Source organism: Peromyscus maniculatus, chromosome 5, assembly GCF_049852395.1.
Source record: "Peromyscus maniculatus bairdii isolate BWxNUB_F1_BW_parent chromosome 5, HU_Pman_BW_mat_3.1, whole genome shotgun sequence".
Taxonomy (NCBI): Eukaryota; Metazoa; Chordata; class Mammalia; order Rodentia; family Cricetidae; genus Peromyscus; species Peromyscus maniculatus.
Genome location: NC_134856.1, coordinates 44,906,006 through 44,974,807, shown reverse-complemented (window position 1 = coordinate 44,974,807; position 68,802 = coordinate 44,906,006). Strand labels below are relative to the sequence as shown.

General features: G+C 51.3%; 2 protein-coding genes across 8 annotated transcripts; one reads left to right on the top strand and one right to left on the bottom strand.

Annotated features, from left to right (window-relative positions):
- The first annotated feature begins 8,233 nt into the window (after positions 1-8,233).
- Bcar1 (BCAR1 scaffold protein, Cas family member) lies at positions 8,234-46,768 on the top strand. 7 transcript variants are annotated; one of them, XM_076572176.1, is made up of 8 exons: positions 8,305-8,476; positions 30,738-30,792; positions 34,639-35,271; positions 41,225-41,386; positions 41,592-41,708; positions 42,814-43,911; positions 44,574-44,663; positions 45,851-46,768. In XM_076572176.1, exons 2-8 carry the CDS (start codon positions 30,784-30,786, stop codon positions 46,361-46,363), a joined length of 2,622 nt encoding a protein of 873 aa, XP_076428291.1. In that variant the 5' UTR covers positions 8,305-8,476; positions 30,738-30,783; the 3' UTR covers positions 46,364-46,768. The 7 variants fall into 7 exon arrangements, with proteins under 7 accessions (XP_006974144.2, XP_076428291.1, XP_006974143.1 ...); XM_076572178.1 differs by lacking the exons at positions 8,305-8,476; positions 30,738-30,792 and adding exons at positions 11,017-11,056; positions 11,968-12,149; XM_076572175.1 differs by lacking the exon at positions 8,305-8,476 and adding an exon at positions 30,573-30,624.
- Positions 46,769-61,256: 14,488 nt separating this feature from the next.
- Positions 61,257-66,137, bottom strand: LOC143273158 (chymotrypsinogen B). The gene is made up of 7 exons (XM_076571537.1): positions 66,086-66,137; positions 63,469-63,572; positions 63,302-63,381; positions 63,119-63,197; positions 62,716-62,896; positions 61,867-62,000; positions 61,257-61,474 (listed from the first exon to the last, which is right to left on the bottom strand). The coding sequence occupies exons 1-7, from the start codon at positions 66,135-66,137 to the stop codon at positions 61,313-61,315; spliced, it is 792 nt and encodes a 263-aa protein (XP_076427652.1). The 3' UTR covers positions 61,257-61,312.
- Positions 66,138-68,802: the final 2,665 nt, after the last annotated feature.

Here is a 68,802-nt window from a genome sequence, read left to right as displayed (position 1 = left end):
CATCAAGGATCTCCCCTGCAGTCAGCCCATCAGCAAACACAAGGCATCTTTCCAGCACACAAGAAGTAGAAAGCTCGGGGCTCCACGGAGTGAAAACAGAGAAACAGAGTCAAATAGGATTCTGATAGTGTTGGCATTTAACTGAGTGCCTCCTGTTGCCACACCAGCCTATACTCGATACGTCCTAATGCTTCCTAGTGAAACAGATACTGCATTTATTTGGGCCACCATGTCTCATGTCATCACAGAGTACAATAGGGGTGGTACCCCCTACTCTGGTGGCTGACTTATGAAAAACTCATTTGACAGATGAGGAAGAAAATAGCCTCTGAAAGTAAGATACCATGCAGAAGTTCACACAGGGACCAAAATCCAGGCCAGCCCCAACCCATCCTGCCCTGATACTGGAGGTCAAGGCTGACAAGTACCATGAGTTCTTGCCAAAATGCAGACCTTGCTCCCTACATTGAGTTCCTTCCTGTTTGCACAGAGAGGTCTCACTCCTTGAGAGTCAAGACTTTCCCAGTGCCCTGCCCCCTTCCTAGGGAAGACCCTTGGCCTTGGGCAGCATCACAGAGCCTCTGAAGGAGGTGCCTGATGATCTGCCCTCACTGGGAACATGACACTGTGGCTTTGAGCACTGGCGCTGGTGACCCCAACGTGGCAGCTGCTGCTTTGGGCCCTTTAATTATTTAGAGAATGTATACTATTCAGCCCATTGGCTTTGTTTTGAGTTCAGAAACGAAATGCCCTGGGGATTGTTTCCAGTGAAGAATGAAATTCCACTTGTCACAGTGACTAAAGATGGGAGCTTGTTCCTGGAAGGGACTGTGGTCACTGGGTGTTTGCAGACATTCTGGAAGACTAGGAGGCCTGCAGACTACTCTGGGGGTCTGCCCCAGCTCAGCTGTCCAGTGAAACCGCTTCTTTCATCTCTTGCCTTGTTAGAGGTGAGGAAGGTTGGCATGTGGAGTTCATATTTTATGGCTCATGGCTCAGTTGTGTTCCCTGTCTCTCTCAGTGTTGGCTCCTGGAGAAGACCCCTAGACGAGGCCCAGAGGATTGGTGGGGAATCTTCCCAGGGTAGCTTGTGATTCTTATAAATCAGTAATTGCATTTCTCTCAAAACTTGTTCAAAGTTAGCTGGGTGTGATAGTACACATCTGTGATCCCAGAACTCAGGAGATGGAGAGGAGAGGCTTAGGGATTTAAGATAATCCTCAGCTTCATAGCAAGTTTGAAGCCAGCCTGGGCTACATGAAACCCTGTCTCAAAAACAAATTGTTTTAAAGCAGAGGCAGATGGATCTCTGAGAGTTTGAGGCCAGCCTTGTCTACATAGCATATTTCAAGCTAGCCAGAGTTATATACTAAGACCAACCTTGTCTCAAAAAAAAGAAAGAAAGAAAGAAAGAAAGAAAGAAAGAAAGAAAGAAGGAAGGAAGGAAGGAAGGAAGGAAGGAAGGAAGGAAGGAAGAAAGAAAGAAAGAAAGAAAGAAAGAAAGAAAGAAAGAAAGAAAGAAAGAAAGAAAGAAAGAAAGAAAGAAAGAAAGAAAGAAAGAAAGAAATGTCCTTAAGAAGTTACACCTGGCTGGGCAGTGGCGCACACCTTTAATCCCAGCACTCAGGAGGCAGAGCTAGGCAGATCTCTCTGAGTTTGAGACCAGCCTGGTCTACAGAGTGAGTTCCAGGATAGGCTCCAAAGCTACACAGAGAAACCCTGTCTTGAGGGAAAAATTTTTTTACACCTGGGAGGTTCATAACTCAGAGGTTGTTGGGTTGAAGCCATCCTCTGCTATCTCAAGCTTGGAGCTGGCAAGACATCTCAGTGGTCTTCCAGCAGACATAGGTTTGATTCCCAGCACCCACATGATGGCTCTCGACTGTCTATAACACCTGTTCCATGGGATTGGAAGCAAGGGCACGAGAAATTCATGTAGGCAAAATGCCCAAACACAAAAAAATAAAAATAAAAAATAAAAATTGGCACGCCTTTATTCCCAACACTCGGGAGGCAGAGCCAGGCAGATCTCTTTGAGTTCGAGGCCAGCCTGGTCTACAGAGTGAGTTCCAGGACAGCCAAGGCTACACAGAGAAACCCTGTCTCAAAAGACAAAAATATAAATAAATAATAAAAAATTGGCCGGGCGGTGGTGGCGCACGCCTTTAATCCCAGCACTCGGGAGGCAGAGCCAGGCGGATCTCTGTGAGTTCGAGGCCAGCCTGGGCTACCAAGAGAGCTCCAGGAAAGGCGCAAAGCTACGCAGAGAAACCCTGTCTCGAAAAACCAAAAAAAAAAAAAAAAAAAAAAAAAAAATTGTATTAAAAATTAAGTTACACTTGGACTGAAGAGATGGCTCAGTGATTAAGAGCACTGGTTGTTCTTGGAGAGGACCAGGTTCGATTCCTAAAACCCACATGGCAGTTCACAGCCTTCTGTAACTGCAGTCCCAGGAGATCCAACACCATCTTCTGACATTCATGGATACCAGACATGCACATGGTACACACACAGATGTGCAGACAAAACACTTGTATGTGTAAAAGTTTGGTTTTTTTTGTTGTTGTTGTTGTTTTGTTTTTAAAAACTAGTTACAGCTGGGTGGCGGCGGCGGCGGCGGCAGCAGCGGCGGCGGCGTACACCTTTAATCCCAGCACTTGGGAGGCAGAGGCAGGTGGATCTCTGTGTTGAGGCCAGCCTGGTCTACAGAGCGAGTTCCAAGACAGGCACCAAAGCTACATCAGAGAAACCCTGTCTCAAAAACCCAAATCTAGTTACAGTTGTAGAGGCTGGAGAGATAGCTCAGCAATTAAGAGCACACACTGCTCTTGCAGAGGACCTGAGTTGCATATGTGTTCAAGCATAAGCCACACACACAGTGGATTTTTCTTTGGGTTACCAGCTCACAAAAAAATGACACAGAGACTTATTAAATTATAAAAGCTTGGCCTATAGCTTAGGCTTGTCCCGCTAGCTCATATAACTAAAATTAATCCATTTATATCCATCTACATTTTTGCCTTGTGGCCTTTTACCTCTCTTCCATCTTGCACCTTCTGTTCCTTCTCTGTGTCCTCTGGTATCTCTCACACCCAGATTCATCTCCTCTTCTTCTCTCTCTATCCAGAAGTTTTGTTTAACCTCCTTCTGCCTAGCTATTGGCTATTCAGCTCTTTATTAAACCAATCAGAAGGCACCTTGACAAAGACACATCTTCCAGTGCACAAAAAGATTATCCCACAACACATATACACACACTCCGGTGATCATCATCACTGTCCATTTCCACGTATTTTCATCATCCTGAACAGAAGCCCTGAGCTCATGACACAGTAATCCCCTCCACTCTTCAGCTCCTGGTGACACCTGTGCACTTTCCGAATCTTCGGCTCCCTGTGTAAGTGACGTCAAATACTATTTGTCTTTGGTTGTGCTTTGCTTATTCACTTAGGGTCGTGTGTAGTTTTTAAAAGATTTATTTTGGGGGGCTGGAGAGATGGCTCAGTGGTTAAGAGCACTGACTGCTCTCCCAGAGGACTTGGGTTCAAGTCCCAGCACCCACATGGCAGCTCACAACTGTCTGCAACTCCAAGATCTGACACCCTCACACAGTCTATATACATGCAGCAAAAAGCACCAATACAAATAAAATAAAAATAAATAAATTATATATAATTATATAATATATATATATATATATATATATATATATATATATATATATATATTGGTTTTTCGAGACAGGGTTTCTCTGTGTAGCTTTGCGCCTTTCCTAGAACAGGCTGGCCTCGAACTTACAGAGATCCACCTGGCTCTGCCTCCCAAGTGCTGGGATTAAAGGCGTGCACCACCACTGCCCGGCCTAAATAAATTATATTTTTAAAAAAGATTTATTTATTTATTTATTTATTTATTTATTTATTTATTTATTTATTTATTTATTTATTTATTTATTTTGCCAGGCAGTGGTGGTGCACACCTTTAATCCCAGCACTTGGGAGGCAGAAGTAGAAGGATCTCTGAGTTCAAGGCCAGCCTGGTCTACAGAGTTATAGGACAACCAGAGCTACAAAGAAAAACCCTATCTAAAAACAAAACAAAACAAAACAAAACAAAAAAAAAAAAAAACCAGAAAAAACAGAAAAAAAGGATTTATTTTTAAGTGTGTGTGTGTGTGTGTGTGTGTGTGTGTGTGCATAAGAGTAGTATGTGTGTGAGTGTAGGTACCTGCAGAGGTAGTGGATCCTCTGAAGCTGGATGCTGTGAGCAGCTGGTGGGGATTCTGGGGATACGAACTCAGGGCCTGACGCTTTTGTCGCAGGTGCTATCCTAACTGATCTGCCTCTCCAGCTTCCAAGGTCCAACCTCCCACAGAGGTTTTGAATGTGTTTAATGCCACTAAAATGCATGTTTAACACTGATGAAAATGGCTAATTTTGCATTATTTATATTTTACCATAATTTAAAAAGTGTTTACTGAAAAAACCAGCATGAATAATAAATGAATTCAGGAAAATTTTAGAAAACAGAAGCTGGAGAGATGGCTCAGTGGTTAAGGGCACTAGCTGTTCTTCCAGAGGTCCTGGGTTCTCAGCACCTACATCAGGTTTCTCTCAACATCAGCTCCAAGCATTCTCTCTCATAGATAAAAGTTGAAAAATTAGAAAAAAAAAAAATGTAGTTAGGGGCTGGAGAAATGTCTCAGCAGTTAAGAGCATTGTTGACCAGGGTTCAGTTCCCAACACCGATATGATATTCACGACCATCCTTATTTCCAGTTCCAGAAGACCCAATACCTTCTTCCGAATTCCATGGCACCAGGTACACATTTAGTTCACATATACATACAGGCAAAACACTCAGACATAAATCTTAATAAACTTTAAAAAATAGTTATAGTCACCCAAACTATTCTCCACCCCAACAAAAATTAAACAAACAAACGAAAAAACAAACCAGGCATGATGGCACGTGCATTTAATCCCAGCACTCAGGAGGCAGAAGCAGGTAGATATCCAAGTTCGAGGCCAGCCTGGTCTGCAGAGCAAATTCCAGGACAGCCAGGGCTACACAGAAAAACCCTGTCTCAAAAGTAAAATAATCTTGTCTGTGAAAATTGAGAAAAGACAAAAGAGACTCCCTTTCTGAGCTAGCATGGTGCCAACCCCACCCCCACCTTCAACATAAAACCACAGGTGCCGTTTTTTCATCTCTCCTCCCATCGGTTCCCAGTACAAATGCATGACATTAATGTAGATTGTATGCAACTATGGGAGTTTATTTTCTTTTTCTCTTGTTACAGAAAACTGTCAGCATATATTCCTGCTGGATCTATTCTGTACTCAGATTCCGCTGTCTGAGGGTTCCCATTCTCAGGACAGGGTCCATGAACAAAGCTGTGTGAGGAGAATTCTGAGACCTTGTGGAAAAACTCGAAGTAAACGAGTCAAGAGTCTTGTGATCTCTGTTCCTCCATTACATGGGTTGTTCTGGGAACGTGCTTTCCTGTCCCTCCCATTTGTGGTGGATAGGAGTGAGTTTACTTCAGATTATTACACTGGCTATTATTTGTTTATGGGCCTCTATGGAAAAACATGTTTTTGCCTCATGCAGCTTGTCTTGTGACTGAGACTCGGGTGACTCTTCTTAACCCTCAAGTATAAATTGTCTGATGCTCTGAATAAAGCTGGCTATTGCATGAGACCTTAGTTCACCTCATTTTTAGGCTCCACTTTCCCAGGTTCAGGCCGCTAACTAGAGCAGTAACCAACCAACCACCCATGTTTAACCGATGTCCATTAGTGAACATGTAAGTCCTAAGGTTTTCATGTTTATACATAGACTATGTTTCCCTGACTACTTGTGAGAATTTTTAAAATATAAACATTCCTGGAATTTCAGTGTCAGAAGAATCTCTTGGTATAGGGGTTTGGGCCTCCTGTCAGAGCCCTTCCTTTTTTTTTTTTTTTTTTTCTTTTTTTGAGTAAAACCGAAATTTATTATAAGCCACAGTCGTCCTAGGGACCTCCATGCTATATATATAGCCTCCATGGTTCTATGGGTTGTGGTCTGATTGTTCTTTATTTTATATCTAGAATCCACTTATGAGTGAGTACATACCATGACTGTCTTTCTGGATTTGGGTTACCTCACTCAGGATGATTTTTTCTAGTTCCATCCATTTGCCTGCAAATTTCATGCTTTCATTGTTTTTCTCTGCTGAGTAGTACTCCATTGTGTATATGTACCACATTTTTTCCATCCATTCTTCCGTTGATGGGCATCTAGGTTGTTTCCAGGTTCTGGCTATTACAAATAGTGCTGCTATGAACATAGCTGAGCATGTATCTTTATGGTATGAATCAGCATTCCTTGGGTATATGCCCAAGAGTGGGATGGCTGGGTCTTGAGGTAGTTCGATTCCTAATTTTCTGAGAAACCGCCGTACTGATTTCCACAGTGGTTGTACAAGCTTACATTCCTACCAACAGTGGAGGAGTGTTCCCTTTGCTCCACATCCTCTCCAACATTGGTTGTCATTGGTGTTTTTGATCGTAGCCATTCTGACAGGTGTAAGGTGGTATCTCAGAGTCGTTTTGATTTGCATTTCTCTGATAATTAAAGAGCCCTTCCTTTTTAGCTGTTTCCATTAGCAGTGAGAGTTGATACTTAAACTGAGCAAAGGATTTCTGCACTGGCCAAACCCTGGTAGGAGTTCAGGCGTGCTGCCTATGAGGGAGAAAGGGCTTCATGCCGCCATTCAAGCTACTTAGGGGCGAGTCACCGCCCCCTAGTCAGGGAATGGCCTGCATCTGGGACAGGTTTTCTGAGTGGTACCTGAGTGTCTACTGAGGATTGGTCTTTACCTCTGAGAACAGCAAGGCCAGTGCCTGAGCCTCCCTGTGGTCAGTTGAATATGACCCTCGAATTCATCCTCACCCTAATCTCTGGAATCTATTACCTAAGAAGGCAAAAGGCACTTTGTATATGTGACTAAAGATTCTGAGATGAAAGGAATTTCCTGAGTTATTGAGTTGAGTTCAATGAAAACATCAGCCTGATGAAAATGCCCAGTTTTGGGTTATTTGTATTTTGCCACAATTTAAAAAGTGTTTACTGGGGCTGGAGAGATGGCTCAGTGGTTAAGAGCACTGACTGTTCTTCCAGAGGACCTGGGTTCAATTTCCAGCACCCACATGGCAGCTAACACCTGTCTGTAACTGCAAGATCTGACATCCTCACACAGGGGGGAAAAGTGTTTATTGTAAAAACAAAAACAAAACAGCATAAATAATAAATGAACTCAAGAAAATTATAAAATAGGAGCTGGAGAGATGGCTTAGTGGTTCAGAGCACTTCCCATTCTTTCGGAGGACCTGAATTCCTGGCACTAATCATAGGGAGGCAAGAGAACAGACACAAGGCTCAGCACTTGGGGGGTAGCAGCAGGAAGATCAGGAGTTCAAGGTCATCCTTGGCTACATAGCAAGTTCAGGGCCAGCCCAGGATACAAGAGACCCTGTCTCAAGCAACTTTCATGGGCCCGCCCACATGATAAAATAAAGGATTGAAATATACGTGAAGAGGCGAATTCTCTCATATGGAAAGTAAATTCCAGGGAATTTAAATAGGAGCTCCTAGAGGAGGCAGAGCACAGGCTTCGAGCAGGGTCTGTGCACACTGACGTCCTCCCGAGAAGCAAACTGGAGAGGCCGGGAGGGTTTCACAGCGGTGGAACCGGCCAGCACCGCCTCAGCATGCGATCAAAGTCCGTTACCAACGGCAGTGAGCCATGCTGATGGTATGTGCCCTTGATATGATGGGTGGCATTTTACCTCTGTGGTTTCCTCATCAAAACTATGACCCCAAAGTAATCATGAGAGAATTGTCAAATGAATTCGGAAGGAGGGGCATTCTATAAACTCCCTGACCAACACACCTCGAAAATGTCAAGGTCATCAAAACAAGAAATGTCAAAAAATCGTCACAGTTTTTGACACGAGGACTCAGAAAACATGACAACTGTGATCCTGGATCAGAAATCAGAAATACCTGGACAGTGGGGTAAGCTAAGATCTGAACAAAGTGTGAACTTTGGTTAATAGTATGCAATACAGGCTCACTAGCGGTGACAAAGGTACCACGCTAAGGTAAAATTGTCACACTCTTCAAAGACTCGCTGTATTCTCTCGGCCCGGCCCGAGGCTTCTGGACCACGGAAGTCCCCAGGGTAAGAGTGGGAGGGGAATAAAGAAGCCACCTCCCAGCCCCGAGTCCCTAGAGATGTGCCAAGGCCCAGGGAACAGAAGCGTCTGGACAGCTGAGTATGCTACCTCCTCCTGGTGGTCCGGAGGGAGTGCCCTCCTCCGAGGGTCCCGGTGAGCCCTCAAGGACCCTCTCTGTTGCGGGGCCTCCGTCAGGCCGTCCAGCTGCTTCTGGTCTGGACATCCCCACGGGCTGTTCTCTGAAGAACTTGGTGAGTCATTCTGGAATCATTTGCAAGGCTTAGTGAGGGAAGAGCAGCCATGGCCTCTAGGGATCCAGGATAGTCAGATCCCAGAGGGATCCTCCTCTAGCGGCTTCACACCCCACACCCCAGTTCCCGATCTCTGCTGCCAGGGAGCCTTTTCCCTGGGAGTTTGCTGCGCGCCACGCTGGAGGCAAGGACTGTTAGCTGTCTTTCAAAGCCCAACCCTACCTGCGCTATCCCGAGTCCCCATGTCCCGGTACCCATAGTGTGAAAGGGGTATTTTACCCACTGCTCCCCGACTTCTGGCCTGGACACCTAGAATAGACAGAAGGGAGAGAGGAGCCAAAGTCTGCGAGATTCCCCGGCCAAAGAAAAAGAAAAGGAAGGGAGGTGAGGCGGAGCCTGGGCTAGAGGGGCGGGCCTCCGAGACCTCGGGCGCGTGTGGCCTGGAGCCCAGGCGCCAGGCTGAGCTGCTGTTCTCGGCTCAGAAGCCCGGGTGCCAGCTGGGCGCGGGCGGGTGGGCACGGGTAGGGCCATGTGCCAGACACACACAGAATGCCCTTTGAGGAGATGGCAGCTGTCGGCCCAGGCACCCCTCTGGTGGCTGTGGCCTTGTCTGCCCTCTCCTAGCAATACCTTGCACAGCACTGGGAACAGCTACTCAAGAGGCATAGGGGCAACCCTATTCAAAGCCGAGAAGGGCCCCTTCATCAGACCTAGATCTAGGACCTGGGTCTGGTGGCTGTCCTGATGGCCCCTTTCTCGAATATTCCCCCTTTATTGTTGGGTCCGTTCTCAGAATCTACCTAGGGGTTGAGGGGACCAAGGTTGCCCCGACCTTAGGAGGAAAAAGTTGGGGGACCTGGGGCCACCCCTGAGCCTCTGAGGAAGTCAGATACCCACCCACTGTACACTTGGAAGACAAAAAAGCTTGTCCCTGGGACTGGAGAGATGGCTCAGTGGTTAAAAGCACTCTCTGCTCTTGCACAGAACCCAAGTTTGGTTCCCAGCACCCACAAGGCTGCTGCGAACAATGTCTGTAACTCCAGTTCTAGAGGAGGATCCCATGCCCTTTTCTGACCTCTGAGGGACCAGGCAGATACATGGTGTACATGCATGGGTGCACAAACACTCACTCACACACACACACACACACACACACACACACACACACACACACAAATAAATAAATAAAAATAAACCAGACAAGGATAAGCCAGACAAGGAGGAAAAGGAGGAGAAAGGAAGAGGAAAAAGAAGAGGAGGAGGAAGAGGAGAAGGAGGAAGAGGAGGAGGAGGAGGAGGAGGAGCCACAGCCACCTTGTCTCTAGGTACAATACTACAAATTTCCTAGCGGGCTAGCTGAGGCTCTCGGCCCCTAGGTCCTCTCATGAGTGAAGTCAGCTGCCGATCAGCTTTTTGGGACAGGCTATGTACGTGTTCCTTTGGGAAAGCAGTAGGCTGACTTCTTAGACACTGCCCACGGAGTCCATCTCCCACTCGGTGTAGGTACGTGCTCACCTGCCCAGGAAACAGTAGCCACTATCTACCCTGGGTTTGGCCTTGTCCAGAAAGAGGTCCCCTGGAGCAGCGACAGTCTGTATGTGGTTGGGCAGCAGAACAGACCACTGGTTCTTAGCCTTGGGTAGCTGATGTGTCTCAGAGTCTCGGTGCACTGAGAGGAAGGTGAACACAGCAAGAGTGTGGCAGTCTGAAGACCAGTGTTCATGTGCCCACTGCTTGCAGGTGCATGTTTGGCTACCACGTCAGGTGTGAAACGGGTGAAGAAATTAGGGGTGTTAACATGGGGGAAAGGAACGCTCAGATCTCCGAAGGGCTGCCTGTCTTCCAGGCCTGGGCAGGAGGGCCCACTGTGGGACCCTCCCTGAAAGCCACTCTAAATTTCTCTTTCAGGGGGACCCAAGGCTTAAGTCAGGCTGCTTGCCCGGAGTCTGGAGCTCCCTGGGGGGGATCGAGTGGGCCCCGGAGCAGCCTTAGGCTCCCTCTCAGCTTGGGGCGGGGGGTGCGGGGTGGGGGTGGGTGCAGAGGAATTCTGGCGTACTGCTAGCTGATCTAAGATCGCCTTCACCCAGACGGAGTCTCTACCCTATGTGCTCCCAGACCTGGGGAGTAGGAGCCTTGGGACCCACATCGAGGACGTGCCGCGTTGGGGGTGGGGGGGGTGGGGATTCTGGGCTCCAGAACCGGGTGGGCGGACCGGATGGGATTTTTTTTTTTTCTCTAATAGTGCGTCTGGAGGTGGCCTTTGGAAGGACGGGCAAGGTGTGGAAACACTGCCTCCTCGCCCTGTTGTGCCGACAGAAAAATGCTGGGGTCCCGGGCCCTCGCCTTTAACGCGGGCGGCGGCGGAGCGGGCGGGCGGGGGAGGGGCGGCGCGGGCGGCGCATGCGCGGCGCGGGGGGAGCGGCCGGACGGTCCGGTGGCGGAAAGCAGACCGAGGGCAGCGGCGGAGAGCGCCGGGACCCGGCGCCGGGGGCTGTGAGCGGCGCGGGCCCACCGAGCCCCGAGCCAGCCCGCGCCGCTGCCGCGGGGCCCCGGGGGGCGGCGGCCAAGATGACCGTGCCGGTGAGTGCTGACCGCCGGGGACCCCGCGCCCCCCGCTGCAGGCCCGGGCCACCGGGGGTCGCCGGAGGGTCTTCTCGGGTTGTGTGTGGCGGGGGGAACAGGATGGGGGCGCCGCCCCCTCGCCGGCTTCTCCGACCCTGCTCTTCCAGCCTCCTCCAGGATAGCCGAGGGGAACCCGGGCCCGTGCTGGCCCCACCGGGAGCTCCCCGGGACGGCTGGGTTGGGGAGAGGGTGTGTGTGGGCCTCTTCAGGGCCCCTGGGGCTGGCGGAGCCGGCGGGGGTCCGCGCTCTTCCCCGACCTCTTACCAGAGTGGCCAGGTCGACCGAGGAGAGGGCTCTGTCACTCCCTGGAAGCCCGTGTCCAGGTCAGCCGGGCCGGCCGAGGGGTCGGAAGGTCTGTGCTGTTCCCTAGCAAACTCCCTGGGAGAGCTGCCCTATTGTGCTCCCGGATTCCCCACCCGGATGGCCAGGCGTGGGGCGGGGTCTGTGCTGTCCCCGAGGCACCCTCACTCCGGAATGGTTGGCTTGGCTGGTTAATAGAAAGACCATCCCTCCCCCTGCCTCTGCTTTATGCACTCACTTGGTGGGAAGTTTTGTTGAACAGTTGATTGAGCCCCAGGGCCTTTCGACCAGCGCCTCCTTTCTGTAGGGGCTTCCCCTTGCTTTGATATCCCCTCTTCCTAACCCATCAGACAGACTTGAGCAGCCCTTAGTCCAGGGCTTAACAATTGGGCCACGGGTCTCTCCTCCCGAGGCAGCCAGTGATGATGGCTACCTGGGTGACGGACTGACTCAGGTACAGGCTCCACTTTACAGACCGACAGAGGTGTGAGGCCACACCTTCATCCTGTCCGCACTGTAGTAATGGCCCGCAGCCATGGTTTCTCTGCTGAGTCAGGGGTTTTTCCCAGTGACAGGAAGGGGCAATGGGCCAGAGCCTTGTCCAGCCTGGCCTTATTCTGGGACTGCTCTTCGTCTACGTGGGGACCGGGTTCTCTCTGTGATGCACATCAGTCGAGGCTTCCTGGCAGCGCAAGTGGCCTCTTAATTAACCACCATAGGGTATGGAGATTCCTGGAGAAAAGAGGCTTGTGTAAGTGCAAAGCATTGTTATTACAGAATTAAAGATCCCGGCTCCTGCCCGCCCCCAGAAGTGGTAATGCTGAGTTACAGATGAAAAAATTAGGGCTTCCAGGCTGTGCTGATGGGAGCCCCCACCCCCATCTCTTCTGGTTCAAAGCGTAATTGCCTCATCTCTAGGAAGAGACAGAGAAAGCCTGCCAAGCCCCTCGCCTGTTCTGTTCCACTGTTCTGCAAAGCTCAGGATTTTCTCTGGCTTGGGGCATAGGGCACCAGCCAGCTCCACCCCTGTGGACACTGGTCAGAGAAACAAGGCAGATGGCCGAGCATGCTGGAGGGCCAGGGTCTCCAGGGCAGTAGTGAATAGTGAGTGGCCCTCTGGACAGGCCTATGGTTGGGAGGTCCGGGATTGGTTTGGCCGTCTAGAGTCAGTACAGAGCTCTGGACATAGAGTCTTACATGGCATGCACACCCTCACCTCACAAGATTCCAGGTAGTCGTCCTCGGCTCTGTGCCTCGGTGGCACCATCTGTAGCTGGAAAGGGCAAGGGGCCTGGTAGGACTTATCTAGATAAGAATCACTATGAAGAGCTAAAGTCAAGGCCTGTCCCCACCACACTCCCCTCTAAAAGTCACTTCTCACCCTCTCACTTGTAGCCACAGCCCTCAGTAAATGTGCATGGCATATAGCTAGGCTGTCAGACCACTGTCCTCTCTTCTGGGACCATGGTACCCTGGTGGAGGCTTCTAGAAAGAGCTGCCTGCTCTGTCCTTGCTCAGGGAGCCCAGACTGGTGAGTGGCCATGTGATCCTCAGGGACACGTTTGAGTTTTAAGCACACCCATTCATTTGGGCAGCCTTTTCCTGGATAAAGCTGACGCAGGCACTTCGGCCCACAGAAATTACAAGATGCTCCAGATGGAGATGGGAGATGATAGCAGAGAGAGAACTTGGGATGGACTAGGTCGAGTTGATGTGGTTTCCTGGGTAGCCAAGCAGGGTCTGTACAGGGTTTTGTTTTTGCTTTGCTTTGCTTTGGTGTTTGAGATAAGATCTCATTGTGTAGCCCTGAGTAGACTGAAATTCACTGTGTAGACCAGGCTGGCCTTGAACTCCCAGAGATCCTCTGCCTCCTCCCAAGTGCTGGTCTTAAAGGTTTGTACCATCATGTCTCGCTGTGCCAGGGTCTTAGCTCTGTTATTTGACCCCTGTGGGAAATGGGATCCATGGTGGCCCTGGTTCCCAGCTCATGCTCTCGCCTCTGCTGGGAGCTGAGAGCAAGGAACTTCAGTCAGCAGTGTTTGGCCACTCATTTCCTGTCTGTCCTCTGACATCTGCCTTCCTTCAGTGCATGGCTGGCCAGTGCCATAGGCCTCTCTGGCAGTCTGTCCTAGCTTGAAGTTCACACTAGAAGATGACGGTGTTGCCCTCTCAGACCCATGCTCGTGAGTGACAAGAGGCTGGCTGCCCTGTCCCAGGAAGGTGAAGAGCGAGTCCTGCGCAGAGCAGGCCCAGGCAGTGTGTGTGTCTCTGCCTCTTGTGTCTTGTCTGTGAAACTGGGCAGCCCATCTAGCCTCTGCTATGCCCCTTCTTGGAGGGTGGGCCCTTCAAGGAACACAGATGCTGCCCCATGTAAGCAGTGTCCTGTGTGCCGTGCATGGGCATGAGCGCCGACAGGGCCTCAGGGAGGACCCATATGTGCCCACAGTCGCATGGCCAGTGAGAGGTAAGGCAGTGGGACCCAGAGTGGCAGCGTGGTAAAATGGCCATCATCCTGCACGGCCACTCGAATTTCAGGGCTGCAGCCCCGAGAGCAGTGGACAGCTTTCTGTGGCTTTCCAAGTGTGACCCTACCTGTTGTTCACTATCCTGAAAGGCAAACCTAGTCTCTTTGTTGTCCGTGCAGACAGCCATCTTGGGCTCACCGAAGCTAGGCAGCTTGCCCATGGCTGGGCAGGAGAGTCAATGCAGTTTTGACTAATCTAGCAGCAGCCAGTGGAAATCAGTGGGCATTTGGTTGAATCTGGAATGATCCTGGGGCACCTCTGTGCTTGAGTAGTTGGCCAGGGAGCCAGAGGTCTGAACCAGGGCTGGCCGGGTAGCCAGCTGCAGCCCTGTGGGAAGGGCGCAGGAGGTGGGGGAAAATGTCGGAGTCCCAAGCCTCAGCTCAGTGCCCAAGCCCATGCCACGCCCTCCCCTGTTACTGGACTTTGGTCCTTCCTCCCCTTCCCGTTGCAGGAACTGGTTTCAAACCTCGTGCCTTCTTTACCAGGTAGGTTGCCCCTGCGCGCCCATGCAGCACTGCCCCTGGACACCACCTGGCCTCATTTGTTACTGTGTATTTAAAGACGGGATCACGTGGTTGCTAGCAGGTTCTGTCACAAGACTGAAGGCTTCATCAGGTGCAGGACCTGTGACCACCTGGCCAGTTATGTTTTCTCTCATTGCGCCAGCTCAGCTGCCTGCTGAGGGTGTGGAGTGCATCTCTTATCTCCCTTACCATGCCAGGGCAGGTAATGACGGCCTTATAAACCTTCAGATTGCTCAGTCTCTTTTTTATTTATTTTATTTTCTTCAAATAACTTATTTATTTTTATTTTGCGTGCACTGGTGTTCTGCCTGTATGCATGTCTGTGTAAGGGTGTCAGATCTTGTAGTTACAGACTACAGGTGGGCACTGGGAACTGAACTCATGACCTCTGGAAGAGCAGTCAGTACTCTTAACTGCTGAGCCATCTCTCCAGTCCCGAAATGGCTGTTGCTCTGTTGCTTTTTTTTTTTTTTTTTTTTTTTTTTTTTTTTTCCCAGTCTCTTTTATTGAAGATTAAGTGGGGAATCACAGAAGCTGCTGCTTCAGGATGGGGACAGTGTTTTGGTAGATCAGGGCTACGAGCTCTAGAAGGGACCTTGCTGAATTCTACAATAGTGAGTTACAGAACCTCATGCTTCAGTTTCCTTTGGGGTGGTATGGGAATGCATTGAGCCCTAGCATTTGGAGGAGGTCAGCAAGGAATGCATGCAGCTCTTCATAAGAGGCTGTCTAGTGGCTGCTGCTGTGAGATAGTCACTGATTCCAGCCTCTCCCCATACCTCGGCAGGTATGATATCCAGGGATCCGCTCCTGACCCCTGTCTCTCTCCAGTGGCTTTTTCTTTGTGGTTCAGTTCCTGCCAAGGCCTTAGTGGTGAGATGACCCTGGCCTCCCCCCCCCACTCTGCACAGACTGTTGAATTCCATCCTCTTATAACTTGGGCAGGTCATTGTCCTCACTTCTCCAACAGAGTGGCTTCTGATGGCGCCATTGGCTAGCCCACCACATCTCAGGCCGCCTGGGTGCTCTGCTGCTGTGTTCTCTGTGTGGACAGGGTTGCATGCACGGAAAGCCACGGGGGTGCAGCCTTGTCCTCAGGCATGATCTGCAGCAGCATGGTCTAGCACTGGAAGTAGCCAGGCAGGACTTCAGTCCCATCTGCAGATCCCAGTACCTTAAGGTGCTAATGATGGCATTGGAAGGGTGAGTGGCCCTGGGCAGCTCCAGGCCACTCCTTCTAGTCAGCTACGCCCCCTCCTACCCACCACCCTCAAGGACCTTTTCCGTGTCCAAGCCTCGGACTTAGCCTCTACATAGCTGCCTGCTTGCTTTGTTTCCTGGCCAAACCTCATCATTTATTTTCTCTTTTGGATCATTGTCCTTGTTGTCACCATTGTCATCCATGGTGGTGCACGCCTTTAATCCCAATACTCGAGAGGCAGAGCCAGGTGGATCTTTGTGAGTTCAAGGCCAGCCTGATCTACAGATTGAGTTCCAGGACAGCCAGAGCTGTTACACAGAGAAACCCCAGAGTAGAGGTCAAAGGATGACACGTGGAGTCATTTCTCTCCTTCTACCTTTATGTAGCCCCAGAGAGGGGACTTGCCCAGCAAGTGCCCTTGATTCTCACTGGCCCCCACTGCTTTTGTGTGCTCTTAGTCATTGTTTGCTGAGACATCGTCTTCCTTATCCAAGAAAGAGAGCCAGGACCTCAGCAGAGGTGATGAGAGACACCCACTCTGGCAGGAGAGATGGTCACAAGTTGTGGCTCTAAAGTTAATCTCTTTTCTAGGGGGGAGATTGGAGGCTAAGGGGGCCTTTCAGGAATTTTATTATTAAACCTGCCAAATTCCAAGAAGGATTTGAAACAGATTATAGCGGAAGACACAAATAGTGTATGACCATCAAAACCTCCAGAACTGTGTAGTAAATGAGCATAGAGGAACATTATTCCAGAAAGCCTAGGTTAGGTGGGCACAGAAATTAACTATAAGTTCCCTGACACCCTGGAGTGGGTTTAGGATCCTAATACCTGCCCTGGGGTCTTTCAGAATATTATGCAGCATCATGAATCCTTTTTGTTTGTGCTTTGTTTCATTTTGACCTGTTGAGATTTTTATTTTGAGGTAGATTTTTACACATCATGAAATGTGCAGGTGTTAAATGTACAACAGGGAAGGTTTGGGCTTATGAAGCCCTCCATCAGGATAAGGAATGCCATCATCACCTCAGAAAGTTCTCAGAGGCCCCCACCAGGCAGTCACCACTCTGCTTTCTCTGTCTTAGACTTGCCTGTTCATTCTGTGTTAGTTCTGGCTTCTTTCAGTCAACAAAATAGAAACCGCCATCCACATGGAGAGCATCACTGTTTAGTTCCTTCTTGGCTGCTGAATACTATTCTCTTTATGGATATACATTTAGCCCATCCTCTTATTGATGGATAGCTGTCTCTTGCTTTTGTTTAATGTGGATTTTTAACTATGAGAACATTGGTATATTGGTGGAATTAGGAAACCTTGTATCTGCTGGGCGGTGGTAGTGCACGCCTTTACTCCCACTGACCAGCCTGGTCTACAGAGCTAGTTCCAGCACAGCCAGGATGGTTACACAGAGACATCCTGTCTCAAAAAACAAAAACAAACAAGGAAGAAAGGAGGGAGGGAGGGAGGGAGGAAGGAAAGGAAGGAAGAAAGGAAGAAAAGGAAAGAAAGAAAACCTGGTATATCTCTCCACCTGGTCTACAGAGTGAGTTCTAGGACAGCCAGAGAAACCCTGTCTCCAAAAGCAAACAAAAAAATAAAAGAAAGAAAAGAAAACATGACATCTAATCATGCACGCTCAGAGGAGTCTATGCCCTCAAACACTGTATCTACCAAAGTGATCTGTTTGCTCAGAATGCGATGAGACCACTGTCCTCCCTGTTCACGGCCTCCCCAGCAGGACCTGGAGAGTTTGCATTCCCCCACCTGCTCATCAAAGGTTAACTTCAGGCTTTTGAGTCACCTGTGATTTTCCCAGGGCCTCATTCTGTCCTGAGGGTCCTGGCTGGAGGGCTGCAAGGAGAGCAGGTCAGAGAAGATAAATCCTGGACACAAGCTGACTGGTCCTTTCCACCCTCCCCAGCTGGGACTGACCCAGACATCCTACCAAGCCACTCCTGTTTCAACTCTGAGAGCCCAAGTCCAGGATACCCCGTACCCTTCAAGAGGCCAGAGGCCAGAGGCCAGAGGCCAGAGGCCAGAGCTGGGAGCAGCTTGCCAAGAGCCCCTCCTGCAGTACCTCAGCCCTGAGTCTGCTCCTCCTCTCCCAAGCAGCTCACTTGCCTGTGCTTTTAAAGTCAGTTTTCACTGTGATTTTTCTCTGCAAAGATTCACACACTTTCTGCCATGTCAGCTCCACAGAGAAGCTCCCAAACCCCTTGCATGGAACAACCCCTCATCCCTCTTTGAGATCTCATCACCACAGACAGCTGTGATTATCTGCGCATGCCCACCTTCCTCAGCCCCAGTGTCAATTTTCTGAGGATGAGACTCTCTCCATGGCAGTGTCCTAGCACAGCACAACACTTGACATGCATCTCACGCTCAGACCGTGGGTGTAAATGGAAGAGGTGCGGAACATAACCAGCCACCCCAGTGCAGTTCAAAGGAAGACCTGCTCACCCCAGCGTTGGCTGTGGATCTGGTGTGGCTTTACTCCAAGGAGGAATTGCACCCAGATCCTCAGATCAGGTTTTGAGGGAACATGGGGAATCTCAGAACATCTGGAGAGGGAAGAGGGAGAGCAGGGAAGGCTTGATTGGGGAATAGGCTTAGAGGTGTGCACTTGTGTTTGTGGGGGTGGTCCAAGGGAAGGTGGGTGGGACTTGATGTATAGTGATATGGGATGTGGGTATGCTGCTGGCACTGAGACACACCCGAGTGCCCTGTGCATCCATATCAGTGCCTGAGTGTGGACCCAGCTGCTGGTAAGGGTTGCCTTTAACAATATGCATACTGAGGCTCTGAGAGGTGCAGTGACCAGCTGAGGAGCCATTTGTGAAGGCTCCTGTTCCTGTAGGTTTAGTCAAGATGAGGCCTTGGTCTGGCTCTCCTGAGGCAGATGGGGCCCTGCTGTGTAGGCTGAAATAGATTCCTGTGGGATCACAATGTTTCTTTGCAAGGAAGGAGCTAGCTGCTTTTATATACCCTGGAATCCCTGGGTTGCTGCCTGTGACCCTGCTGGCCCTGTAGCTCACTGACTCCAGCCCCTGTGACTGACAACCCTGTTCTCTGCCCATCTGTGGTTATCTGTGGGTGTGGGCACTGGTGCTCAGTAGAAGCTGCTGAGGGCATGTAGCAGATGGCATGTGAAGTCACCCCCTCTGTCTGAACTGCTGGTTGCTATGGGAGAGTGAGAGCAGATGGCTCAGCTGGTGAGGTCTCTTGACCACACCCTGTCCCTGCCCACCCAGCCTTGCAGACAGAAGTAGGGCAGCTACCAGCCCCTGAGCTTTCTCTCCAGGGACAGGGACCTGTCCCATGCTTCCCGGGTCCTTCTTCCCTGCTCCTCTCCTCCTTGACAGGTTTCCTCTGCTAGTCTGACTCTTCCCTAATGTGGAGGGGATGAGGAAGCAAGAGTCAGATTCCAGAGGCAGCCACAAGGGCAGCCACACTAGTCCCCAGCCTCTGGTCCACACACGGAGCAATAGTACCCAGTCCTAGCCCACCCTTGGCTGCCAGCACCCAGTGAGGCCTCTGCTGGAGGGAAGTCCTGTGTGAAAGAAGCACTTCTCTGAAAGTGCCACTGCCGCAGAAGATGTGAAAATGTCCAGGACCACACATGGAGGGAGAAGGAGGAGTTGTGAGGAGTTGTGGGGTCCTGCTTTTACATACCCTGGAGTTTGTTGGGAGGCCTCAGTCAGTTTGTACCCTTCTCACCCCTGGGCTGTCCCTACATAGCGGGGACCTCATATCCTTCAATCCTAGCCCTGCATCAAGTCCATGGGGACTCGCAGGAAGGATGACAACGGATGTGGCTGACCAGGAAGAATCTGGCTCCAGGCTGTAGGGCCCCGCCCACCTTTCTACAGAGTTACAAGTAACGAGGAGTGAATGCTCTCTCTCATTGGTCATTCCAGCCTTGGAGCACAGGGAAGCTCTAAGGCTAACAGCGCCAATACCTGCCCTAGGAGTCCACACTGTGCTGAGGTCACCTGGGGTCCTTTCCCGTAGGGACGTGCTTGGGTTGATGAATGGGCAGTTACAGATGTAAGCTCCACTGCCACTTCCTGGCCATGTAAGCTGGCAGAGGCACTGCCCTCTGAGCCTCTGGATGGTGGCATTCCATCTCCTGGTCCCCAGAGTGGTGAGGATTGACTGATGTGATAGACTGTGTCAAAGGGTCCCTGTAGCCTTGCCCAAGTTTTGAGCTTGACACTGTGAGGATCCCTCTCAAAAGGAAGGCGACAGCTCTGGTGGCCCTGTAGGGACAACATGTCTTCCTGTCCCTGGGGCTTGCAGTGCTCACCTCCGGTCTCAGGAAATCCTTTCCCACTGCCGCTCCCAGAGCTGGCCATCAGCTGACCTGTCCAGCCCAAGCTTCGGGAGGGGAGAGGCTGTGTGCCTTATCTCGTGCAAGTCATTTTATGCCTGCTCTGTTCACTCTCGGTCATTTGCTCTTTGGAAGTGGTTCTCTTGTAGCTGCATGGTCTTCCTGGAGGGGCTGGCTTGTTCAGGCGTTCCCCTAGAGTTGAGTATTTCCGTTATTCCTTTCCCTTCTTTGCCGTTGTAAGTGCTGCAGTGGACATTACAGGGCATTAAGTGGTGATAGCTCTTCTGTGGGGCCTGTACTGCTTCTGAGGTTCAGAAGGCCAGAAGACTCCAACCTTATCCCAGGCTGTTCTCAGTAGGGTCCAGGACAAGCAGTAATTGGCAGTTGAGTGGCCTCCTCTGTTTACTATGCAAGTGCCCATTCCATGCCCCAGAGGTTAGTGATATCCCCCTGCATCCTGTGAGCTCATCTTGGAGCTGGCAGAGACTCCAGGCCACTCCTGGGATGGCTGACAACTGTCTTGGAGGGTGGGAGCTGTGGGCTGGCCATGCCTGTGCAGTCTTTCTGCAGCGGCACCCTCTTCCAGCGCCTCCTTTGCAGAGCCACCTGTGTGTCTGAGCCTGTCTGTGTATGCTGCACCTGTGTGGAGCTGCACTTTTGTGTGCTCGTCCCTGTGTGTGCCTGCAGCGTGTGCCTATGTCTGTCTGTGTGCTCAGGCAAAAATCTGGTTTCCAGACAGGCGGTGGAGCACGCCTTTGATCCCAGGCAGAGCCAGGTGAATCTCAGTGAATTCGAGTTCGAGGCCAGCCTGGTCTACAAAGTGAGTTCCAGGACAGGCTCCAAAGCTACACAGAGAAATTCTGTCTCAAAAAAAAAAAAAAAAAAAATCTGGTTTCCTCTCAGGTCTCAGGCTAGCTCTTCCCACAAGAGCCACCTCTAAGGTTCCACCTCATTACACACAGCCCTCATCAATGAAACTAAACTTCGGAGGAGTGCTGGCCCCAGTGCTGGATGCAGGGTCATTGTTATTTTGTTTTTTTGTTTTTTTGTTTTTTTTTTTGGGGGGGGGGTATGGGAGAGGAGGGATTTCTTGGCTCTCAGACACCTGTCTGTTTGGAGCCCCGAATGTGACCTAGGTCTCTAGCTTTAGCCTGGAGTGTCCTTGTCCCCAAGTGCCCTTTCTACCGCAGCATGGTCCGTGTAGGTTAAGGTCTAGCATCCCCACCATCCATCCTCCTCGGGATGTCAGCCCTGTCCTTCCTGTACATGGATTGCTGTGTGACAGTTCCGTCCCCTGTAAAGTGGGGCCAGCACTAAAGCTTGTGTTGCAAGGCTGCCGTGGGCATGAGATGAGCATGTGTCCCCAGCCGGCATGTGTGGGTGCTGGGGAGGGCACGTGTGTTCAGGCCAGCACAGAGGCCACAGATGTGTGCAGACAGGATCCCTGTCAGCGCCCTTCCACATAACGCCGCAGCATAACCAGCCTAATGGGTGCTCCTTCTCCAGTAGCTTGGGAAGCAGCGCCACACCCCCAACAGCACAGTGGGGTGTCAGTCCTGGGGTCTTGTTTCCAGAGCGGAAATGCCATTCCAAGGCTCACAGGCTGGGGGGGGGGGTGTTTAAGTGGAAAAGGAGCACATTTTTGAAATGCCTGAGTCCAGCTCCCTTCCCCCACTTCCACACTCATAACCACAGCCCTACCCCCAGTGCCACTTTAATCTGTTCCTGAGAAAGGAGGGTCTCCCTTTCCCAAGGTCCTGGCTAGTCACTGCCTCCCTGTCCAGCCCAAACTTCGGGAGGGGAGAGGCTGTGTGCCTTATCTCATGCAAGTCACTTTATGCCTGCTCTGTTCACTCTCCGTCATTTGCTCTTTGGAAGTGGTTCTTGGCCAGGGGTGGAATAGAGGCTGTCTATCCCCTTGGAGCCCTACAGGTCTGGCAGTGACTCCTGGATCCTGCTCCTCCCTCAAGGTAGAGACCCAGTGACATGTTGAGGACCCCTCAACCCCACACATTGGGACAAATGCTTAGGCATGTTCCCACTAGCCTGGACCCACTGAGTAGCTGGATGGAGGTGGATGGAGGAGGATGAGAGAGAGAGAGAGAGAAAGAGAGAGAGAGAGAGAGAGAGAGAGAGAGAGAGAGAGAGAGAGAGAGAGAGAGAGAGAGGAGTAGGGCATGGTGACCAGCAGGAGAGAATGTTCCAGGACACTGGGTCATTTCTCCTTGCCCCTCCCCTCCCCCATGCTGTGAGCTCTGGCCGGCGGTTTCTAAGCCAGACACCCTGGGGAAATGCAGGTGTTTTAGCTTTTTCAGGAGGGTTACGACCCAGGAATCTGGTTTAACCAGGTGTCCCGAGGACTTGTGAGCACTCTCTGGGCTGCTGTAGCCCAGCCCCTGATGAAGGAGCTCTGAGAGAAAGTCTGCACAGATGCCTGTGGAGGTTGGCTTTGAGCGTGTGTGTGTTACCCACCTTCTCCAGAACTTTATGCTGAAATTAAGTGGGTCTGTCTCACTGCTTCTTGGCATCAGAAGCTGCCTGATAGTGTGCAGTGAGGGGCTGGGACTGCGGACTGGTCAGGGTCCTGTGAGGTCTGAAATAAAGTTTCATTCCAGTTTTCCCAGCAGTCTGTTCTCAGAGATTTGCGGCATCCAGATTTTGCTGCTTGGGTGACAGTTACTGACCTGAAACCTAGCAAGGAGCATTGAGGTGAGCCGAGGCTCTGTCCACTGCTTTCCCCGGGTGCTTTTCCTCCTCCCTCGTTCTCAATGTGCACATTTCGACGTTCCTGAAATAGACAAGTTGGAGCAGGTTTCAAGTAGGTTGCTGGGCACGAGTTTTGTGTCTGGACAGGACTCAGGAATGGGGTGGGGGGTCCTCCTAGGGCATGACTGTGACCTGATCGTGGAGACCCTGCTTCCGGAACCTTCACCGAGTTCAGTGAAGAACTGAAGCACGAGTTGGCAAGCCTCTAGTTCCTTGCTTAGTGGCCAGAGGCATTTGTGGAGTGGACGTAGTTAGCCCTGGTTTCACTCCCCGTGGGCTTCAGGGAACCAGCTGAAATCCTATACGGTCGAGGAATACAGAGGGGCAGGGGTTGTTGCTGCCTATGAACTGCAACAGGTCAGGCTGTAGCTGGCCAACCCTGGGGTCTTTTCTGTCGCCCCGGCTGGCTTTCTGCCTGCGCCTCCCGATTGCTGGGATCCTTAGGCATGAACCATCACGCGGGGTTCCTGGTATCCTTACACAGTAAGGCCTGTCTACAGTCGTGCGCTATTATTGCTTTTAGTAATTGTTTCTTGGGGCATACTCCCTCCACTTTGCCTGGGAATTCAGGTCTGAATCGGATGCCGCGGACACACGAGGGAATACTCCTGGGTTGGTAGGTGAGGAAGGCAGAAGGCCGGCATCTGGAGGGATAGGAGAGGCTGCACCGGAGCAGAGCGATGGGGCCGGGCGGCGTCTTCAGAGGACCTTCACAAGCCGGGCCGTCGGCCGCGGGAGGCGGGGACCTCCCCCGGGCTGGAACCAGCACGGCCCGCCCACCCAGCGTCTCTTTTGCATCGGGGGCCGCGGTGGCCAATGGTAGCGCGGCTGGGCATGCCGGGAGCGGGCGGCGGCGGGCGGCGGCGGGCGGGCGGGGCGAAGTGGACCGGCTGCGGGCGGCCGAGGAGGCGGCTGAGACGTGCGGCGCGGGCGGCAGGCGGCGCGGCCTCTGGCCGGCGGGCACCATGAAGTACCTGGTGAGTGTGGGCGCGGGGCCGGGCGGGAGGGGAGGAGGACGTTTCCTGCGGGCCCAGCGCGTCCCTCCGGCCGCAGAGGTACCGGTCAGTTCGGCGCCTTAGCGAGTCGCTCCTCCCTCGGCCAGCCTTTCGACCCCCCGCCCGCAGCCCACGGAGCTTTGGTGTCGCACTCGGCGTCCGCAGCTCCTGGGTCCTGGCACGGGCCGGGCTGCCTGAGGCTGAACCCGAGGTGGTATGCTGCGGGGCTCTGAGAAGCAGAGATTTGCTGAGGGCTGCAGGCGAGCGGCGAGCCGCTACAGGTTAGGACCTGGGGGGATTTGGGGAGAATCCCCTTGAGGGCAGCAGCTTATCTTCACAGCTCTGCGGTGTAGAAAGGTCTAGGTTGAGAGACGCTCCCGATCTAGGGTTTGCTATGAGTTTGGTCACCTTCACATAACGACCATGTGTCCGTTCCTTGCTAAGTGAGAAAGTTTCCAATTGTCTTGCTCCAGGGACACGCCCTCCTTTCTCGGATGGAGTGTTGGATGGTGTGACTAGCTAGGGCTGATGGGCCAGAATAGCAGGTGTGGGTGCCTAGAGGATCAGGAGCCAGGTGGTGCCTTAGGGAAGGGAGCCGTTGGGGAGGAACTGCCGGCACACCCTCCTGGCACCAGCACTCACCTCCCCTTTGCCCTGAGCAAGGAAGGAACCCATTGGAAGCTGAGTGGAGGCAGGGCAACGTAAGGCAGTCCAGGTTGAGCGAACAAAGTCACCTTTGGTCAGGGGAGGAAGACTGGAGCTTCTGGCCATTAGTGGTTGTGCGGAGCAAGAGTGAATGCTGTGCGATCTCCTTGTGTCTGGCCAAGGAATGAAGTTAGGGCAGTGTCTCAAGGCAATCTGTCTGCACAAGAAAGGCCCCTGAACCAGTTGTTGCTCCCCATCCTGGTTGCAAGGTTATAAGTGTAGAGACTGAGGCAGAGAGAGAGAGGGTGAGTTAGTCCTTTGAACCTGGTCTGTATGTACTGCTCCATTTATGATCTCCACTCTTTGTCTGGGATGAGGGAACTTGGCCTTGAGTAGCTGTCAGGCTCTACTGTGGTCCTCTGCTAGCATCCATTCTTTTTTTTTTTTTTTTTTTTTTTTGGTTTTTCGAGACAGGGTTTCTCTGTGTAGCTTTGCGCCTTTCCTGGAGCTCACTTGGTAGCCCAGGCTGGCCTCGAACTCACAGAGATCCGCCTGGCTCTGCCTCCCGAGTGCTGGGATTAAAGGCGTGCGCCACCACCGCCCGGCTTAGCATCCATTCTTTCAGGAGGCCCCACCACAATTTTTCCCCAAGACTGGACAGCTTTATTCTCTGTACCCTGCCCCAGCCCAACCTGCTCAGGCAGGGAGGCCTTTGGAAAGAGGCAGTGTTAATCAGGCCTGATACTGGGGACTGGGAGGTGGGTGATGAGGATCACTCTCCAGCAGATAGCCTTTCTTCCCAGCGTGGAGGGGTTATGTGGTGGCCTCAGACCCAGAGGATGGGGCTAGGCTCCCTTGTCTGGTCCTCCGATCTCTAAGAAGAGTCAAGGCTCCACGTCTATCTTGGTGTAACCCTCCCATCTCTAGGTGAGCTACAAAGTCAGGCCTTTGTGAGACGGGTAGAGAGTGGAGGGGGTGTGTTTTGTAAGTTGGAGAACCACACCTTCTGTGATACTATCCCCCTGTCCCTGCTCAGGAAGATGAACTGTATTACGAGCTGCTGAAGCCTATTTAGGGCTATAGAGTGTCAAAGCCCCAGGAGACTAAAGATCTGAAAATGAATAAACCAAGGCCTCGTACTAAGATCCTACTGTCCCTTTGCTCTGATCTCTGGATTCTCCATGATGGCAGAGTCAGGGATGGGGATTGCCTCTATTCTGGATCCCATATTGTCCCTGAAATGAAGGGTCAGTCTTAAGCTAAACTCTGCTAAGGCACCAAATCACAAAGATGAACTAGAGCCAGTCTACTGATAGGTTCACAAATCCTCTGTTAGAATCCCGGGGCCAGGGAAGGAAGCAGTAGGTATCTCCACCCTCCCTGGTGTGATGGGGGCTTGCAGATGCCATATCTACAGCAGGAGGATTCCTTATGCCACTACACCTCTGCCCAGACTCCCAAAGGTATAGTACTTGTGACACTTTGGCAGGAGTTGGAACAGGAATCTGCTTCCGGCCCAGAGCTGGATCTGGACACACAGTCATTAGCTGCTGCTACTAGAACCAAGGACAGTGTATGTGTATGTAGGGGAATCCCTGGCAGTGGCCACACTCTGCGGGTGGGCTTTCACTCCTTCCTTTTCCAGACCTTTGCCCTGGCTGCAGAGTGTCAGACATGGAGCTGGTATTACCCACTGTGCCCTCCCTGCCTGTGTACTGGACATACTCCTGAGGAAGGCGAGACTGGAGCTGTGGCTCCCTTGGGATGGCTCTGGAATGTGGGGCTCATGCACAAGCCATTTTGAGCATGGTTCTCACACTCTTGCTCCATATCAGTGTATCAGGGACATGATCTGGCTACTTAGTTGTCCATGGGAATGCTAGGGCAGGATGCTGTCAAAGCTGGCTGGTCAGGATAGGGAAGGAGGGGAAAAGAAGTGCCATCTCTCGGGACTCCATTGGATCCTGGATTGGGGCAAGGAGAGCTGCCAGGTCCCTAGTCAGTGGTCTATGGCTACATGACCCTCCAGGTGGATACCTGGGCATGAGTGAGGACAAATGGTGAGCATGACTGCCAGTTGGGCACCCATTCACTGGGCCTATGTCCATTGGCCACTGGGTAGGTGGCTTTGGGACAAGCAAACAGATTATCCCAGAAATAATCTTGGCACACATTTGCAGTGGTTCTGAGTATGAAGGGAGCCAGTGTTTCCTTAGTGCCTGCTGTGTGTGAGGCTCTGTGCTTGGGGTGGGAGCCAGTGTGTATGCGTTGGGGTGGGACGAGCAGGGTAGGAAAGGCTTGTGCAGTTAACACTCCAGGATTCTGTGAAGCTCAGCATTTCTGGTGAATCCCTGACTCCACTTTAATCTCAGAGCCTTAGACCTAGCTCTACTGTTCCTTGTCTCTGGATCAGACAGGTGTATCCATTCTGAACCTCTGCTTTCCTTTAGATAAGATAGACATAATTCTTGGTGTCCTGGGGTAGTTTTGAAGATGAAGGGAGATGAACATGGCAGGGAGGAGCTCGGCCTGTGACCTAGGGTAAAATTCACTCTTGTTGTCATTAGGAACCTGCTGGTTGTGTCAAGTTGCCCAGTTCCTTTTCTGATTCACCTGGTTCCCATCTTGAGCTGGCTTAGGGCTGCTGAGAACATGGTTTGCTGTGCAAATGAGTATGAACCAGCTGGACCTGGGCCTGCATGCAGGGTGTCCTTTGGTTAGTTAGTGCCAACTGCATGCAGCTGGCACTGCTTGAAGGCTCTGTGGAGGGGAAACTGTAGTGTCTTCTCAGCACTTGAAGCCACCAGCTTGCACCCTGCCCCATCGTCAGGGTTTAGGGAATCCCACAGTACTCCCAGGACTCCCCTCAAGGCAGCTGGAGCTAAGAAGAATACCCGTCACATCAGTTCTCCCTCTGCTGTTCTGCATTTCAAGGCTAGCTTGAACCCTGTTGGGTCTGAAGCCTTCACAGGTCCCAGGACACAATGGGGGCCATTTTCAACCAGGTAGTGCCTGTGGGACCGTCCTCCCATGTACAAGGATGTTGTGTGGAATAGGGAACATTGACATCAAGCTAGGGGTCGTCTTGGCTCTACTGACTTCAACAGGCACTTGCTGTGGCTCCTCTTACGACAAGCCTGGTGCTCTGGCACCCAGGCTTCTGCTGAAGATAGACTTGTGCTTCCCATGTTTGAGTTAGGAACAAGAATTAGGCAATAACAAGAAATGGCAGTATGTGAGGTGGGCACAAGGGGAAATGGGTGTCTTCAGATAGTCATGGGCCTTCCTGAAGAAGGAAAGGGGATGATGTCTGGTACGGGTCTGTAGATGTAGGAGGCAGCAGTAGGTTCCCAGAGTGAGGTGGCCAGAGATTGGCAAGCCAGGCAGTAGCCTCCGTGGTGTCTTGGATGTGACCGGCACCATCGTCTAGACCAGTGATTCTCAGCCTTCCTAACGCTGTGACCCTTTAATACAGTTCCTCATGCTGTGGTGACCCCCAACCATAAAATTATTTGTGTTGCTACTTCATAACTGTAATTTTGCTACTGTTATGAATCATAATGAAATAGTTTGGAGATAGAGTTTGACAAAGGGGTTGTGACCCACATGTTGAGAACCACTTGTCTGTACAGGTAATTGTAACCTGGCTCTGCATCTCTTAGAGTCCCACTTGTAGCCATTGTGAGCTTGAGACAACACATATAGCATAGCGTGAGCCATACAACTGTTCAGCTGAGGGAGACTGGGAAATGGGCTCAGGAAGCCGCCTGCCTCCCCAGCTTCAGTCATGACAGTCCCGTGGGAGACTGCTAGGGGAGAAAGCGTGACTGCAGTGGGCATGCTCAGGCTGCCGTGGACTTGGACCCACGTGGGCTCATTTGGCTGTAGAAAGCCATTGTTTGGGTGGCCTTTATTGGTCCCGGGATGACAGAGGAATAAGCTATGGAATCCTACAGTAATCAGCCCCTGTCTGTGCCACTCTGGGGTCGCAGAAGTCTCCCTTCACTGCTCCTGCTCCAGCACCTTGGATTCTACCTTTGCTGTGCCTATGTACTCAGCTAGGGAGTCAGTTCGAGTGTTGCTTCCTTAGGAAGGAAGGCCGAGTGTATGCAAAGGTCTTGTCCTTCGTTACTTCTGGCACCCCACTTTCCCCCTTCTTGGAAAATTATTGCTTTCATGAGCCTCACACAAGCCAGGCAAGTGTGCCACTGAGCCACACTCCTCCACAGGGCAGATTATTGCTGGATGTCTTTCTGCCCGCTGCAGTTGTAAGCTTTGTGCTGACCAGGCCTCAAGAGGGTGGGTGTGCACTGTCTTTAGGACAGTGGATCTCAACGTTCTGGTGCTGCGACCAGACCTTTAATACAGTTCCTCACGTTGTGGTGACCAACCCCAGCCGTAACATTGTTGTTGCTACTTCATAACTATAATTTTGCTACTGTTAATGAATGGTAATGTGAATATCTGATGTGATCCCCTAAGGAGTTAGGACCCACATGTGGAGAACCACTGCTTTAGGAGTTTGGCAAGCGCAGGAGCCGGGGTAATCTTGTTAAACAGACGTAGGGTCTTCTGAAGCTGCTTTGTCATTGTAGCTGTGACAGTGTGGTGTTTAGGGGAGAAGGGACTTACCCAAGGTCACATAGCAGTGGGAGGGAGAGCTGGACGCTGGTCTGGGGCTGAACTGTTGCCTAGTGACTTGAGAGAGGGAAGGAGCACTGTGGCCTTGAGTAATAACTCGGGAGGCAGAGAGGCTGAGGGCCTTTGCTGGGCCAGCTGAAGAAGTCGATAGGTCAGGCACTGGCAGTGCTTAGGACTTGGGTTGGGCAGGAGAGAGGCTGCTACAGGGGCTCTGGCCAGAGCACAGCAGCTGACACAGGCAGAGGAACTCCTGGTGCCAGGCTCCTGATGCCACGTGCCCAGTCCATGAGGTGTTTCCCAGCCGGCTCCAGCTGCCCTTGACTATACAGTTAGAACCCTACTTGGCCAAGGCGTACTTGGCAGGCACTCAGTGAATATGGGTTTTAAGTAGAGCTAGCATCTGGGAGGCCAGAAGCCCTGCCGGCTCACCTGGGCTGGGCAGTTCCTCTCTGCTTGGCTTGTTTACTGAACCTTCCCTCCAGCAGATGCTTCTAGCCTTATGCCTTAGCTCTCTCCTGGCGTCCCCAGACCCGCCCAGTGGGGCCTCTCTGAGCCTTCCCTGCACAGCAATCCTAAGAGGTGAGGGACTCAGGAGCAGGCCCTTCTGTCTACACTTCCACCCGCCTTTGACTGGCTGGAGGGAATTTCCCTGTGACTCACTCTGCTGGCACTTCCTGTGGTCACCAGGGCAGGGGCTAGGGGACCCAGCCAGGCGGCTTGATGTTCTGGGGTCACTGAGGGAGGGTGGGCCTGGTGATTCCCAGAGGCCGGCTGCAGACCATATTTGGGAAATTTGCTTCTCGTGTTTGCAGCTTCGGGATGGGACTGTGAGCCTGGTGGGCTGTAAGGTAGTTCCCATCCCGGCCTGCTCCTCCAGGGGTTCTGGCCTCTGGACCCCTGCCTCTGTTCCATCCTGACCCAGGGCTTGGCATGTGACCCACTGTTTTCTTTTCCTAGATACGTTTTTTTTTTCCTTCCCTTAAAGAAAGAAAGAAAGAAAGAAAGAAAGAAAGAAAGAAAGAAAGAAAGAAAGAAAGAAAGAAAGAAAGAAAGAAAGAAAGAAAGAAAGAAAAGAAAAGAAAAGAAAAGAAAGAAAGGGAAAAAAAACCCTAGCTTTCAGAGTAACAGGATATTTTTATGACATTTTCATACATATTTAATTTTGGTTAATTCCCTTCAACTTCAGAATAAGAAACACTTATTGAAAAATTCTGTAAATGAGAGAATATCCACCCCTATTGTCTTGAGTATTTTTAGTGATATTCTGATACCTCATTTTAAAATTGCAAATGATGTTTTATTGTGGAGTTTTTTTGGAGGGGGTGGGGATATCACTGTAGATCAAAGTAACCTAAAACTCAGAGTCTCTTCTGAATGCTGGAAGTACTGGTGTACTCAGTGCCCAGCTTATTCAGTGCACTTTAAACCTTCTGTAACTGGTGTAGACAGAGCACAGGAACTGTGGCAGTTTCAGGGCTCTGCCCTCCTTAGGTGTCTTCCCTACTTGGTCTCTCCCTCGGACTTGTTCTTTTTGGTTCCTAGCTCCTCTGCCCCTGCCATTCTGGGACTGGAGAGTTCAAGATGTCCTGGAGAAACAGGTGACAGCTGGTGATACCTCTTAGTGTGGCGGGCCTGAGAAAGAAATCAGAGGTAGCTCCCTGGGACCCCTCTCCTCAGAGCCTGAGCTCCCACTCTGGATTTCTGTCCCTAGGGTATGGCCCTTCCTGCCGCCTGAATTCCAGCTCCTAATTGGTTCCATGAAGGAGGTGAGGTCCAGAGGGTGGGGATGTTTTTGGTTGTTTGGTTGATGTAGCTTTGACTTCCTGTGGTAGGGTTTCACTAGCCCAGGCCTTGAACTCCTGATTCTCTGCTTCCACCTCCCAAGTGCTGGGACTGCAGGTTGTTTGCCAGCAGCCCGGCCAGAGGGCAGTTCTGCCCCTTGAGTTTCAGTAGGCAAGGCCATACAGCAAGTAGCCAGAGCCCACCCAGGTCCTGTTTTCAAGTCTAGATCTTTCTTGTGTCTTCAGACCCAGAGTCTTAGGAGGGACCTTGTAGGTCAAATTGATGTTTGGTTGAAGGCCAGAAGGGTGCATCTGACCTTCTTGAGTGCCCAGTGGGGTCTTAATCAGGCTCTGCCACCAGCCCTCCTGAAGCATACATATAGTCTTCTGCTGCTCTTAGAGGACAGACCATGTCCCAGCCACACCTAGCCCAGACTCCTTCCTTGCTCCTGCCCTCTGCCATCTCTAAGCCCAGCTCCTGGGCAAGGAGGCAGTGACAGCAGACCCACGGGCTTCCTGTGCCTTCTTCCCTGTTTCCTATACTGATGGCCTCCTGCCTCAAGTCACATGGCTCCAGCACAGGCTGCTTGGCTTCTGGGCCACATGAAGTGCAGATTGCTGTTCTGGGAGTGTCTGACATGGAAAGGACATAGAACCCAGTTGTTGTAGTAGCTGTGACAGGTGACAGGAGGGAGCTCCAGGAAAGATGGGAGGTGCTGCTCTCCCTTGCTTGATGCTCCTGGTTTCCTCTTGCTTCTTCCTGGAGCCCCAGAAGCACCCACATTAGTAATGTGCCTGGGATCTGTCCCTGAACCATTGTCTTTGACATATGGAGGGTACTGCTTTGTAGGTGGGTATAGCTTTAAGTTCTGACCCATAACACATTTGTTTCTTACTCTAACTCAGGAGGGCGGGGCTGCCTTGCCTCACCTTTACCCTCTCACTGCTCCGTGGTCAATACAGGTGGGCCCCATATGTGATGGGCAAGCACCCTGGTGCTGAGTGCTCTTAAGATCAGTAAAGCCTGTGCATACTCCTGCCTGCACCACTTCCTTAAATACCAGGACACCTGCAGGAAGGACCGTGTGGCATAATCCCTCAGTGTCTCTTCCTGCTGGAACTCTAAGCATCCATTTGACTTCCCTTGGGTGACTTTTTTATATATTGTGGGCTTTCTGTTGGTCTTGTACCCTTTTTTGTTTTTTGAGACAAGGCTTCTCTGTGCAACAGCCCTAGCTGTCCTGGAACTTGCTCTGTAGCCCAGGCTGGCCTCACACTCACAGACATCTGCCTGCCTCTGCCTCCTGAGTGCTGGGACTAAAAGGGTGTACCACCCCCACCTGGCATCTTTTCCTTTTTGATTGTATGAACTCCAAATTCCTATTAACTTTCCTTGTCCTAGCACTAGGCCATTTGTATTTGAGTCCTGATTGATAGTCTGTAATGCCAAGGTCAGTGTCCACATTGGCTGCCTTCTTACAGTGAGTTTCCTGCCTTCCTCTCTGTGGAGTCTTAGCCTTTTCCCTCTGCTTCCCAGCCCTTGTCCTGTCCCATCCCTGTCCTGCTTAGAGTTGTTCTCATGTCTAGAAAAGAGTGCCTGTGCCTTTTAGAAGTGGTTTGTTTATTTATTGGCCTCTATGCCTCCATTTCATTGTAAAAGAATTCCTTTTTTTTTTTAAAAAAAGCCTTATGGCACTTTTATCATGATGAATTATTATGATGCAATTAAATTATACTGAGTTCACATTATTCTCCCCTCAGTCTCTGGAGTGCATTTCAAGACTCCCAAAGGATGCCCCAAACCTCAGATTAGTTTTGTTTGTTTGTTTGTTTGTTGAGACAGGGTTTCTCTGTATAGCCTTGGCTGTCCTGGAATTTACTCTGTAGACCAGGCTATCCTCAAACTCACAGATCTGTCTGCCTCTGCCTCTTGAATGCTGGGATTAAAGGAATGTACTGCGACCACCCAGCTCAGGTTAGTATTAAACACTCTGTATACTATATTTTTTCCAATACATGTCTATCTATAGTAGATTTGTTTTGTTTTTGTTTTTGTTTTTTCTTTTTGTCTGAGATAGGTTCTCACCATATATCCCTATTTGGCCTGGAACTCACTATGTAGATCAGGCTGGCCTCAGACTCACAGAGATCCACCTGCCTCTGCCTTCTAAGTGCTGGGATTAAAGGCCTGCTGTGCCATACATGGCTTTCATCTATAATAGTTTAATTTATAAATGTGGTATGGTAAGAGATTCATAACAATAGTAGAACAATTAATATGTTATAATAAAAGGTATGTGATTGGTCTCTCTAAAACCATAAATTATTAACTTTGACATTTTCCCTTAGCAGAAGCACCTTTATAGCTTCTCTCTGGCAAATTTGAAATATGTAAGAATTATTATGTGTGTGCATGTGCTTTGGGGCCATCACAGTCGGGCTTACTCAAAGTAGTAAGCCCTGCAGTAGCTGAGCAGATCTGCTAGCCTGGATAATAAGCAAGTAGCACATACAGATAGGATGGATGTGCTGGACCCAGGGTGGTGGAGTAGACCAGTAGGAGATTTTGTCATGCTTCTCAGAATGGCCGATAATTGAAAACTTATGGATTATTTATTTCTGGAATTTCTCATTTAATATTTTTGGGCCATGGTTGACCATAGGTAACTAACTGAAACCACAGAAAGTGAAACCATGATGATGGGCAGGCTGCTGTACTAAGAAAGTATGGGCAAATGAACACTGTACAGTGTTAAGGTTGTCTCACTGGGAACTTGGCACATTTTTCCTTCTGTTCAAGTTTTTACTTGAGTAAAAACATTTTGTCCTCTCCAGTCTTGTGCAAGGTGTGCGTGGTGAGTTTGCAGAACACGTCTGTTGTTCTGTCTTTGCTGTGACGTTTTCATCGATTGCTGAGTCGTCTACTTGGATTCTTCTACTTTACAAAGATGTTCATGTGGTCTGCAGAGGATGACCGTTTTGTCCCCTGTGATGTGCGTGGTCCTCCCTCACCCCATCAGTTTCTTCCTCTTGGAGATTTGCAATGCCCTGGACACAGGGTCTGAACCTTGGAGCTAGAATGGGGAGAACATCTTGCTTTCTTCTGAGCTTAAGGGGCAGTTTTTTAAGTTTCTCCATTAATTACTGGCGTTTTGGTAGGTGAACTTGGGAACCCCCCACTCCCCATTTCTATCTTAAGAAACTGTCAAATTAGTTTCTCAGCTCTGCTGAACTATCCTTTGGTAACTTAGTGGCTGTATTGTCATTATCCTTAACTTTTCTGGTACAGACTGTCACATGACTTAAGGAACTTTGAAAAGATTTTATTATTTTTAATTATATGTGGTGTCTCTGTGTCTGTATACACGCACAAGTGAGTACAGGTACCTACAGAGTACAGAGGAGAGCATTGGGTCCCCGGGATCTAGGTTGTGAGCTACCCACTGTCAATGCCAGAAACAAAACTCAATTCTTCTGCAATAGCAGGAAACTCCCTTTAACTGCTGAGCCGTCTTTCCCGACCCAGGAATGGTTTTTAGTCACATATAAAGAGCCATCTCGGGAGTGTTGATGGCAGCTGGTAGCAGCTGCTGCTGTCGAGGATTTGAGGGGCCCTAGCTCAACTAAAAGATAGACTGGGGTCAGCTCCGCTTTGCTGCTGGTGACAGGCAGAAGCAGTGAGGGCAAAGGCCCCCTGCTATTTTCAGATGCGACTAAGTCTCTTTTTGGAAGTTAAAGCTGGGTACTTACTGATTCTGGAATAGGTGGGAGCTGGGTGAGGCCTGTGCCTGTCTTCCTGCCTTCATGTCCACCTATGTCTTCTCTCCCCAGAACGTGCTGGCCAAAGCCCTCTATGACAACGTAGCTGAGTCCCCGGATGAGCTCTCCTTCCGAAAGGGTGACATCATGACGGTGCTGGAGCGGGACACCCAGGGCCTGGATGGCTGGTGGCTCTGCTCGCTGCATGGGCGCCAGGGCATTGTCCCTGGTAACCGCCTCAAGATCCTGGTCGGCATGTATGACAAGAAGCCAGCAGGGCCTGGGCCAGGCCCACCTGCCACTCCACCCCAGCCCCAGCCCAGCCTCCCTCAGGGGGTCCATACCCCGGTGCCCCCGGCTTCCCAGTACAGTCCCATGCTCCCCACTGCATACCAGCCCCAGCCTGACAGTGTGTACCTGGTACCCACTCCCAGCAAGGCTCAGCAAGGTCTCTACCAAGCCCCTGGGCCCAACCCACAGTTCCAGTCACCCCCAGCCAAACAGGTATCCACATTCTCAAAGCAGACACCTCATCACTCATTTCCCAGCCCGGCCACAGACCTTTACCAGGTGCCCCCAGGGCCTGGAAGTCCAGCCCAGGACATCTACCAGGTGCCACCTTCCGCTGGCATAGGGCATGACATCTACCAAGTCCCTCCATCTATGGACACCCGCAGCTGGGAGGGAACAAAGCCCCCGGCAAAGGTAAGGCCAACTTGGCACAGCAAAGCCCTATTGGGTTAGCCTAGGCCCTGGTGTGTGGGCCTAACAGGGCCTGGTCACCAGAGTAGCCACACTCCAGTGTCTCTGTGTATTTGGTCTGAAGTCAAGGAGGGAGGTAACTGGGTAAACGTATGTATTTATCTGAAGTTACATTTACTTATCTGAATAAGGGACACTGAGCTGGCCATGGTGGATGAGGGAGTCTACAGCAGGCTGCCCTGAACTGGAAAATGTTAACCACAGGTTACAGCCTGTGGCAGGTCTAGAGGTGTGGAGACGTGTCCTGTATTCCAAGTGAGCAGCAGGCCAGGGACGGCCTCGGGGGCCTGAGTGATACCCAAGCTGCACCTGCGCAGTTCACGTTGGTCAGTTTAGTCTGGCCCAAGTGGAAAGTACAGCAAAGCATAAAGCCTGTGGGCCAGGAAAATGGGGCTGCAGGGCTTGGAGTGACAACACAGCGGGGGGAAGTGGGAAGAGTCCCGGGTCTCCTCTCATAAACTGCATCTGGAGGCGAGCAGGCCAGACCGCCATAGGTCTGCTTGAGATCCAGCCAGTGGTCTGCCCTGTGGCCAACGGGAAGAGGGGAGGGGACAAAAGAGACTACACGTTTCCTGAGGAGCTTTCTCGGAGGTTACTTACATGCTTGTTGACCTTTGCCCATCCAGCTGCTTGGGAGGCTAGGCAGTGGGCCTTATCAGGTGGCCGAGTGTGTCACTGAAGGGACTTCTCTAAGGAAGGAGGAGCAGAGCTCCTGAGGGACTCTCAGTCCAGTCACTGGCCCCTGTGGCCTTCTGGGCCCCCATGGGGTAAGGGAAGCTACCTTGTGCTCGGGGGCTCACCCCAGTCCTTCAACAGTCATCTCTGGTGGAGACCTAGCACATTTAGTTGTCCTGGCTCCACGGACATTCCATCTCTATGAGGCGGGGCCTCTGGGCTCTAGGCCGTGTCTGGGCCCTCAGTTCCTCCATGCTGCCCATGGAATAAGCAGGACTGAAGCAGAAGGAGAGGCTCCCTGCTGTCACACTCAATCGGGAGCCACTTTTCCTTGTATTCATTTTGGCCTGTTTTCCTGTATCAAAGCTCATGCCTTTAATCCCAGCACACAAGAGGCAGAGGCAGATGGATCTCCTGAGTTTGAGGCCAGCCTGGTCTACACAGTGAGTTCCAGGATAGCCAGAGAGCTACATAGTGAGACCCTGTCTCAAAAAAACAAAGCAAAAAAAAGACCTAAGGAATGGAATTTCTGGACTTGTCCTCCAAATATTGAGGATAGAGTTGCCATGACCAGCTTCCCACATCTCCTCCATACCTTCATCTACTGTCCACTAGAAGACCTTAATAGCTAGGCAGGTGGTGGCCTGGTGGAAACAGCCAACTGTGGTGGGCACAGCAGCCCTTAAGAGAACAGCATAAGCCAGGCGGTGGTGGCGCACTCCTATAATCCTAGCACTCAGCAGGCAGAGGCAGGCCGGTCTCTGAGTTCAAGGCCAGCCTGGTCTATAGAGTGAGTTCCAGGACAGCCAGGGCTACATAGAGAAATCCTGTTTCCAAAAAAACAAGAGGGAGGGGGAGGGAGGAAGAGAACGAGAACACAGCATAAGCCCAGCCAAGTCAGTTTTGTGTTCTGATCATGTCTGGTCCAGAGTCATCTTATGTCTGAGCTGTGTCTGGTGAGACATTGGCCAGATGCATGCTCAGCCATGGCACAGAGCCTCTGTCTTTAAAGCCACCCGGTGCCAAGAACCTAATTGGTACCACCTAGAAAGTAGGTAGTGTCACCCCATCCTGCCCACAGAGAAGCTTGGTATCCAGTGGCCTGACTAGGAGTCACAGGCCTGCATAGGATGAGATTTCTTAGACACTGGCCCATAACCTGACCACCAAGGGTCCCTGAGTCACTGGACCCCACTTCTTACACTTCCTGCCTCTTTTAGTCAGGTAATAGAAGCCTGCGTGCATGCGTGTATGCATGTGTGCGTGAGTGGCTGTCTGGAGAATTGGGAATAGTGCCTGTTCAATGAGTCTTGAGCCAGACCCAGCTCCATCCCTCCACATGCACTCTCTACACATACATGTACACGCACACATATCACACTTGTCCCCAGTCAGTTCTTCACCTCCTGTCCTTGCATTAAGATTATCCTGGGACAACTGTTCATCTAAGCTGGAGGAGGAAGCCCAAAGGCAGAAGCCAAGACGCCTTCCCTCACTCACCTAGAGGCTCACTAGCTGTGTCCTTTCCAGCCCCAGCCATTGGTGGAGCTGTTCCAAGACTGTGACCTGACTGAGAGCCTAGGAAGCCTGAGAAGCCTTGTCATTCCTGAGCTGGGCAGCCATTGCCTCTGCTTTTATCTTAACAGAGAAACGCTTGTTTGCCATAGACAATGCATAATGTATGAGAAAGTCTAGGGATAAGCCCTCAGTCAAGGAATAATCACTGAGAAACATTTGTGTAGTTCGTCTAGCATCTTCTCTGTTTGTCTTTTACAGATCTGTATATGTACTTTTTTTTCTTTTTAGATAACTTTATCTTTCAGGTTGGCTTGGACCTCATTATATCCTATATCCTCCACTGGCCTTGAACCCACAATCCTCCTGCTTCAGCCTTCTAAGTCTGTGATTATATGCATGTTATTTTTGCATTTTGAAGTTGTAAATCCATCACAAGATACCAAAAGCATTTTCTTGGTCATTAAATCTCTTTCCAAGACTGATGGGAGTAGCTGCCCGAGTTTTGTTTCTATGTTGTAGCCTCAGCTGGAGATTTTTATTCTGTTTGTGTCGTCTGTCTGTCTGTCTGTGTCATGTGTCTGTGTGTGGAGGTTAGAAGAGAACTGAAGTTACAGGAGTTGTGAGCTGCCTGATGTGGTGCTGGGAACCAAACTCGGGTCTTCGCAAGAACAGCAAGCAGGCACTTTTAACCTCTGAGCCATCTCTCCAGGGCCCCCACTCCCACCACTTTTTTAAAATATACTTTTTATTTCTTTTTTTTTTTTTTTGGTTTTTCGAGACAGGGTTTCTCCGTGTAGCTTTGCGCCTTTCCTGGAGCTCACTTGGTAGCCCAGGCTGGCCTCGAACTCACAGAGATCCGCCTGGCTCTGCCTCCCGAGTGCTGGGATTAAAGGCGTGCGCCACCAACGCCCGGCCATACTTTTTATTTCTTAACTTATGTCTCTGTATACCATGTGATTTGATTTTATTACAAAGAGCATGGTGGTAAACTCCTAGGGTGCATATTTGTGCCTACATTTCCGGTCTTGCTTTCAGAGGCGTCTAGGGCTCCCCCTTTGGTGTTGAAACTAAGACTCCTCGTTGCGGGACTGAGGAGGTAGTGCCACAGCTTGCAGTACCTGTGGGAGGAAGTGAGAAGGACGGGGCCAGGAGAGTGGAGCCCTGGAGCAGTGGCCAGCCATCTGGTGTTTGGCTGGAGAAAGCAAGGTCAGGAGTATCCAGGGTCCTCTGGCTAGGCATGAGCACAGAGGCTGTAAACATGCAGGCAGGACCCCAGCGGGAAGGCATCTAGCTGTGCAAGGCCACTTTTGAAGGCGCATTCCTGGATCAGGAACTACAGCTTGCCAGGGGTGGGGAACGCATGGGAAGCAGCACTCCTGGCCAGCAAAAGGTGGTGGTATGCTCAGCAAAGTAGGCACCTGCCTGGCCCCATAGTATTCCGGTGGTCCTCCATTCCCAAAAAAGGAAAAGCAAGATCTTTATGGGAGGAGGGCTAGACTGTGAGCACCCAAACCAGCAGCTGGCCTAGGCTGGTGGGATGTTGTCCATTTTGCAGGGGGAAAGATCAGCAGCCAAGCTGTCTGGAGAGGTGGGGCCCCAACAGAATGAACAGCCAAGAGAGACTCCTCTTGTCTTGGTTCCTCCTACTTGACTCCTGCTGCTTGGATCCCTGCCTTGGTCCCGGTAGAGCCAGGGCTACTCTAGAGGTTTCATCCCCATTTAGGACTGACAGGCTGGGATATGCTTCTGGGCTCATCTCCCTTTTCCCTGAAACCTATGGGGAGTATAGGACAGAGAGAAAAACAACAGCCCTCCAAAAGCCTGGATGTGTGTGTCTGTCTCCCTCCAGGACCTGCTAATGGGGCATCAGGTGCAGAGCAGTTAGCCTGTGATTAGCAGCTCAGCGTTCTCTGATGAATCCATTTCCCTGATGAGCTGCTTTCCCCTGCTTTCTCTAGTGCTGTTTTCCTAACAGAATTATTCACTAGCCGATGTGGCTGCTTACTCTCAATCCGACTGAGGTGTAGGAATAGGCGCTGCCCTGCCCTTTAGTCCTAGGACCGACCTCTAGGGTCTGGCAGTGAGACCCTCTGGCCTGTGCTTACAGCCCTGTCTACATGAGGCCCAGATGGGTGCTGACAAAGCAGAGATGCTCTGTACTGAGACCTGGCCTGCCTTTGTCTAAAGGGTTCACTATCTGCCCCTTTGGGGTTTGAATTCTCACCTAGGAGGCCTTGGCCTAAAGAAGCCTCAGGCCTTGCCACAGGCCTGTCTAACCTGCCACGTCCCTCCAGCCCCAGTCTGCTCTGCCATGGGCAGGTTCCAACGTCTAAAAATAGCCCTGGAGGAGACTCAAGTCTGGGGCCTGAGCAGGGAGATGAGTCTGGAGAGGCAGCTGCAACTCCGCCCCCAGGCCCTGTTATTGGTGGGTGGGGACACCCCACAGAGGAGACCCTGCAGCCCCACAGTGGCACACACCAGCCTGCCAGGCTGTCTGCTAGAGGCAGCCCAGAAGCCCAGCTGGACTGAAGATCAACTGCCTAGCTCAGATGTGCTGCCTGGGAGGTTTTCAGGTCTGGGTCTGCTGGGTGCCCCTGTGTCCTGCAGGGGGTCAGGGGGGTTGGGGGATAATGTTGGTACATGCCTGCTGAAGCTTGGTTTGGATTCTAGAGTGTTGAGCCTGAAGGAGGCAGGGTATGTGTGTGGAGGCCCTGAGTCAACCCTGTCCCAGACATCCCCTTTGATTAGAAAACAAAAGGCCTTTCTGTGGAGAAGGCTGAACAGGGAGCCCCATGGGGGAGGTTACCCTGAGCCTGGCTGGAGAATCTTGTAGAAGGGAGGCTGTCTGGCACACTTCCATCCCTCCCAGGCTGAGTGCTGCTGTGAGGGGACAGCATGGTCCTGGGGGTAGTGCATAAGCATCCCAGAGTATAGCACCCCCCCCACCCCCACCCCTGCCTTCCCTCCATACGGAGCCACAGCTTTGATGCTGTGGCCCACTGCCTTGGAAAGAAGGGGCTGGCTCCCTCTGACCAGTGACTCCCACTAAGGCCTTACCCTTTCAGGTGGGCAAGGCAGCTGATGGGTGTGGCTACAGTGGCTACAGTTAGAATTCCTTTGCTGATCTTCCATCCTAGCCCTGTGTGTCTGCTCAAGAGTTAGCTCCGAGGTCATTATGCTCTGTAGTCTACTGTTACTTAGTCCTACTAAGGGAGGGTTGTTTGCTGCTTTCCCAGGCTACATCTTCTGCCTCCAGAGTCTGGAGATGACAGTGGTCCTGTGATCAGGTCGCTCTCTTGCTGAGCAGAACTTTGTGGGGCAGGGCAGCTGAGAGGTGTCAGCAGGAATGACACAGGGGACCTCACATGGGCATTGCCTCTGGAGCCAGGCCTGTACCCTTCCTGTCCCATCTTGTCATCTGTGTGTAACCATACACACACCCTGCCCTGTGGAATCTACTGGGTCATCCAGCTGTGGAGACTTGGTTTCACGGCTCGGAACCAGGCAGCTCTAAACAAAACCTAGGGCTCTAATAATTACTTCCCCAGCACTGCCCTTCACTCTAGAAAGGGAGAACACAGGGAATGAGAAGCAGCGCCTCCGAGCCCACCCTTGCAGAGCCCACCACTCCCTCTGTGTGCCTTGCCTCCCTCTCAGCGTGGTCTCCTGTGGGCCAGTGGTGCAGCCAGCTGTTTGTTCCCAGGTGGTGGTACCTACTCGAGTGGGACAGGGCTATGTGTACGAGGCCTCCCAGACAGAGCAGGATGAGTATGACACCCCACGCCACCTCCTAGCTCCAGGTCCTCAGGACATCTATGATGTGCCCCCTGTTCGAGGACTGCTTCCCAGCCAGTATGGCCAGGAGGTAAGTGTTGGGGATCAGAGGCATGGGAGAGGACGAGGACTGGGCTTTTCTGTGGGAGCTACATTTTCTCAGCCTAGCCAGGGCCTGGGTAGCACAGCAGCCACAGCCCAGGTGCCCACGGTAGGTTTCTGGGGGCTTGCACTCTTCCATTAAACCAGATGTCCCTGACAGTCGTCGTCACTGCACCCTCTCCTGTGCCCTCCAGGTGTATGACACACCCCCCATGGCAGTCAAGGGCCCCAACGGTAGAGACCCGTTGATGGATGTGTATGACGTGCCTCCGAGTGTGGAGAAAGGCCTGCCACCATCCAACCATCATTCGGTAAGCAGTCGGCAAAATGCTGCAGCCCAGGAGGCCTCTAAAGGTGGTGAAAGCATGGACGAGTGTGTGCGCTGGGCCTGACTGCTGTCTGCAGACCTTGGCTCTGTCCTTACTGGCTCTGGGGACAAATATAGTCTGAATGCCCAGGCTGTCTGTAGAGATGGTTCAGTGGTCAAGGCACTGGCTGCTCTTCCCGAGGACCCAAGGTCAGTCCTCAGCATCCATACAGTGTCTGGCAGACCCAGGTGATCCAGCATCCCTTTCTGACCTCTTGGCACCAGACATGCATGTTGTTCACAGACATACATGCAGACAAAACATGCATACACATTAAAAAAATAAATAAGTAAATTAATTAGGAAGAAAGAGAAAAAGAGAAAGAAAGGAAGAAACTAGCCAGGTAGGTGGTGGTGGTGCACACCTTTAATTCCTGCACTCGGAAGGCAGAGACAGGGGGATCTCTGTGAGTTCAAGGCTAGCCTGATCTACAGAATGAGTTCCAGGATAGGCACCAAAGCTACAGAGAGACCCAGTCTCTGAAAAGGAAAAAAAAGAAAAGAAAAGAAAAAACTAAATGTCCTTCTGAACCTCAGAAAATGGCCCGCTGCCAGGTCTTCTCATGTGTGCTCTGAGAGATATCAGCAAGGAGACCACAAAATCTGCCTCCCAAACCAGGACACTTGGAATATAAAAGGGGACTGATAATCATACAGAATTGTCTTGAGAGCCAACAGGAATTTAACAGCCAAGTGCTTGATACAGAGTAGAAAGTCTACCAGTGACCGTGACATTGGGTGATTGTAGTAAGGGTGATCCCGGCAGCATTGGCAGTATGGTAGCAAGTCTTTCCTGTATGTCTGCAGTTATGAACATATATGTTGCGTACTGAACACATATATAACCCTTATATTGGGAGGGAGTTCCCCATCTTATACATGAATAGCCAGACACAGAAAATTAGCCAGACCCAGGGCTAGGCTCTTGGCATAGTCATCATAGCTAAGGATCATGCTGGATGTGTATATCAGCTGGGTCTGCGTGGCTCCGCTTGAACTCCAGGGCTAGGCAGATGGACAACAGCCTTAACCACCACTTGGTCCCCTAGGTGTATGATGTCCCTCCTTCCGTGACCAAGGATGTGCCCGATGGCCCGCTGCAGCGAGAGGAGACCTATGATGTGCCTCCTGCCTTCGCCAAGCCCAAGCCCTTCGACCCCACCCGACACCCACTGATCCTCGCTGCACCTCCTCCAGACTCCCCACCAGCCGAGGACGTCTATGATGTGCCACCCCCTGCTCCTGACCTCTATGACGTGCCCCCTGGTTTGAGGCGGCCTGGCCCCGGAACGTTGTATGATGTGCCTCGTGAGCGGGCGCTCCCTCCTGAGGTGGCCGACGGGAGTGTGATTGATGATGGTGTGTATGCTGTGCCCCCGCCAGCTGAACGAGAGGCCCCAACAGATGACAAGCGCCTGTCGGCCTCCAGCACAGGCAGCACACGCAGCAGCCAATCGGCATCTTCCTTGGAGGTCGTGGTGCCAGGCCGGGAGCCCCTGGAGCTGGAGGTTGCTGTGGAGTCCCTGGCTCGGCTGCAGCAGGGTGTGAGCACCACCGTAGCCCACCTTCTGGACCTGGTGGGCAGTGCCAGTGGGCCTGGGGGCTGGCGTAGCACCTCCGAGCCCCAGGAACCTCCCGTGCAGGACCTGAAGGCTGCAGTGGCTGCAGTCCATGTGGCAGTCCACGAGCTCCTGGAGTTTGCCCGCAGTGCCGTGAGCAATGCCACCCACACTTCTGACCGCACCTTGCACGCCAAGCTTAGCCGGCAGTTACAGAAGATGGAGGATGTGTACCAGACACTGGTGGTCCATGGTCAAGTCCTTGACAGTGGCCGGGGAAGCCCAGGATTCACCCTTGAAGACCTGGACCGCCTGGTGGCCTGCTCACGGGCCGTGCCCGAGGATGCCAAGCAGCTGGCCTCCTTTTTGCATGGCAATGCCTCACTACTTTTCCGACGGACCAAAGCCCCTGGCCCAGGGCCTGAGGGAGGTAGCTCCCTGCACCCCAACCCCACTGACAAAGCCAGCAGCATCCAGTCACGCCCTCTGCCCTCACCCCCCAAGTTCACCTCCCAGGACTCTCCAGATGGGCAGTATGAGAACAGTGAAGGGGGCTGGATGGAGGATTATGACTATGTCCACCTGCAGGTGGGTGCTCACCCTGCCAGGCCCAAGAGCTCTGACCGCGCTGCTGTTGTTTCAGGGACCCCCCCTTGCCTTCTCAGCCCACACGTAGATCTTGTGGTCAAAGGGAGATTCAGGCTCCAGGAATGGTCACTGGTGAATCCTAGTGCCCTCCCCATATTTTGTCCTGTTAGACTGGTGATCAACTTAGCTATGTCCTTGGAGCTTGAAATGTCAATCAGATGGCCCCAGAACACTTATAGGTGGGCTTCCCTAGTGGCCATAGATTTGGCTCCACGCTGTAGAGACGTTCTGAGGAGACAGACGCTGGTGTCTAGAGGGCGCAGGACCAGGGGAATGGGGAGGTGGGAGGAGAGTGGGTCTCTGAGGAGACACCTGCGTGCCATGTCATTTGTAGGCCAAGGGGAGGATTTGGATTTGATTCTTGGTGTGGGAGCCATTCCAGGAGGGCCAGGCCATGGGGGGTGAGTGCACCCTCTGCAAGGCTACCCTCCTGTGTGCCAAGCCCCTCCGGTAGGGGCTGCTTCCGTTAGCAGCTGCCTCTTCCTGGGCTTGTGTACCTGCACTGCCACCTGGTGGTTCCCTGGCCCCTGCACCCGTGGGATCTGCTGGTGCCTCTGTCCCAGAAGAGACTTCTCAGTCCAGGCCTTGTCTCTCCCCCCCAGGGGAAGGAGGAATTTGAGAAGACCCAGAAGGAGCTGCTGGAAAAGGGCAACATCATTCGGCAGGGAAAAGGCCAGCTGGAGCTGCAGCAGGTGAGGCTTCCCATCCTCACCTCACAGTGAGACCCCCCAGGGATAGAGCCCTGCTTGCCCTCTACCCAGCCAGCCAGTGTCCAGCATTGTGGCCATCACTGTCTTCTGGCTAACTAATTGAGATGGCAGTCTCACTGTGTTGCCCGGCCTCATCTGGAACTCCCCCTGAGCTCAGCTGACCCTCCCACGGCCGCCTCCTGAGTGGCTGTGACCGTAGCAGTTGACTAGCGTGCGTGAGACAATCCCAGGCATAAGACACAAGTGAAGTTACTGTCAGTAACGAGGACATTGTAGAGAGCAGTGTAGGGTCAGGAGGCACTGGCAGCCAGAGGCGTTACAGAAGCCGGGACAAGCTGCCCCCCCTCACCTCCTCTCCACAAGCTGTGCCTCCCTGTGCCTGCCCGAGATGACGCTTGTGAGCAGTCACACTCTGCTTCTGTCTGCAGAATTCCTCAGCCTTCAACACTGGTCCTCACTCCTCTTTATAGGCCACGTGTCTATTGTTGAATCTTTACATTGTATCGTTTTCCTTATAAATAATAGTGCTGTGTTTAGCCACAGTTTTCTTCATATTTTGAATCATTTCTCAGGGTAAGAAAGTACTTTGGAAAAACACTAAGGACATTCAATTTTGATTGTGAAGATAATAGCACAATGTAAATATGAAAACTTCTCTCACTACCCTTTCTCTGGGCATAGAAAAGGACGGCAGGGGACAGATGACCCCACCCTGAGCTGGGCTGTTCACTGGTTGCCCTGATACCAAGTGGGGTTCATAGTTGGTAGCTGCCTCACAGGCGTGGTGTTGGCGGTAAATAAGCAGTGTGAACTGCTTGGGAAGTGTGTGGCACTTAAAACGTGAGAGGAAATCCATGTTGCTAATTGAAATTCCAGCACTCAGGAGGCAGAGGCAGAAGGATCCTAAGTTTGAGGCCAGCCAGGATATGTGACAAAGTACCCGTCCCCGGCTCTGGTAGTTAAAACAGAAATACACGTGTGGCCATGGCGCCGCCTCAAGAAGCCAGTGCGCATGATACCTCTCCTGTGCACCCCCAGCGTGTCCTCAGCTAGGAATGCTGTCCTTGACACTGGTGGTTTGCTTTCCTGTGGCGGGCAGAGCTCTGATGGGGACAGATGTTTGCACATGTCCGTCAGCCAAGAGCCTAACCGTGCCCTGCCTTCCACAGCTGAAACAGTTTGAGCGACTGGAGCAGGAGGTGTCTCGTCCCATAGACCACGACCTGGCCAACTGGACACCAGCCCAGCCCCTGGTGCCAGGGCGGACAGGGGCCCTGGGGCCCTCGGACCGACAGCTGCTGCTCTTCTACTTGGAGCAGTGTGAGGCCAACCTGACCACACTGACAGATGCAGTAGACGCCTTCTTCACGGCGGTGGCCACCAACCAGCCCCCCAAGATCTTTGTGGCGCACAGCAAGTTTGTCATCCTCAGCGCACATAAGCTGGTGTTCATTGGGGACACACTGTCACGGCAGGCAAAGGCAGCGGACGTGCGCAGCCAGGTGACTCACTATAGCAACCTGCTGTGTGACCTCCTGCGTGGCATTGTGGCCACCACCAAGGCCGCCGCCTTGCAGTATCCATCGCCCTCTGCTGCTCAGGACATGGTAGACAGGGTCAAGGAGCTGGGCCACAGCACTCAGCAGTTCCGCCGTGTCCTAGGCCAGCTGGCTGCTGCCTGAGCAGAGGGCTAGGGTATGGAGGCTGGGGAGTGGGCGGCGAGGGTCTACCAAGCGTCTGTCTTGAAAGTGGAGATCCTGCAGGTGTGGGGACAGGTAACCCCAGCTCTGCCTTGGGCCTGGTGCCCTCAACTGTCCAGGGATTTGTACATATTTATAGCAAGGCAGGGTGTGGGATGCCTCCTCAGAGGAGCTGGATAATACGAGTGCACTGTGACTGCTGATCACCAGGCTGGGGCCGGGGTGGAGGCACACAGGCCCCCAGCCCCAGGGCTCCCTGTGACAGGCAAGTACAGAGTGGTATGCACCTCTGCACCAAGAAAAAACCCTAAAGAACTATTTTTCACTATTGATTTTTCCAATCATTTGACTAATAGTCTACATTTAATAAAATTTAAAAAATGAGAAGCAGTCTACAAAGATGTTTGAGACCACCTCTATGTGGGAAGGTAGATGTACCCTTGACCCACCAAAGTGACTAGGCATGGTGAAGACTCTGGGGGGGTGAAGGGAAGGTTGGTCCTTCCAGAAGAACATCAAGGCCCCAGGACCTGGGGGAAGGCAGGAAGGCTGAGCTGGCCAGGAGATAAGGTGGCAGTGTCCTTTGTGCCAAGTGGAACGTGTTATAGGTTCAGGGCCTGAGGCCCAGGACAGCAAGGTACCTGCTGGGTCTTCTGTTCCCCACAAGAAAGTTCACAAGCAGAGGTACTGCACAAAACAGCCTCACACTCCAGTCTTTATCAATCTTGCTTCTAGAAAGAACTTGAGCCTGGGACACCCAAAGTGTCTTCCTTGAATTAAACAAGGATTTGGCCTCCAAGCTGGGAAGACAGGGGCCTAGAACAGACCTTGACCTTGGTGGCTGCTGCTGTCTTGGGAGTTTGGGCGGCTTCTGGCCCAGAGAGAAGACTAGAATATGTGTTTGGCGCTCTGGTGTGGTGGTCTCAGCTTTGACCATTGGGCATGCCCATATGGGCCTCCGTTTCCCTGCCTATATAAAGAAGGGTCTAGGATTAGATGATCTGCCACCAAGGAACCCACTGAGGGTACCTAGCCTCCTACCCCATAACCACCCTGGAGGGCAGAAGTGGAGAGGCAAGGGTGGGTGTTTGCTGTTTTTATTTGAATTTCACTTGGATGCAGGGATGGTAGGAGTTCAGCTTCCAGAACCTTCCACACCTGGACCTAACAGGCCAGGAAGGCAGTAGGGTAATAGATGCTGTCCCAGAACATGCCCACCAGAGGCCTATCGGAGTGGCCTGCATAGAGAGTACAGGTCTTGTTTCCAGAGCCTGTGGGTGCCTCAACTAGGGAGGGGTGAAGTTGGGAGTGTGGGTACATTGGCTTGGTATTTCTTGTTACTCAGGTCTAGGTTCAGTGGTAACCCCATCTTTGCCTTCTAACCTGAGGGACCTGGGTTTCCCACACCTGGAAGCACCCTGAGCAGAAGCTCCCAGGCGAGTCGGCATCAGCCCAGTCCCTGGTGCACTGATAAGGATCGAAGTTCAGTAGAGGAAGCCAGAGTAACTGGGAGCCAGGGATTGGCCAAGGTCTCAGCAGATCCGTGATGGAGAGGGCCAGAAGCTGTAGCATGCAGGAGAAGACCCCATCAGTGTGTGCACAGACCCTCCTGTGGGTGATCTTACTGCCCCAGAAGCTGTAGCATGCAGGAGTGGTATTGGACACAAAGGGCAGAGCCACCTGGTGCACCTTGTGTGAGGTCTTGGCTTCAGAGGCAGAGGGGTTTGGGGTCACAGTCACAGACCCTCGTCCTACCAGCTCACTGAAAACAGCTATGGGTCCTTCAAAACATCTGTGGAACAGCTGCTGCCAGGTTCTACCCCAGGTAAGGGCTAGGCCTCAAATAAGGCTGTCACTGTTCCTGTCCTCCCTAGCCCGGTGAGGGTACATGGGTGAATATTCTGAGAGGCATAGAGGGGAGCCTACCATCTTCAGTGGTGTGCCCTGTCAGTGATTCGAGACAGGACCCATGGTGAGTTGAAACCTGAACGGCACAACTTCAGGTCCTATAGGACAGTCAGACTTGCTTGTGCTAACAGGAAGGTGGACAGGACCACTCTCTGGAACTGCTTACCCAGCCAGAAGACTCCCAGCTGAGGGCTGGGTGGCACTGATTCATGCCTTTAATCAGAGCAGTTTGTGAGTTCAAGGCCAACCTGGTCTACAATAGGAGTTCCAGGACAGCCAGGAGCTGGGACTGCAGGGCAGCACAATCCCACCCTGTAACTACAGTTTTCCTGCCTTGTCCACAGTCAGGGACAAATCTTTGTCACCAGCCAGTCCCACAACCGCTCAGACCCAACCAAGTAAACACAGAGACGTATATTGCTTACAAACTGTATGGCCGTGGCAGGCTTCTTGCTAACTGTTCTTATAGCTTAAATTAATCATTTCCATAAATCTATACCTTGCCACATGGCTCGTGGCTTACCAGCGTCTTCACATGCTGCTTGTCATGGCAGCGGCTGGCAGTGACTCCCTCACTCAGCCTTCCACTTTCCAGAATTCTCCTCTCCTTGTCCTGCCTACTTCCTGCCTGGCCACTGGCCAATCAGTGTTTTATTTATTGACCAATCAGAGCAATTTGACATACAGACCATCCCACAGCACCACCCTTCAAGAGCTAGAGACATGCCAGTGAGGACCCACAGCCCATACTGCAGGCTTCCTGGTGGTTGCTTCCTTCTGGACAAAGCTTTCCTCAGGACCCTGTGACCAGCTTTTCAATTGTACTTGATAGGTTTTGTCACTTTTATTTATTTGCAAGGTGGAGAGCTTGTGTAGTCCAGGGTGGCCTCCAGCTCAACCGAGGATGACCCTGAGCTCCAGCCTCCAGGATTACAGGTGCACAGGTTTAAAGATGCGTACCACCATGTCCAGCTGTTTGATGGATGGCTCTTAATTTTTAATTATGTGTGTGCCAGCGTGTTTGTATGTGCAGATGCTTGAAGAAGCCAGAGGCTTAGGAACTGGAGTCACAGATTGTTGTGAGCCCTTGATATGTGAGCTGGGAAATGAATCTGGGTCCTCTGGAAGAGCAGCAAGAGCTCTTAACTGCTGAGCCATCTCCCTGCTTGGTGGAATTGTTTTTTTTTTTGTTTGTTTGTTTCATGTATATGTGTGTTTTACCTGTATGTATGTCTGTACCACGTTGTGTCTGGTATTCACGGAGGTCAGCAAAGAGCGTTGGACCTTCCTGAACTGGAGTTTCCCATGGTTGTGGGCCGCCATGTGGATCCTAGGAATTGAACCTGGGTTCTCTGCAGGAGTAACAAGTGCTCTTTCTTTCTTTCTTTTTTTTTTTTTTTTTTTTTTTTTTTTTGGTTGTTGTTGTTTGTTTTTCGAGACAGGGTTTCTCTGTGTAGCTTTGCGCCTTTCCTGGAACTCACTCTGTAGCCCAGGCTGGCCTCAAACTCACAGAGATCCGCCTGGCTCTGCCTCCCGAGTGCTGGGATTAAAGGCGTGCGCCACCACCGCCCGGCTGTGCTCTTTCTTAATGGGAAATTACAATTGGAACTTTGACCTCCAAGTAGGATGGACCTCATGCTCTAACAAGCCCCTGCAGAGACGCTTGGCATTGTGGGTAGTGCTGCTTCAGCCTGCTGTGGCACTTAGCCTGTGCCAGGCTGCTGTTCGGGCAGACGGACAGTGTCTCGGAGAGGCGAGCCAGCTCAGCAGGGAGATGGACAGTTCCGTGGACACAGGCATGCAAACAAGCTTTTCCAGACCAAGCTGGGGGACTAGATTCCCAGAGATTAAGGGAAACGACAGAAGTGAAGAGGCTTTGATGCGAGCATCATGACTGACCTACAGTAACACTCAGTTTTTATATACGCGTCATGCTTTTCAATACTAAGTCAAGCTTATTATTTTAGTGTTGGAGATTGAGCCCAGGGCTTCACACACACCAGGTGAATATTCTAGCACTGAGCCCCAGCCCAAACCAGTTATTTTCTTTTTTAAATAAGGTTTATTGTTATTTCTGTGTGTGTGTGTGGAGGGCCTGTAGAGGTCAAAAGAGAGCGTGTGATCCCCTGGAGTTGGAGTTACAGATGGTTTTTAGCTGGGTGCTGGGAACTGCACTGAGGTCCTCTGAAAGAGAAGCAAATGCTAGTCACCCTTGAGCCGGTATCTGCTCAGCAGAAGCAGCTGTCTGTCTGTCTGTCTGTGTAACTAGGCTCCACCTGGGGAAGACGGTGCGTACTGAAGGCACTTGTGCAGCACCTGTCCCCACAGACCCCTGCTGCCCTGCTTTGGTCACACACGCCCACCTCCCAACTACCTCATCTGCCCTCAGCAGCCAGGAACCTCCAGACAGCCAAGGTCAGGTGCTCTGGCTGCCATAAGGTGGCTCCTCCTACTGAAATGTCCTGGTGGAGTAAGCCAGAGCTTGACCTCTGAATCTCAAGGAGACCTTTGCCCTGGGCCTCAGTTTCTCTATCTGCACAGGAGGGTGGTGGGTGGCACCACTGGGTCAGCAGCCATCTCTGGCAGACTGGCAGGTTGTCATTCAGCTGCCACTAGGGGTGGGAGTAGCCTGTCCCCAGCCTGTGGTCTCCCGGGTACTTTTTCTCTGGGACACTGTTGACTGGAGTTAGAGACATGTCAACTCCCAGGGGGTTCTGGCTGCCTGGGGCAGGCCTCATTTGACCCCCAGTGAACAGTGGTGACCACCCAGTCACCACTTGATGGTGTGGGTTCCCCAGCTAGAGGGAGGGAGATACTGCTATTCCCTTGAGAAAGCAGGGAAGTCACAAGTCTCACCTGGACAGCTCTCTTAGCTCCAGAGTAGCCTATAAAGATTAATCTCCATGAGTCTATTAAATGGGTAACAATTTATTAAGATGAATTGAGGAAATACACTCATGAATACAGAATGGAGTAGACAGAAGTCATCCTCTGATCTGACCTGGAGTGAATCCACCTCACAGGCAGGAGCAGGAAGAAGGGGCATGTGACCCTTCTCCAACTCCTTATAAGAGGTCACGTACAATGGCAGGAAGCACTGCCTCCTTTGGGCCACATAGCCCAAGGTCATGAGCGGAGTGAATACCATTACAGTAGCCCCTTCATGCCAAGAATTCCCTCTCATGTTCAGAGACACCTACCAAGGCCAGTCCAGCATGTAATGGAGGTGACCACACAGCATGGCAGTCACAGACAGGGCCGCTAATGAATGTTGCCAGAGCATGCCAGAGCAAAGACCTGCAGGTTCCAGGCCTGTGTAGCCCCCTGACATTCAGATCTTTGATTCCTACAAAACCCTTAGCTCCACTCAGCCCAGGAGCCATCTTCAGAAAGCCCTTGTGTCGGGGAGGAGGTCAAAGGCTCAGGGCATCTAAAGTTGGGGCTCCACATTCCGCAGCCTCTGCCCAGATGTGCACCCAAGGGTAATGTGTGTCCCTTTAGAGCCGAGTCCTGGGACATGCTGCTCCTGAGAGCATGGGTCAGGAGAGGATTGGAACTCAAAGGAGACAAACCCAGGCGGCTGCCCACATCCCCCGGCTGGCAGAGCTGACTAACCTTGAGGAGACAGGAGGGGCTGAAAGCAGGGAGGAGCTTTGTGGGCGGCTGAGCGAACAAAACCAAGGCAAGTGCCAGGGTGTGTTCGCTTCCAATGCCCCTGTAAGCCAGGCATGGTGGCGCATGTCTTTCAGCACTCAGGAGGCAGAGGCAGGTGGATCTCTGAGTTTGAGTCCAGCCTGGTCTACAGAGCAAGTTCCAGGGCAGCCAGGACTATGCAGAGACCCTGTATGAGATGGCCCATCTGGCCATATGATACCCCACCAGGATGGGGTGGGGTTCTTAGGGCAACAAGCCCTTACACACTCCCCTTGTCCTCTCTGCTTCCTGTTTGTGGGTATTGGGGCCCCAATAGGTAGGTGTGACCTGGGCTTCCCAGTTGTCTGGGCCTCTGCTCACCAAAACTGATATCTGAGAACCGCCTAGCACAAGGCCATCATGTGTGTAACTGGGAGAGTCCCACCTGATGAGCCTCCGTGAGACTTCCAGTCACAGCCTGTCTGCACATTCCCCCTTATCTCAAGTCCTTGGTCTGTCTGATAAAGTCAGCGACTTCAGCATGGCTTGGGAAAGAGAAGGCCTGGAGGGCCCTCGGTGGGAAAGAGTCACGGAACCACAAATATATGAGGTCAGAATGGGCCGGCTCCCTGCACCCTCTTCCCAGGGTAGGGCCCCTGAGCACACCAACAGGTGGGTAACAGCCCTGCTGCCTTGAGTGTGCATAAGCCAGGTTGACCTGGACTCCACTCACCAAGATCCCACCCTCCCTGTGACACTCCTATTTCATCTAGCAGTGTCCTTCCTCACTACCCTCTGGGGAGGTGGAGTCTTAGTGGTGGGGACAAGGACCAAAGAGGGACCCTTCCAGAAACTTCCACACCTAATCTGACCTTGCCCATTATGGTCCAACCCAGTGACGCTTCAAGTTCAGGGCCAGAGTGCAGCCTTGGAGGCCCCCACACAGGAGACAGACAGCATTGACTCACTGCAGGGTTTAGTGAGGCCTCATGGGGAGCAGAGGCCGTGGCTGGTTGGCTGCTGGGGTCTGTCGCCCCCAGGGCCCGAGAGCTTCGACATGGGCATGCATGGTAGCAATGGAGATAAAGCGTGTGTCACTGCCCCAGGACATGATGCCCATGAGAGTTCAGGCTCGGTCCGTCCTTCAGGTAGACCGAGTGGCCACCGGAGCTGTACTGCAGGAGATGGGGGGGGGGCTTTGATCTGGCCATCCAGGCAGTCGAGCCTCTGACATTGCTCTAAAGCCCAGGGCCAGACCTAACACAGGAGACATTGTGCCCATGCTTACTGGGTGGATTATGAAAGATCCCAGCTCCTGTGTGGTCTATGCCCTGAATATCAGGTCTACCTCCAGGGAAGCACCACCTAACCGAAGCTCAATAGAATTGGTCTGCCCGAGAGGAAGTGGTGCTGGTCACGGAGCCACTGGCGGAGGGGAAGACTTGAGCATCTTCTGGAATCCTCCAGCCTATCCTGTCCCACCGTCTAAGCTGTGCACTACGCAACTTAGGCAATGCCATTCTCGTCAGCTTCTGTGAAATTCTGTAACACGATGGCTCTGAAAACAGGCCCCCGTCTTGACTCCCGCTAAGGTTATCAATGATGAAACGGGAACCCAGGCTCTTAAATGATATTGGGCAGGTATGTCCAGAGAAAGCTGGGAAGACCCTAGAGAAAGGCCTACTTAGAACTTATATTACTTTCTCTGCCCAAGACCTGGCCTTAGGTTCTTTGCCTGCATCTCCTACAGAGTGGGAGGGGAGAGGGTTTGGGAAGAGCCCAGGAGGCTGTACTGTGTGGTAGGTAGCACCACTGGTCCCAGTGCATACCATCTCATCTGTGATCATGGGGCCCCGGAACTTCTCACAATAAGTGGTAGACAGGCGGGTCAGGGCAGCCTGCTGCAGCCTGGCCGAGGTGTCTGTGTCTGGAGCATCAAGCAAGTGGTCAGTACTTGTAGCCACATCCAGCATGTCAGTACCCACCTCTCACGGACCATGTCGGCTGTTCACTGGTGTCCTCTGTCTTGCCCAAGACTGTAGAGGCACACAGTGTCCCAGGAGGGAAGTTGCCTCTGTCACTGAGACACATCTCAGGGAAATGCACAGGAGTGGCGAGCTTCCAGTGGGGTAAATGTCTGTGGAGAGTGAACATGTTGACTGTGGGCTTCTGGAAAACCTGCCGATAAGGACCAGATCCCCAACTAAGACCCTGGGAGAAGTGGGGCTCTCAGAAAGAGAAACACAGTCTGGTCTACAGAGCGAGTTCCAGGATAGCCAGGACTGTTACACAGAGAAACCCTGTCTCAAAAACCACACACACACACACACACACACACACACACACACACACACACACACACTGTCTCAACAACCACACAGCGCACACACACACACACACACCTCCGCCAAAAAAAAAAAATGTTAAAGAAAGAGGAGACAAGCTTCTGAGCATGGAAGGAGAATCCAAGGCCAATCTCAGCCCCACTGTGGTCCATTCTTCAAGCAGTGAGGGCTTCTTCCTAGCTTGCTCTCCTAGCCCCCGGTGAACCCTGAGCTGTCCAGCAGCCCATGTACCTTTGCGATCTTCAGATCCTGGATGTTTTCAACATCGGAGTCCTGGTCAAGCTGCCCAGCCACCAGCATGTCAGATGTCCTAGGCGTTGAGATACATGGAAGAGGAGGAGAAAAAAAATTGACCTCCCCTCCTCCCTTCCAAATGGAACTAAAACTAGAGCCCCAAGGCAACCCAGGCCTCACCTGACTCTTCAATGGGCAGCCGTGACCACCCAGTCTTCCCTGATGAGAGACCCCGTTGTGGAATATTATTATTTTAACGAGGTAAAGATGTCTCACTTTTGTTTCTGCTGCATTTGCTTCATCATGTAAGGCTGTGTTGTATCTGGTTCACCTTGCCTACCTAAAGCACCTGATTGGTCTAATAAAGAGCCGAATGGTCAAAGCTAGTGGGGAGAGGGATAGCTGAGGCTGGCAGGCAGAGAGGATAAATGGGAGGAGGGAGGAATCTAGGCTTGAGAGAAAAGGAATGAGAGAAGAAGGAGAGGACAAAGGAAACACCGGGGACCAGAAGCCAGGCAGCAGGACACAAGAAGCAGTGAAAGTCAGATCTACAGAAAGAAAGCAAAGTCAAAAGCCCCGAGGCAAAAGGTAGATGAGGAGAAACAGGGTAATTTAAATTACAAGAGCTAGCCACAAATGAGCCTAAGCTAGGCCAAGTATTCCAAACTAATAATAAGTCTCTGTGTCATGGTTTGGGAGCTGGTTGGTGGCCAAAAGGAAAAAGTCTGGTCCAGGAGCCTGCACAGAAGTGGACACCAGTGCTGTCCTGGGGAGGAAAAGGGGAGTCAACTCTTACCCTGGCTGCAACCCCAGGTAAACAACCTCCCAGGTCGTGTCCTCATGTACCCAGAATCCCCCTCTCACCTGCAGGAGGAACACCTACCAGGGCCAAGAGCCTGGGACAGCATCCTCCCCAGGACGTTCTCCACAGCCTGGAGATGGGGAGAACCCAGAGCTGACTCTGAGGACCTCTTTAAGTCTTGCCTCTTCTTGTCACTGCCTCTTCTCACCCCTGACCTGTCCCAATGTCTGGGGACCAGGAAAGCTGATCCCCTTTGTCTTCGTTTCTCCCAGTGTTGAGAGCCCAAGAAAGGCTGATCCCCTCTGAGTTTCCAGAATGCCGCTTCTCCAACGTGGATGCTGAAGGACGACTCTGGATCACACGCCCCCTCCCAGGCCCAGAACTACCTCAGAACCTGGCAGCTGGGGCACCCACTCCCTTCCCTGTGCCCAGCTAGTCTGAGGTTGGCGGGAGGCAGGGAGAAGGTTGATGTTCCTAGGGCTAACCCCAGACATTGCGTCCTGTGGGACAGGAAAGACAAGTTTGGAGGGACAAAGGTCGTCTTAACACCTGAAGATAAGTGTGTGTGTGCGCTGGTGACTTACACCTTTGGAACCTTCATATTTGATCCTTTAAATGTCTTTGCTTTGGCCAGGAAGGGTGGCTCAGTAGTTAAGAGCACTGGTTGCTCTTCCAGAGGTCCTGAGTTCAATTTCCAGCAGCCATATGGTGGCTCAGAACCATCTGTAATGGAATCTGATGCCATCTTCTGTCATGCAGACCTACAGGAACACAGAGCATGCATATACATAAATAAATCTTTTAAAATGTCTATGCAGGTCCCTGACCCCCGTTCTGGGTAACTGTTACCTTGCTTGCTGACCTTGATCTTGATATCCTCCCTATGTAATTCCCTCCCGGGTTCCACCCTCCTGAATGCCTAAGTGAAGTTCCTTGTCTGTGTATCCTGCATAATGGGTGTTAACAGCTTAGATGCAAGATTGTAAAACATCAGTATCGAACTTCTGCCCTCTGGGGTTCTCCCATTGTGCTGTAAGCCTGTATTTAAGACCTCCTCCCAGCCGGGCAGTGGTGGCACATGCCTTTAAACCCAGCACTTGGAAGGCAGAGGCAGGTAGATCTCTGTGAGTTTGAGGCCAGCCTGGGCTACTAAGTGAGTTCCAGGAAAGGCGCAAAACTACACAGAGAAACCATGTCTCGAAAAAATAAAAATAAATAAATAAAAATAATAAAATAAAATTAAAAAAAAAGAAAAATTAAAAAAAATAAATTAAAAAAAAAAAGATTTAAAAAAAAAAGTCACCGGGCAGTGGTGGCTCACGCCTTTAATCCCAGCACTCGGGAGGCAGAGCCAGGTGGATCTCTGTGAGTTCGAGGCCAGCCTGGGCTACCAAGTGAGTTCCAGGAAAGGCACAAAGCTACACAGAGAAACCCTGTCTCGAAAAACCAAAAAAAAAAAAAAAAAAAAAAAAAAAGTCTATGCACTGGGCAGTGGTGGTGCATACCTTTAATCCCAGAACTCAGGAGGCATAGGTGGCAGATCTCTGTGAATTCAAGGCCAGCCTGGTCTACAAAGTGAGTTCTAGGACAGCCAGAGCTGTTACATAGAGAAACCCTGTCTCAAAAGTAAAAAAAAGTCTATGCTGTGAGCAATTCCTGTATATCAAGAACAGAGTAAGAACTTTGGTCTGTCCTGCATCCTCACACACTGGTCCTATGAAACTGGCAATGATGTATATTTCTACTCTTGTTATGTTCATGCAGCTCATTTGAAATTGTAAAGAATAATTAAGAAATACAGATTAATAATTAGTATTCTATGATAATCACACTTATAGTCATGTTAGTTAAGTTTTCTACATATACACAGATATAATTCAATTAGGTAGGTAATCTTCAAATACTTCAAAGACCTACAGAATATGGCATTTAAAATGTTTTAAAAATTTAGATTTTCTGGACAGTGAGACACGTCTGCTCCTGACAGCATCTATTTACTTCAGCGAGAAAGATGGGCATCGAAGACACTCTATATGGAGTTTATCTTCTTGGCAAAAATAGCCATTTGGGCAAGAAACTGTACTTGCCTGGACTGCTTGACAAAATGTTGTGTCGACTGGACATTCAGGACCCATAGGAAGGTGACCACTGAACTTTGCAAGCTGAGATGGTCCTTCAGGCTCCTGCTTCACAGAAGAAACTGCCAAACATTCTACAGAACACAGAGAAAAAAAAATGACTGAGAGACTAGGCCTATGGGCTGAAGATGGATACCCCAATGTTACAGAGGAACTTTGGGTGACTGTCCAGGCAGCCAGCTGTCTCTGTCATTCTAAATTTTTGGAAGTTGTTTACAATGCTCTTCTTGTTTACTTAGGTAATATTGTATCCTTCTGAGGTCTTTGAAGACTAGATAGTTATAATTTTCCTTGGTTATGATAAAAGATAAATTAGATATAAAACTTTAGACTCACAAATATAGGATCTACAGAATATTTTCTTTAATTTTGCAAAATTCAAATAGACTAAATATTGTAACTATAATTCTTACTTGTCTGTTATATGTAATTTTACCATATTAAAGTTAAAACCTTCCTTTTTGATTAAAAAGAAAAGGGGAAGTGCTATGGGATGTCTTTCTGTATGCTGTGAATATGTGTTGCTCTGATTGGTTCATAAATAAAGCTGTTTGGGGGCTGGAGAGGTGGCTCAGTGGTTAAGAGCACTGGCTGCTCTTCCAGAGGTCCTGAGTTCAATTCCCAGCACCCACATGGTGGCTCACAACCATCTGTAATAGAATCTGATGCCTTCTTCTGGAGTGCAGGCATATATGCAGAGCACTCATACATAAAAATTATAAATAAATAGGGACTGGAGAGATGGCTCAGAGGTTAAGAGCTCTTCCAGAGGTCCTGAGTTCAATTCCCAGCATCCACATGGTGGATCACAACCAACTGTAATGAGATCTGACACCCTCTTCTGTATACATAATAAATAAATAAAGGGGTTGGGGATTTAGCTCAGTTTTAGAGTGTTTGCCTAGCAAGCACAAGGCCCTGAGTTCAGTACTTAGCTCAGAAAATAAATAAATAAACAAATAAACAAACAAACAAATAAATAAATGAAAATCTTTTTTAAAAATAAATAAAATTAGGGGCTGGAGAGATGGCTCAGAGGTTAAGAGCACCGACTGCTCTTCCAAAGGTCCTGAGTTCAATTCCCAGCAACCACATGGTGGCTCACAACCATCTGTAATGAGATCTGGCGCCCTCTTCTGTATACATAATAAATAAATAAATCTTTAAAAAAAAATAAATAAATAAATAAAATTAAAAAAATAAATAAAGCTGTTGGGCTTATGGCAAGGCAGCTTAGAGCAGGCAGAAAATCAGGGGAGAGACAGGAAGAAGAAAGGCAGAGGCAGAGGAGATGCCATCTCGCCATCCAGGGAGCAGCATGTAATGGCACAGAGGTGAAGCCATAGAGCACAGGGCAACATATAAATTAATAGAAACAGGCTGAGTTTAGTTATGAGAGCTAGCTAGCAAGAAGCTTGAGCCATAGGCCATGGCCATACAGTTCATAATTAATATAAGCCTCTGTATGTTTATTTGGGTCTGAGTGGCTGGAGGACCCAGTGGGACACAGGAAAACTTCCAGCTACAGGGGATCAGCTTTCTTGGTCCCCAGATACTGGCAAAGGTCATGGGTGAAAAGAGGCAGGGACAAGAAGAGGCAAGACTTAAGAGGTCTTCAGAGTCAATTTTGCAACAACAAAAACAAAAACAAAACAAAACACAAAACAAAACAAAACAAAAAACCAAAAAAACAGCCTGGCGGTGGTCACAAGGTCACGAACACCTTTAATCCAAGCACTTGGGAGGCAGAGGCAGGCAGATCTCAGTGAGTTCGAGGCCAGCCTGGTCTACAGAGCAAGATCCAGGACAGGCACCAAAAACCACACAGAAATCCTGTCTCAAAAAAAAAAAAAAAAAGAACAAAAACAACCTTAGAAAGAACAATACTCAACTTCATATGGAAAAACAAAAACAAAAACAAACACACAAAAATCAGAGTCAGCTCTGGGTTCTCTCCATCTCCCAGGCTGTGGAGAACGTCCTGGGGAGGATGCTGTCCCAGGCTCTTGGCCCTGGTAGGTGTTCCTCCTGCAGGTGAGAGGGGGATTCTGGGTACATGTGGACACGACCTGAGAAGTTGTTTACCTGGGGTTGCAGCCAGGGTAAGAGTTGACTGTCCATTGAAGAGTCAAGTGAAGCCTGGGTTGCCTTGGGGCTCTAGTTTTAGTTCCATTAGGAAGGGAGGATGGGAGGTCAATTTTTTTCTCCTCCTCTTCCATGTATCTCAACGCCTAGGACATCTGACATGCTGGTGGCTGGGCAGTTTGACCAGGACTCCGATGTTGAAAACATCCAGGATCTGAAGATCCAGGACTCCCAACTGTCTGTATATTCAGTACCAGGGAATCTGACACTCTCTTCTGGCCTCTGTGGACGTGCATGCACATAATGTACAGACATATGAGCGAAAGACCCATACACATAAAACAAAAGAGAAATATTAAGTATATATAATTAATATAGATTTTATACACACACACACACACACACACACACACACACACACACACATATATATATATATATATATATATATATATATATATATATATATATATATAAAGTGTGCAGAGAGATGGCTCATTGACTCACTCTCTGCCCACTCTGATGACCTGAGTTCCATTCCCAGGTCCCACATAGTGGAAGGAGAGAACCAACCTGAGCAAGCCGTCCCCTGATTTCCACATGCCCACGAATGCATGCACATGCGCACTTTAAATGAGCGTGGCAGAGAAAAGATGACTAAAAATTGGTAAAGGAATAACTGTTTACACAGTGTGTTCTGTGTGAACAGTACCACGAGGGCCTTAGTGACAGAGAGGGGAGCATCTCTCTTGAAGAATAAATGAGAATGAAATGGTAAGATCGAGATACCAGTTTGCAAGTCTCCAGTAAAGGCATTGCATTGTTAATGAGGTCAGGCACCCTCACAAGAGGAGACACAGCAGTCCTGACCCAGGGCGGGGCTGCTCCATCTGCAACCTGACAAAGAGACCAAAACCAGGGGGATCTGGGCTCTAAACACCCAAAGGCAGGAAATACTGTGTGGACCAGGAGAGGTGACAGTATGGGAGTCAGGCATGGTGGCACAGGCCTTTAATCCCAGCACTAAGGAGGCAGACAAAGGTGGATCTCTGAGTTCAAGGTCAGCCTGGTCCACAGAGTGAGTTCTGGACAGGCAAGGCTGAAAGGAGGAAGAAAGGAAGGAGAAAGGAAGGAAGAAAGGAAAGAAGGGATGGAGGGAGGGAGGGAGGGAGGGAGGGAGGGAGAGAGGGAGGGAGGGAGGGAGGGAGGGAGGGAGGGAGGGAGGGAGGGAGGGAGGGAGGGAGGGAGGGAGGGAAAGACAGATGGAGGAAGGGAGGAATCTGACAGGATGGCAGTTAACATCCAGGGCCAGGAGCTCACATGGAGTCCGGGGCAGATGCAGGGATGGGGTCTGAACAGGAAGGGTGCTGTGAGGATGTGTATTCTTGAGCAGTGGGGAGCAGAAGCGTAAAGGCAGAGAAGAGTCTCCAGCACGAGGTTCACTGTGAGGCTGTCACGGCTCTAAGGTGACTGATCCCCCAGGACTGTGGATGATAGAGTCTGGCCAAGGACTACTGCCTTCCAGAGAACACTGGGGGTCTAGCTGGTTCCAGTAAAAGTAGCCTGAGTTCTGACCTCGGGTGGAGTTCTAAGAATGGAGGAGCCAGGAAGAAGGAGGGGCCATCAGGGTGTGTGTAACCTGGGAAGGGACCAGTGATGTCTCCTCAGTGGGTGACAGGGGTAATCCAGTCTCATGTCCCTGGACCACAAAGACACACAGAGAGTCAGTGTTCTAATCAGACGATTTTATTGCAGGTGCTTGGAGGGGGAGGCAAGAAGCACGGATTCAGTTGGCTTCCAAGATCTGCTGAACCCAGGGCATGAGGGCTGTGACCCGGGAATACACAGCAGGAGTGGAGGTGGAGCAGACGCCACTGCCCCAGGACACAATGCCTGCCAGGGTCCAGGCTCCATCCTTCTGGCAGACCAGAGGGCCACCGGAGTCACCCTGCAGGGAGACAAAAGACTTGTCTTCAAACCTGACAAGGACACCTGGACCTGGGGGGGTGGGGTGCGAGGGAGAGTGTAGGGAAGTCCTCGGGGTTCAGTGACAGCCAAGCTCTGCTCAGGTCCTCCGGGAAGGCCCTACACATCTAGCCTCCCTCTGTGAGTAGGAGGCACATAGAGCTCACTGAGCTGGTGGCAAGAGTGGGTACCCTGTAGGCGGTGCAGCACCAGCCTGGGCAGAGGTGCCTCCCAGGGGTGTCCATTGGCATCAGCCCATCCTTTTCTGGGCACTGGGAAGGGCAGAGGGCAGTGGGAACCAGGCCACTGTGGGCCTGTGCTCTCCACAGCCTGAGCTGTGAGGCAGGTCTGGGAGAGGGTGGGTGGAGGCTGTACCATGCAGGAGGAGACACCACTGGCGCCTGCGCAGATCATCACATCGGTGATCTTGGATCCCCAGAACTCCTTGCATTCGGCGGTGGACACAATGGGCAGGGCGGCCTGCTGCAGCTTGTCAGGAGTCTTGAGGGCTACAGGGACAGAGGGCATGGGATCAGGGTCCCCAAGTCCACCAGCAGCCTGGAGAACACCACTGGGCCTTCCAAGCATCTGGGGGGCAGCTGCTGTCAGGTTCCACCACAGGCGGGGCTGGGCCTCAAGCGCGGATGTCAGATTGTTCTTGCCCTGCCCAGGCCCAGCCCCACCATGTGGCCATGGGAAGCGGGTATGGAAGATTTCAAGAGAGCATGGCCCCCACCCTGCTGGAGTCTCAGAGACCCAGGATGGGACTCACAGTCAGTCCAGGGCCAGAGAGGACAGTACCTCCTGCCGGGCTGGGGCTTCCTTCCCCATCTTATCAGCAATCCATTGTTTGTGCTGGGTGAGTTTAAATCTTAAGCCTTAACTGACACATACTAATTGTTAACTTTATAGATTGCTAGTTAATATTTTTTTTCCAGACAGTGTCTCATTATGTAGCTCTGGCTGCCTGGAACTCACAGGATCTTCCTGACCCTGCCTCCCAAGAGCTGGGATTAAAGTCTGCTGCTGTGTCCAGCTTTAATTCACAAATTTTAAATTAAGAAATGGAAAATGTATTAATGTTGAAATTTAGACAAAGGAAGGAAGGGACGGAGGGAGGGGGGAAGGAAGACAGACACCATGCGGGTCAGACCAGGAGGACCTGCTGCCAGGCAGCCTGACCCTGGGCACAGCCTCTGCTGGACAGGGCCACAGCACACTCACCGTTGTACTTGGTCTTGCCCCAGCCTGTGGTGGCACACACTGTCCCCACGGGGAAGTCATCGTCGGCACTGGGCAGACACACGGCGGACACAGTGTCGGAGAACTGGGCAGGAGTGGCCAGCTTCAGCAGGGTGATGTCGTTGCGCACAGTGAACATGTTGAACTTGGGGTTCTTGAAAACCTGTGGGGACCAGAAGCTTAGCTGAGACCTAGGAGGAGCTGGGCTCTGCTGAGTGCCAGGGGACATCAGAAGAGAACAGAAAGAATTCTAAGGCCAGCCCCAGCCCGCTGTGCCCCCCCACCCCCGGTCCTTCAGGCAGCCAGGGGCTTTCCCTCCTGGCCTTGACCCCACCCCACCCCGACTTGTGGGCTGTGAGCTTCACCCACGCAGCAGCCTACGCACCTTGGCGATCTTCAGAACCTGGACGTTCTCCTCATCGGAGCCCTGGTCAAACTCGCCGGCCACCACCACATCAGATGTCCTAGGCGTCGAGACACATAGGGGTCAAGATGAAGAATGGGTCCGGTCCCCTCCCCAAGCCCAAATAAAGCTGGAAGCAGAACCCCAAGATAGTCTGGGACTCACGAGACCCCGCAGTGGGCAGCAGTGACCACCCAGTCTTCACTGATGAGGGAGCCCCCGCAGAAGTGAAAGCCAGTTTTGTCCTGGGGAAGAGGAAGAGGAAGGTCAGTGCCTCCCACCTGGGCATCACCCCAGAATGTGCCTTCATGTGCCCAGAATCCCCCTCTCACCTGCAGGGACACCTGCCAGGGCCAGGAGCCAGGGACAGCATCCTCTCCATTGACGATCCTGGACAGACCCGTCAGCACAGGTTGGATGGCAGGGACCCCACAGCCTTGGGGGAGAGGGATAGTCATGATGTAGAACTCCTCAGCCAACTCAGATCCACTGAGACCAGCCATCTCCCCTGGAAACATCTGGCTCCCCTCTAACCTCTTGGCTAATGGGCCCCCACACATACAGCCTCCTGACCCAGTTATCCTCCCAGGAATGAAAAGAGGCACAGCTGCCCTATCCAGGCTTATCACAAGAGAAGGTACAAAAAGCAGGCTGGACCAGCAGACTGTCTGCCTCAACCTCCAGGCTGGACCAGTAGACTGTCTGCCTCAACCTCCATGCTGGATCAGCAGACTGTCTGCCTCAACCTCCAGGCTGGACCAGTAGACTGTCTGCCTCAACCTCCATGCTGGATCAGCAGACTGTCTGCCTCAACCTCCAGGCTGGATCAGCAGACTGTCTGCCTCAACCTCCAGGCTGGCCATTCTGGGGAACCTGCCTATTTCGGTAACTATTCATCATGTGAAATTTGGTTCTTTAATTTTGGTTTTGTTTGTTTGTGTGTGTGTGTGTGTGTGTGTGTGTGTGTGTGTGTGTGTGTGTGTGTGTGTGTGTGTGTCTGTTTGTTTGTTTGTTTTTTAGACAAGGTTTCTCTGTGTAGTCCTGGCTGTTCTGGAAGTTCCTCTGTAGACCAGGCTGGGTTTGAACTCAGAGATCACCAGCCTCTGCCTCCCCAGTACTAGGATTAAAGAGGCACGCCGCCATGCCCACCTCAGTTCCTCAATTTTTAAAGAAACTTAGACTTTGTACAGGTGTTGGTACACTCTTCTGATACCAACACTCAGGAGACAGGTAGGGAGATCTGAGTTCAAGGCCAGCCAGGGATACATAGTAAGACGCTGTCTCAATTTAAGAGGGCCAGAAGGGGACTTGATTCTACACGATGACAGAACAGGTCACAGAAGAGGGAGACAGGCAGAGGGAGCCGTCAGGCATCTTGGGCATTCAGGACACAATTGCTACAGTGGCCAGCACATCTTCACAGGGGCTTCACAGTTTGTCTGTGAATTGGAGCAGTGTGACCCTGTGACCAGCTTCTCCACTTCTGGAGTCCTCTGACTCCTCAAGGGCCAGCATCCCTCTGTCTCATGCAGAGACAAGAAAATGGACAAGACCCTCCTATGATTACTGATCTACCCCCCAAAGTCACAATAATCCATTTTTATAATAGCCAAAACAATAAGAACTAAGAGTCATGTGTTCTCACAGCAGAGTATAGTTAAGTGTGTGAGTTGGTCTCCATGAAACCCGGGTTGATCTACCACATTCTGAGTGGAAAAAGAGCATGTTGTAAAACTGACAGAGTCAGATACTGTTCATGTAATTTAAGGATATTTACTTATGGATGTATAAATATGTAGTGTGTTTGTATAAGCCTGAAGAAAACTGACTCAGTAGAGTATGGGAGGGAGGAAAGGGAAGCTTGGCTGAATCTGGGTTATTATTTATAAAGAAGTATTTGGTCTGGTGGTGGTGGCACACACCTTTAATCCCAGCACTGGGGAGGCAGAGGCAGGGGGATCTCTGTGAGTTTGAGGCCAGTATTGTCTACATATTTCCAGTACAGCTGGGACTACTGAGGCTGAGGAGATGGCTCAGTGGATAAGAGCATTCACCTTTGCATGATGACCTCAGTTCAGATCCCTGACACCCACATGAAGAAAAAAAGTAGGATGATGTAGTAGCAAATGCCTATAGTCACAGCTGCTCTGAAGGCTGAGGCAGGAGAATTGCTTGAGCCCAGGAATTCACAGACCGAACAACAGGTTGGGATGGTATTTCAGAACAAAATAAGCAACAGCAATTAAAAAAGAAAAACAAAACCAATGGGAGGCATAGAGAGTCTTCTGAAATTAGTGTAACAGCGCATGCCTATAATCCGGCACTTGGGAGATGGAGGCAGGAAAGACCTATTTAAGAACCTGTCTAGCAGGAAGCATCATTTCCTGAGTCTTGGACCACAGGACACACCATCTCCTCTGGCTAATCTCTTTTTGTTTTCACTAGTTATGTTCTTTGTTTTATAAATGAGGTGCAAAATGTTAAGGTGGATGTGGTGGCTGGCATTTTCTTTAACCCAGGTACTTGGGACGAAAAATCAAAAGGATCACTCTAAGTTTGAACCAGCCTGGGCTGCATAGTAAATTTTAGGTCAACCTGAGCTACAGAGTGAGACCCTGTCTCAAACAGCAAAACAAAAAGAGCAAACAAGAGAAAGAAAACAAAATGCTCAGCTTTTGCCAGCATGGTAACTAAAACCCCCAGAAGGGCAGCTGACTCCTGCTGGGCCACAGCACCCCCACCTCAGCCACATCTGGATCTACAGCCCACTGCTGGGCCCTGGTTTGTCTTTCTGCTCCTGAAGCAGGGTAGGAGGGCCCCGAAAGCCCTCACTGAGGTTTCAGTGTCCTGGTCCTGGTTCAAGCAGGAAAGGTGGAGGATCAGCTCTTTCAGAACAACCCCCTCCCCTATGGTCCCTTCCCTCTGATGGGACCTGAGCCCAGCACTTACCAAAGGTGGCCCCCACAAGGGCAAAGCAGGACAAGAGCCAAAGGAAGGCCATGGTGCTGGTCAGGGAAGTGAACCTTGCCTAGTCTGAGACTCTTTTATGTCCCCTAGGGTCCCCACGCTCCGCCCAGTCCCTGTGACCCTCGCCAACTCAGAAGGCCCGAGAGCCACCTCCCTGCTACCCAGAGACCTTGGACAGAAGTGGGGGCCAAGCTGCTTATCACAGTCGAGCTTGGCTCTTAGCCTGCCATGCCCAGCCCATGGGAAGAGGACAGCTGCCCTGACGGAAAACCCATGAGCCTTGGTGGTGCCCAGCATCCCCAAGGCACTGTGGGTAAGACTCCAGATGGACTGGAAGCAGTGCCCTGCAGAACTCTACCCGTGCATTCTTTCTGAGAGTGGGGCTGGAGACCTGGTGCCCATCCCATGGCACAGGGAGGCCTCCCAGCTCTGAAATGAAGGCAGTTCCAGGACAGATTCAAAGAAGCTGGTGATTGAGAGGCTTCAGAGAGGGCGGCTGGCCCGGGACCACAGACGGGTGTCACTCATCTGAAACCAAGGGCTCCATGGCCAGTGAGGGTTATCCAGGGCTCACCTTGTCCCCAGTGCCATCCAACAGTCTGAGTGTGGAGAGGAGGAGCAGGTCCGAGGCAGCAGGACATTAACCCCAGTGTGTCTGTGATAGGGAATTCCCTCCTGTGGAAGTTCACAACAGGTAATTCCTCCAGTGGAAATAGTCTTGGGGCTGGGAGCACCTGCCTCACTCATGAAGCCCTGGGTTCAATCCCCACCACGTTACACACTGCTGATGTAAACTATAATCTGAGCATCCAGAGGTAAAGGCAGGAGAGTCAGAAGTTCAAGGTCACTCTCAGCTACATAGCAAGTTCTAGGCTAGCCTAGGCTACTTGAGAGCCTGTCTAGAAGAAGAAAATGAAGAGGAAGAGGAAGAAGAGGAAGAAGAAGAAGAAGAAGAAGAAGAAGAAGAAGAAGAAGAAGAAGAAGAAGAAGAAGAAGAAGAGGAGCACAGGAGCACGAAAAGGAGGAAGCAGAAGAAGATGGAGTAGAGGGAGAGAGTCTTTGTCTTTGGATAAAGTTTTAGATCTTTTCACGAGGACGTATTTACTGCACTAGAGTAATGGCTCGGGCATTAAGAGCACCTGCTGCTCCTTCAGAGGACCCAGGTTGGAGTCCTAGCACCCACCTGGTGGCTCACAACTGTCCGAAACCCTGGTTCCACGTGACTCTACGCCCTCTTCTGGCCTCTTTGAGCACTGCATGCATGTAGGGCATTGGTAGACCCAGAGGCAAAACATCAACACACATTTTTTTTTTTTTTTTTTTTTTTTTTTTTGGTTTTTCGAGACAGGGTTTCTCTGTGTAGCTTTGCGCCTTTTCCTGGAGCTCGCTTGGTAGCCCAGGCTGGCCTCGAACTCACAAAGATCCGCCTGGCTCTGCCTCCCGAGTGCTGGGATTAAAGGCGTGCGCCACCACCGCCCGGCTTTCAACACACATTTTTTAAAAATGACTTTTCTTTTTTTTTTTTTTTTTTTTTTTTTTTTTTTTTTTTTTGGTTTTTTCGAGACAGGGTTTCTCTGTGTAGCTTTGCGCCTTTCCTGGAGCTCACTTGGTAGCCCAGGCTGGCCTCGAACTCACAGAGATCCGCCTGGCTCTGCCTCCCGAGTGCTGGGATTAAAGGCGTGCGCCACCACCGCCCGGCTTTCAACACACATTTTTTAAAAATGACTTTTCTTTACTTAGGGGCCCGCACGCATGCGTGGCATGGTGTATATGAGGAGGTCAAAGGACAACTTCTAAGAGTCAGTTCTCTCTTTCCATCATGTGGGTCCCAGGAATGGAATTCAGATGGTCGTGGTTGGTGACAAGCGCCTTTACCCATGGAGCCATCTCACTAGCCCAGAGCTTTGTTTCTGGAAAAGGAGGCTTTGTTTCTGCACACATTCCACAGTAACAAGCTCGTTCCATGTGCAGATGGGGAACCGAGACAGGTGTGAAGGCCACACGGGATGAGTGTGTTCTCAACAGTGTGCATGCAGTCCCTCCGTCCTGTGGCCAGGCACTGTTCCAGGCTGAGGCTCCAGAGCACTCGGAGAGGCCAGAGGTGGGGTCACACTGAAGCAGTGAGAATCTGAGGCAATGGTGATCGGGACAAAGTAAGGATCCTGGGGTGGGACAGCAATTGCCGGAGGGCACTGCACATCCTCACTGTCCTACCGTGACAGCCTGGAGGGCAGCTCCAGTGACACATGCCTGTCACCCAGCACTGCAGAGGCCGAGGCCTGCACATTGAGAGGACAGCCTAAGGGTTGGAGAGCCCTAAGATTTTCCAAAAATAATTTTTATTTCGTGAGCATTCATGTTTTTCCTGAATGTATGTCTGCGTGAAGGTCCCACATCCCCTTGAAACTGGTGTTACATGCAATTATAACATGCCATGTCAGTGCTGGGAATTGAACCCGGGTCCTCTGGAAGAGAAGCCAGTGCTCTTAACCACTGAGCCATCTCTCCAGCCCCCTACATAAGGTTTTTAAACAATTTCATAAAGGACTGGAGAGATGACTCAGCAGTCAGGAGCACTTGTTCTCCCCAAGGACCAGAGTTTGGTTCCCAGCACCTGTGTCCAGTGGCTCACACCCACCAGCAACCCCAACTCTAGGAGATCTGATGCTTTCTTTTGTCTTCTGAGTACACACATATGT

Excerpts from the sequence above, each read along its gene's own strand:
- Bcar1 (XM_006974082.4), top strand. The coding sequence starts at position 8,327 with ATGCTACCTCCTCCTGGTGGTCCGGAGGGAGTGCCCTCCTCCGAGGGT. Across the intron at positions 8,477-34,638 it reads GCTGTTCTCTGAAGAACTTG|AACGTGCTGGCCAAAGCCCT; the intron begins GTGAGTCATTCT and ends TTCTCTCCCCAG. Across the intron at positions 35,272-41,224 it reads GAACAAAGCCCCCGGCAAAG|GTGGTGGTACCTACTCGAGT; the intron begins GTAAGGCCAACT and ends GTTTGTTCCCAG.
- LOC143273158 (XM_076571537.1), bottom strand. The coding sequence starts at position 66,137 with ATGGCCTTCCTTTGGCTCTTGTCCTGCTTTGCCCTTGTGGGGGCCACC. Across the intron at positions 63,382-63,468 it reads CCTGGCAGGTGTCCCTGCAG|GACAAAACTGGCTTTCACTT; the intron begins GTGAGAGGGGGA and ends CCTCTTCCCCAG. Across the intron at positions 62,001-62,715 it reads GGGCAAGACCAAGTACAACG|CCCTCAAGACTCCTGACAAG; the intron begins GTGAGTGTGCTG and ends CTGTCCCTGTAG.